Source organism: Mesoplodon bidens (genome assembly GCF_964165515.1).
Source record: "Mesoplodon bidens genome assembly, contig: HAP1_SCAFFOLD_313, whole genome shotgun sequence".
NCBI lineage: Eukaryota > Metazoa > Chordata > Mammalia > Artiodactyla > Ziphiidae > Mesoplodon > Mesoplodon bidens.
In genome coordinates, this window is record NW_027671579.1 from 152234 (window position 1) to 224322 (window position 72089).

The following is a 72089-nucleotide window of genomic DNA, read 5'->3' on the forward strand; positions in this document are numbered from 1 at the left end:
GAGTTATTTGTAGTGAGGTGGATGGACCTAGAGTCTGTCATACAGAGTGAAGTAAGTCAGAAAGAGAAAGACAAATACCGTATGCTAACACATATATATGGAATCTAAAAACAAAAAATTGTCATGAAGAACCTAAGGGTAAGACAAGAATAAAGACACAGACCTACTAGAGAATGGACTTGAGGATATGGGCAGGGGGAAGGGTAAGCTGTGACAAAGTGAGAAAGTGGCATGGACATATATACACTACCAAACGTAAAATAGATAGCTAGTGGGAAGAAGCCACATAGCACAGGGAGATCAGTTCGGTGCTTTGTGACCTAGAGGGGTGGGATTGGGAGGGTGGGAAGGAGAGCGATGCAAGAGGGAAGAGGTATGAGGATACATGTATAACTGCTTCACTTTGTTATAAAGCAGAAACTAACACACCATTGTAAAGCAATTATACTCCAATAAAGATGTTAAAAAAAAAAAGAAGGGAGATATCACAGAATAATTGGGAAACATCAAAGGATATAGAAGCCAAACTGAAGGGGTTTCCACTGGACAAATCTTGAACAATCTAAGCCTCAAAATAAATAATGGTAGAAACGTATTATAGTCAATTGAATAAAATAGGAGTCTATGAGTTCATACTGATTTAAATAATTAAATTGAATAAATTATGTTTGATGAGGAACAGGATATTTACATAATTACAAAGTGCCTTACCACAAAAATTGTTAATAATGAAGGAGAAAAAAATAACTTTACAATGGAGAAGACTGGGTGATACACCTTAATCAAAAGAGTAACATAATATTCCAGTAAGGTTACAAGTTAAAAGTTTGCCGAAATTGTTTGATAGGAAGCAGTGAGAAGAGCAGAGCTTCACCACTGTGTTATTCCTGCCAACGACACATATCCTGAATAATCATGAGACAAATACAAACAGCTAAGTCCTACAAAATAACTGATCCATATTCTTTAAAATTTTCTAGTTCATGAAATTCAAGGGAAGCCTGAGAAAATTTTCCAGATTAAAAAACTAAAGAGACAGGACAGCTAAATGCAACATGTGACACTGGGCTGATCCTTTTATTATGAAGGACATGATGGGGATAATTGACAAAACTTGAAAGGGGTCTGAGGATTAGTAGCTCTGTGGTCATGTGTCAGTGTTAATTTCCTGATTTTCATGATTATATTTGGATATATGTTTGTAGGAAATACTAGAGGATTTGGAGGAGACATTGCATTGTGTTGGCAACTACTCTCAAATGGTTTGGGAAATAAATTATTTTTATTGTCATTTCAATCTTTCTTTAATTTTCGAGATCGTTAAAAGAAGGCAAAGAAAGAGGAGAAGACCCCTGAGTCAGGTAACCCTCCTTTTCCTGGCGACTCCCATAGTTAAAAGCTCAGTTTACAATGGTGGTCAGTTTTTCAGTCTATTTGTGCTAATTTCTGTTACTAACAACATAGCATCTTATTTTCTCTTTGAGGTTTTTGGATTTTTCCTAATTATGCTTTTGCTTTTTATTCTATCAAATGTCTATGAATTTGATAAAGTCCTCGGTATTAACACAAAATCAGAAAGATTCATAAAAATAAAAATAAGTTCTTGGAGAAATTTATAAATTTCTACCTGCATTCAAATTGGAGTAAGTTGGCAAGAAATTTATAAGGGGAAAATACTATAAGGAGCACTCCCATTCAGAAACTCAAAATGGTTGCACATGTTTATCTTGTAAGAGGTCTGTGATGAAACAGCAGGATGAAGGCTATATGTCCAAACTTAAATGCAATCTTTTAAATCACCTTTCATGTCAGGCCATGTAAGAACTGGGCAATTCAAGAAGTAAATTAGAACAATTCTTACTTTCAATAATTTCTTAGGTCAACACTTAGAACAATGAAAAACTTATCTTTAACTCCAAGAAATCTGGACAGTTATTAAAGCAAATGTGTTGTCCTACTGGCCTACACCTGGTTATAAACAGCAGTACGACTTCAGAAAACCTTGGACACTGAGTGAACCTTCTAAATATAGCTTTTTCTTTCTATAAAGGTGTTTTACAAGAATGCTATTTTTTGTGAAAATGTGGCCTTTATAAAGGGTACACTAAGGTCTGTGACTTTTAGACCTGGAAAAGATTTGAAATATTTTCTTAACCTGGGAATCCACATTTTAGAGGCATAGAAAGAGAAACCCAATGAAATTAAATATTTTGCCCACCATCAAATGGCAAACAAGTAATAACGACAGCACTCAAGCCTCTGTCTTCTAAATCCATCAAATGCAGCATAAATAGATTGCAATAACTGCTTATTTTCATTGTCCTCAACACTACATTTCTTCTGTGCCTTATCCCTCTTCTTTTAAGAGGGATGACAACATTATCTGCAAACTTTATAACTATTTTTTTTTAATTTTGCTGTTTTGTAACTCATTTTTGAAAAATTCTGTTTCTATGTTGAAAATGTGTAAGGACATTTACCTTCTTTCTTGAAACACCTTTGCCTGCATTTATCACATTTTATTGTTGAACTATTGTGTAGCAATAAGTACAAAAGGGCGTCTAGTAGAGGAGATAATGTCGGAGGCAACAAGGTGTATGTATGGGGGGGTCGGGGTTAGAGTTGACATACCTTAAGGGAGATGAGGAGAGAGGGAAGAGAATAGAAATTTTATTTATTTGAAAAAATATGATGGCAAGTTAGACAATGTTTGGCTAAACTTAATACAATATAGCTTTCCTTAACTTAAATTCCGGGTTAACTTCCACTGTTTACATTGCCACAGACTAGGGAATAAACAAAGCCAAAAGATTTTTGGTACCACCATTTTGTGTTAATTTCATAAAGATTTCTACAAGACTTTTTAAAAATAAATTGAAAAACGAAAGTCTTGTCTTTAGCTTATTTTCCCTGCATGCTTGCACTTTAATAAGTTGATAAATGACATTTAAACTCAATAGTTATGATTAATTCTGTCCCACAATTTTTAAAAGCACTGGGGATTGTGTGCGCGTGCATGCACGCACCTTTACAACCAGTAAAATAAAGTTCTTGATCAAAAAATTATTATCACTTAGACTATTGAATAAAATCAGATATGATAGAGGGGCCAGCTGTTGGTAGGTTTAAAAGTCACCCTAGGTGATTAATTCATGCAGCAGTGTTGCACGTCTCTCTTTAGATGAAGCACTTAGAAGTATAACCAAGCATGGCTCTAATTTCATATCTGAGACCTGTTTTATTTAGAGTTCTTTGGCAAGTGCTTGCTCGATGTGTTTTTATAGTCTTTGGTTGTGCTATAAAAATGTCAAAATTATGAATTAACAGATATGCAAAAGTGAAATCCTAGAAGATAGGATAAACATGAAGTCCTCTAATTATCACTCAAATAAGTTTGGTTGACACAGAACTGGGAATCAGATAAAGACATTAATAATTCATAATGCTGAAGTTAAAATCTTCTTGTTACAGTACAAAAGAAATCCTAATTTGTACCACAAGGTAACGAATTCAGTACTTTTCATTTGTTAAATATTTGCTTATTACCCTGCACCATGCATATAACACTATTTCCAAATTTGGAGGGCAAACAGGAAAAACAAACACTCTCTACCCTCAAGTTGTTTATACTGCAGTCAGTGAAATTTCTCTACTTTGAGGTCTTTTAATTCCTCAGTTCATTGTAACATCTTCTTCAGATGAATTGTTTTTTGTTAAAACCAATGTTTAGCACTTTAGTTTCTTCAATGTTCCTGATAGTGAAATAGTCATTATGCTAATTTCCAATATTAATTATAGAGTTGATAGGAGAAATGCTCAAGATTGATAGTAAAGTGATTTCGATAATCTACAAAATGTCTTGAGGTTTCCCAGATAACAACTTGTCTCCCAGACAAAAATGCACTTATTATTTATATTCCAAGCTTATAAAAATTTTTGTACTTTAATCATATAGAGATTTTACAACATCTTTTCATTCTCATTTTAAGATATTTTGTTCAATAGATTATCTCATTTTGAAACTATTGATTTATATATACATACTATGTAAATATTATATATTTCTCAATGACTAGATTAGTGCTTTCTTAACTACTTAATTTTGTTTAATTCATATTGTTCTTCAGCATTTCTTTTACTCAGTGGAGCCTATCCTACTGACTTCAAAAAGCCTGAAAAATCTGAAAATCCCATTTGAAGTAACTGTATGGAAAATCGTTAAAATAACATATAATAATGGTAGAGAAGAAGAGTATTTAACATTGTGCTGAGATCATTCCATTCATAAAGAGATTAATCAATAATTCTAACATTCAGACATATAATAAAAATGAAAAATAATCATAATACTGAGCAATGACATTTTCAATAAAGGGAGGTATTAAATATTGTATAGGAAACGAGTATGTGCAAAGCAGATAAGTTGGCAATGATTATACATATATTTAAAATATGTTGAAGCAGTCATAGACAGTTTTTCTTTTTGGCTGAAAAGAGGCATATTGCAGTGTTTAAGCACTACTTCAACTGGAATAGATATTTAGACACTATACAGAAAACACATGATTGCAGAAGAGCAGATATTAGCAGGTGTGTGAACGTGTATGTCTTTAATTAATGCATTTTCATTCATTCAAAAAGAAGAATGCCAAATTTACTTTAAAGGTGGCATTGTGATATGTTAAAGTTCCATTCTTAGACTTTTGCTGCTGTTGCTGTTCCTTTAGTATTCACCAACGAGTACCGTCCTGTCATTTATCCAAGTTAGAAATCTAGGAGCAATCCTAGGATTCTCATTATAGGGTCCACTACCTTCATGTTCCCCACTCAATAAGTAACAAATTCTTGGCTCTCCTATATAGGAAAGCTCTCTCCAATGTACGCCTGCTCTGTAACTCTCTGGGTCCAGCATCTCTGCCTCAGCCTCCCATTCAAGTCACTTCTAGTTCATTCTGTGCAGGGCCATTTTTAAACCTTCCTCAGTCCTAGGCAATTGCCCTTTTAGAAGCTTTACCCTAAATGTTATCAAATGCATTAATATGTGCCCAAGTCACATATCCAATATAATTTATAGATAACTATATGAAAGCTGAGTAACACTGCTGTTGTAGTAATATTAGTTGAAAATATTAATTACACAAGTTTTGATCTCAATTTTGCAGATTTTTTTTCATATTCTGGAGCCATTTTTTTCAGGTGTCAAACAATTTTCTAAGTCCTTCTCAAACTCCTAGTCCCTAGTGAGTGTGCTTTTACTGTCACAGGGTTGAACAGCTCAGACAGCAAGATGTCTGAAGATGAAGACCATCACATGGTTGAGTAAATAAGATACGTGGAAGATGGAATGCAAAGTGTTTGTAGAAAAAATATACAAATCAAGGAAGAAATTGCAGTGTCAATTAATATGATGTATATCAGATGATAGTATTAAAAAGCCAGGTTAAAATAAAATAACTTAATAATGTACATATTTGTCAGATTGTTCACTAGTGATATACTGCTCAGTGTAGGGTGAGAACCACAGATATTATCTTCTGGAAAAAAACCCTTTAAGCCCTAACAGATTCAGTTTATAAATTTCCTCTCTAATAAATGAGGAATAAAATAATTTACAATAAATTAGTTATTTCCTCTTCTGAAGGTACTAATAACACAAATTCAGTCAGAAGATGGATCAAGTTTTTCATACATTTCTCTCATTTCACATTTTTTAAATAAATGAGACTATATTTTGTCTAATGACTACCAGAACAACTATCTGGAAACTGTGCCTTCATTATATGTGAGACAGTATTTTAGGAGATATAGATGTATATTTAGATGGAGATATAAATACATAGCACATATACACAATATTTAATAAGACACAGGAAATGTGGGATAGCTCCAGACTGCTACACCCTATGTTCTGAGCTGCTCCGAAATGCAGTTCCTTTTTTTTTTTTTTCTTAACATCTTTATTGGAGTATAATTGCTTTACAATAGTGTGTTAGTTTCTGCTTTATAACAAAGTGAATCAGTTATACATATACACATGTTCCCATATCACTTCCCTCTTGCGTCTCCCTCCCTCCCACCCTCCCTATCCCACCCCTCTAGGTGGTCACAAAGCACCCAGCTGATCTCCCTGTGCTATGTGGCTGCTTCCCACTAGCTATCTGTTCTAATGGGAGTTCTCTGGGCACAAAGAGCAGTATTTTCTGTAATGAGATTAGAAGAAAGGATTTGCTAATAATTGCTTCTATAGCAACTAAAAATCTTGGAATCCCACCTTTCAGCATTTTGAAAATCTTAAAGGGGATGTTGTCAGTAACAGAAAAATTGAAGACTGATAATGTATTTAAATTAATCATTCTTTAAATTCATCTGCCCATTCGCCTTTTAAATTGATTCATGCTTCTCAGAAAATAAAATATGCTAATCCGTATATCATTTTTCCACTGCGTAGAGCAACTATATCTAAAAACAAAAATACTATTTTACTTTCCTTTACTATATTCCTCACAACTTGTGGTGTACTTTCATATCTTCTTTTCATTCTGCTAGTGAGATATATATACATATATGTATATATACACATAATATTTAGATTTTAGATATTTGCATTATGCAGGGCAATCCATAAGATGGATAGATGCTTAATATTAATACCATTGAATACAATTTTCATAATTTTATACTTTAATTATTTTTGAAAGGGTAAAGCAAGGGTAAAGCAAATTCGAAATGAAAAAAGGTGACCAAGCTGGCATTTTTCATTTCAGACTTTATATTTGGACTACTCAGTGGGACAGATTATAATAACAAAATTTTGCTTTTGCAGGGAGGTCAATCTTTGCTTCTGCATTGCCTCATCTCTTTTAATCCCATCCAGTTTATTTTTCATCTCAGAAACTATATTTTTCATCTCTAGGAACTCAATTTGGGTTATTTTTATATCCTCTATATGTCTATTTAACCTTTTTGAACCTATGAAAATTAGTTATAATAACTGTTTGAATGTCTTTGTTTACTGATTGTACCATTTTTCAGTGTCTTTTCATTAATTAATTTTTCTCCTTGTTATGGGTTATATTTTCCTTTGTCTTTGCATCCCTGGTAATTCTAGATTGCATGTCAGATATTGTGAATTTTACTTTACTGGTTGCAGGGCGTTTTTGTATTTTTTAAAATATTTGTAACTTTGCTCAAAGAGGTAGTTAAGAAATAGTTTGATCATTTTGAGGCTTCCTTGTAAGCCTTATTAGATTGCAACTGAAACAATTTAGTCTAGGGCTAATTTGGTCCCACTACTAAGGCTATACCCATTGAATACTCTGTGTATTGAATACTCTAGTTGACGCTGCATGTATTAAATTATATCAAAACATATTTGTATAATCTTAAAGCAATAAATGCAACACATACAAATATTAAAAAAAAATTTTAATTAACTTTTATTAAATAAAACAAAAATGTTTTCTTCTAGTAACTGTAGTATTTTAACATATTTAAATACTGTATCCCTATGAAATTCATTTTGTTAATAAATATGAAAAGAGAATCCACCTTTATTTTTTACAGGTGACCAGGGACTTGTTCAAACACCAACATTTAACTGTATTACACAAAACATTATGCCACTGGTTTTTATGGGTTATCATTATAATTAACAGCTTTATACAACCGTTGTCTTGTGCTGTTTGTTGTTCAATGTCTAAAATTATTGTTTAATATATATATATATTTTACTTTTAGCAGTTTAAGCCAGGAGAGTAAATCCAGTTCCTATTACTCCATCCTGTCCAGAAGCACAGGTCTTAAGTGAAATTAAATACCAAAGAAACAGTTCCAAATTTTACAACGGATCTATCACTGGTTGTTAGCATATCTTCCCACACCCAAGACACCAAGATAACTTCTACTCACTGTTAAAGCTTTATGATGAGCAAAACTTCCACCACTGTGCTTCCTTAACATGTGAGTATATTTTTAATTTACTGGTTATATATATTCTCTAATTATCCATTATTTTGTCCTTCTTTTTGATTAGATATTGATATCCACATGTTCTTTTCTAATAGCTCACAGAAATTTCTCTCATTAACAACACCAATAGAAATCACAATAAAAATCGCCTTGGGGGACCAAATTTATATCACATTACCAAGTTTTTAATTTGCTCCCATAAAACTTCTGCAAAATACAACCACTATCATCAGTATCATTAGAACAAAAACAAGGCATTCTAATCTCAAAAGCAAAATATTTTATTTAACTTAATAAATTTCACATTATAAAAATTTTCTCATAGCAGCATCCTTAATTCCTCAGTATTCACTAATATTGGGGGATTTTTCTTTCAGTTATTTGAGACTAAGGATGATTTTATTCATCTCTACAGCCTGGTACATATATGTACAATGTTTGTCAAAAGGTGGATATTCAAAAAAATTCTTGACTAAATTATGGTAATTCATGTGATCAGTTCTGCAGTTCTTAAAACTTTAAATTACTTGTTAATTCTAAGAGAAAGTCAGATAATTTTTAGAAGGATTTCCAAACCATGCTAAAGTGTCAGCCTTCATTTCCTTGTCTGAGAGAAACAGGATAGAAATAGATGGTTTTAAAGTTCTCCAAGCTTCTGTGTCCTTTATACATCCACAATTTTAATCCTTATCATTTTCAAGATTTGCTAAATTATTTGAGGTGATCCATTCTCTTATTAAAGTTACATATTTTATGGCACATACTGAGCATATTAACAAATAACTTACTGATAAATGACAATGCCCATAACACCAGGTTAATCTGATTTCCATGAAATGAGCTGTAACTTCAAGAATATTAATTCATCTAATAAGGGTGATGATTTACATAATGTTGCCTAAAATATTTCTCTTGATTATTTAAGAGAGTTTTCCTAGGGGTAAATAGCTGGGAAGTCAATAGAAAAAAAATACAACCATGATTAATTTAATTCCAGTCTAAAGGACTCCATATATAATGTATTTGAGAAAACCAAGTCACTATTATAGATTCAGATAAATGGCTGTATATATGAGATATTTTTAATGTAACCCAAATTATAAGAAATAGTTTTTTGGTATAGAAGCAACCACTCTTTTACCTAAAGGAAAATATAAAATCTGAGTTCATTGTAAATTTGCCTCATTGCCCTCTGTTAGTTTGTGCCTGCCCCATCCTTAGGGGCCCAGTTAAGGACTATTGTATCATCCATACATCAGAAGAGAATGTCTGTGTTCTATGTTGATAGTCAGTCTAAACAAATATGTATACAGTTGAGATCAGAGATATAAAATGTCAGTTCCAAATCCACCCATGATGGCACATATACCAGACAGATGACAAAGGTTATAAAGGCCTGTGAAATACTTGAATCATATTTTGCAACCCTTGAAAGAATTCAAGTCGGAGATTAGCAGAAACCAGGCTCAGTTCTGTCCATAATCCCCTTTATCTGTCTTCTAGCCAACAAAATGAAAACCTGAAGCCAAGCTGACAAATAGAGTGTGAAGGGCCTTCTACTGCATTTAAGAAAAAACTGACACTTGCTATAGGTAAAAATTATCTTTTCTATTACTATTATTGTTGATGTTGTTGTTATTCATAGAAATAATGAAAAAAAACCTAAATAACATTATTCTGCTGGATTCTTTACTATATGTAACACAATAAATTAACTCGCTTCATATTACACTGGGCATATAACATGAAAACATGTGCAGAGAACAGAAATCAGTATCTGTAAAGACAAATTCCCCTGTGATAGAGAAATCTATTATTTTAAGTCCAGACAATTAGATCTATTAAGGTGTAAGAGTGTTTCAGTACAGTCCTGCTAAAAGTAAAGCTTAGAAGTAAATCGAAAAAAAAACCGGAAAACTGATGCCAGTTAGATACAAAATATAAGATTATGCTATGTATATGGGACAGGATAGAACTCTGAATGAGGTCACATGTAGGGAAAGCAATATTAGTGACAAATCAACTAATGTCCTTATTGAGCATAGACATTCCAAGAAGGGTGAAGAGTACTGTATATTAGATGTAACACTCATAATATTCAAGTTAGTTGTAAAAGAAACAAGGTAAATGCTTTCAGTCAATACGATAGGCTGAACTGATATTGAGAATCCTTTCTTCCAATCTGAACACACAGTTTGTTATACTTGTGTTTTCTTTTATATGTTGCTTTTACATGTAGGAACACATAAAAAGCAAATGAACAAGCTTACAAAAAAGGGGGAGGATCCCCAGTCTCAGGATTTAAGGGGAAAAAACAAATTCAACATTAGAATAGTGAGGAGGAGTTGAAACCAAGAAATTCAAGGGGGCCCTGGAAATAATAAGCCTTGTTTTTGAGGGCTGGCTTTAAATATTCGTTGTCTTATCAGAAAACAGGTAGATGCCGTTGTCTTATCAGAAAACAGGTAGATGCTGGAAAACAATAGAATAATATCTTCAAAGTACTGAAGACATATAGCTGTCCAAATTAAAATTCTACACCTCTACACCTCATTTTAAAAAACTACTCAAGAACAAGAAGTAAAGAAATTTTCATTCATAGACAAAGAGGAATTACCACCCACAAACTGTAACAACAACAACAAAAAATGATTAAAGCAGTAGCAGCAGCTATTGGAATTGTCTGAAGGCATTAAAAAATATTCTGATGCCTAAAGCCAATACTTTGAGATTTTTTTTTTTTAACCAAAGTGATCTAGGCGGTGTTTCAATAATGGGAGCTTTAAAAAGTTCTCACATAATTCTCATGTGTTTTAGGCAAGATTGGAGACCATTGTACAAAGAATGTCCTTCAGTAAGAAAGAAAATAAGCATAAAAAGAAGTAGGAAGGTGCACTGAACAGTGACCAGCAAAGAAATTTGTAATGTTGGAATGAATCTGAATAACGGTTGAGTGTAAAAAATAATAGCCAATGGGGGTATATACAAAGTCAAACTAAAACACTAGATAATATACTGAAATACTGGAGATCAGATTTAAAATTTGAGGGGTCCATGAACCGCTTAGGAGGAAGATGAGATAATTAGTTTTAGACTTTTTAAAGTTAGAAATATATGTCAAATTTTTCAGAAAACACTAAAAATGAATACTTCATATATGATTCATAAAAAGGTAGACCATAAAAAGAGAATGAAAAATGTGTTTAAACGAAGTTAGTACCGGGAGGGATAAAACATGGAAAAATAAAGGAGAAATAGATCAATAATCACAATACATTTGATCACAGAGACAATAAAAATAAATTCAAAAATTCCAGTTTTTGCTGCTTACAAAAGACATATATAAACTATTTTTAAGATGCAATGCAATACTTCACTCGAAATAATTAATTATATACATGATAAATGATTTTCAAGATTACATGTTTGGCATGATGACATGTATACAAATTTTTAAAACTCAAAGCAATCATGTATTTTTCATGGATTCATTTGCATATAGTAAAAACTTCAAGCATGGATTCAAAGTATTTATATTAAATTCATGATACCAGTTACCTAAGAAAAGGAAAAATGGGACTGAAATGAGAATAGAGAGGAGAGAAAAGAAATGTGTGTGTATCTGTGTGTTTGTGTGTGTGCGTGTGTGTGAACACATGTACAACAGTCAAATATGTGCTTCTTTCACAGCATGATTCACTGTATTCCATCACAATATTAATAAGATTTCATACGATATGGGCATCTCTGCAGAAATTAAAATTGTCACATGCTTATGTGTATTGGGCAATGAGCTCACCTTACTATTTCCATCCATTCTTCAATTAAAATCTAGAAATGTGAATGGGCTGTTAGAATTTAGTTAGTGAGCCAATTATCTTTACGGAACATGCTAGTTATGCATAGCTTTTCCTTGGCTTAATTATGTTTTAAAATAGCAGGCATTCATTTTACATCTTTAATTGATGGCTATCACACACAATTAGTTTGAAATTTCTTATCAATATGCTTGAAATATATTTGGTTGAATCATTGGAGTAATCTTTCTTGAACTTACCCAAAAGTATGTGTTTAGCCTTCCTAAACACAGTGGCACATTTCCAAATACAAAGTAGTTGCATTAGAATTATTCCTAATATGAAGACATTCAATATTTGTGGAAACAAATTTTCTCTTGAAAACTTAGCTTCCAGATGGAAGAAAAATAGGGGTAGAAATGTATTTAAAGGCAAATTTGAAGATGAGAAATCAACATTCACATTCCATAGTGAAAGAAAAAGGGTTAGTAATTACAGAGAGAAAGGCAAATACAGTGCAAAAATTATTGGAACATATTTTGCTGAATTACAAACAAACTTACATGGTAAGTTGTAGCTTCCATTATTGCACCAATTTGTAGCATATTTTAATATTTTCATTTTGAAATGAAAATTTTAAAAAGTCATCTATTGTTTTTTTAGAAAATCTCTAGAGTGGTTGAAGTGAAATAACTTTCAGAAAATGTGTTAAAATGGGGCTACAAAAGACTTAGGAGGACATAAGCTTGGTTCTTATTATTGACAGTTTGCAAATCAGCCATGGGGATACACATTATTTGCAATTTAAAATGAATGACGATTCTATATACATATAGATGCATCTTATCATATTGATTATAAACCAAGTAAAATCTCATGAAATCTAAGTATGTTTGAAAAACTTAAACCTATTTTTATGTTTTTCCAAACACTAGAAAATGAAAGCAATTTCTGTTGTTTATCATTTTCTTTTGGACTCTCTTGGCTTCCTGAAAATGATTATGTCAAGATATTGGAGAAATATTCATAGGAAGCAACAGAGGCCATGAGAATAGAGACCTACACTGCTTCCTCATTAGAAAAAATAAAATAAAAATTCCTGTCTATCCATTTCAAATTACACTCAGGGATGCTTATAATATAGAATTTGAAAGTTGAATACATGCTAGTTGTCAAGTAGTCAGCCCCGTTGATTACTCATGCATTCCCTCCTAAGTATGTTGTTCTTAGAATTCAGAGGGGTCCTTTAATCACACCCCCCATCTTGACCACTCACATCTCCAGATTTTCCTACTTCACGGCATATTGGTGTTTAACTTATTAAACAAATATTTGTTGAACAATTACTATGCATGCTAAGCAATGGGGATCAAAGATGAATGAATATTCATTTGTCTTTAAGGAGACACAGTCTACTGGAGAGAGGCAGAACTGTGAACAGATGACTGCATAAAGAGGCAAAGTCAAGTCTTATTTATTCAGAGGAAGAAGTCCCCATGATCAAGCAACAAGTAAAATCATTTCATTGTGCAAGACATGGATTTGTGATTGAAAATGCACAAGCATATTTATCTTATTATCCATCATAGATGATCACCTATTATAATCAGTGAGATTTCTTAATGGCACAGCATCTAGAGGAGGACGTCATGCATGAACCTGTCATATTCAGAAAGTAAGGAAGTGGCACAGTGGGAACAATTGAGGAAAGTAAATAAACATGACAGTAGATTTAAAATCTACTTTAACTGTTCTTACTATTATTAATCTATTTGGGCAAGTAGTAGTTTTCATTGATGTTAGCATTTTTTCATCCACGACTTGAAATCAGACATTAAATATTAATATTATAAAAAATGTTACTAATTGAATTCATTCACAAATTTATAAAAAGAGATCAGCACCAGAGACCTATTTATTGGAAACAAAGTAGGTAGAACAATTAAACTCACTTATAGTTCCTTCTCAACCAAAGTGGACAGAAGTTTTATATGTAGAGGTCAATCCTGGGCCAGAGGCTATTTAGTATTTTCATCAAGTCTAGGATGATAGAAAAGCATGTGGATTTAGTAATTTACAGTTCTCTTTAGTTGATAAGACTGATGAATACTTTGTCAAGATCAAAATTCAACATGACCATAATATGACCTTGACAAATTGGAGAAGTGGTTTAAAACAATGCAATTTAATAAGTCTAAGGGTCAGATATGGGCTTTAAAGGGATTGGGAAGGAAATGGAATTTATAATAATGTAGGTGATACCATGCCAGTGAGAATGCATTTGTGTGTGTAATATAATATGTAACAAATAATATTGAGTATGACTTGAGTCAAGAATATAGCAATAGCTTTTTTTTTTCTCTCTCTCACCATGGCATAGTGCTTACTCACTCACAAATATTTCTAACACATTTCATCAAAATTTCATCATTTAATCCTGTATCCCTGCTGATAAAATTAAAAGTAATTCTAAGATATATAAATGAAGAGAAGGGTATAAAGGTACAAATAAGTGGGTGAATATTATGAAATTACTTTGTATTGTGCTTTACAAATACGATTTATGCATTTATCTTGTTTCTAACACATTCATTCATTCATTCATTCATCAATCATTACATATTTATAGAACTTCTACTATGTCCCAGGCACTGCATTAGGTGCTGGTAATACAAGGTGTGGAAAAGCAAGCATTGTCCATATTTCTTAGAGCCTGCAGTCTAAAGAATAATTACTAATTGTAGTAAATATAGACAGGGTACTATGAGCCATGGAACAGGGAGCCTTTCTCACCTGGAAGGATGAGGAAAGGCATCCCTTGTGAAATGTCTTCTTAACTGATGTATGACGTAGGTAGCCTAAGGGGACAAGGGAGTAAAGGAGTAAGTATTTCTTGCAAAGGGGAAAGCAAGTATTAAGAATTTGAGCTTCAAAAAAGGAATGCTTGGGCCTCCCTGGTGGCGCAGTGGTTGAGAGTCCGCCTGCCGATGCAGGGGATACGGGTTCGTGCCCCGGTCTGGGAGGATCCCATATGCCGCGGAGCGGCTGGGCCCGTGAGCCGTGGCCGCTGGGCCTGCGCGTCCGGAGCCTGTGCTCCGCAACGGGAGAGGCCACAACAGTGAGAGGCCCGCATACCACAAAAAAAAGAAAAAAAAAAAAAAAAAGGAATGCTTCACGTTGATATTACAGTCTCAACAAATACAATTAAATTTCTGGTTGTTAATACATTGCATAAAAGTGGAGGAGTGGATTTCTGCCAAAATTAGGGCATATAGTTAGGATTAGAAATGTGCTCTGTGATATCAGTGACTTTAACATTGCAGTGAGACTGGGAGAAAAAAACGTACAAAGAGGCTATCCTCTGGACCCAATGGCACTGATGTACATCAAGGCTTTTGCTGAAGTAGAAAACCTGCTATTGATATTGAGATGCTCTTGAATGAAACAATGACTTCAAATAAGAGCTCCAAACTGAAACTCAGAAAGACCACCAATCTGACATGACTTAAATTTGAACTGCTTCTCAGATAGGCGATTTATACTTTGGGGTAAATGGAAACTGGGCTTGGTTTCACTAATGATATCAATGACATTTTGCTATTAAATTTGGTTTAATATTTTCATTTTACAAATCCCTAACTTCAAAAACTCTCTAAGGGAAAGTAAGGGGAAAAGGATAGGACTAACTTGTTTAGTTACATTACCTTGAATTTTAAATTTAAATTGAGCTGCGCTATCTCCACCAATGCTTGACTAGAAGCCTGCACAGTGAGTAGTTGTAATGGAGGAGATTGGCTCATTTTAATGGCCACATCTGATGGATCTCAAAGAAATTCAGGTAAAACAACTCTCTGCATAGTTCATAGTCAATTATTTATACTTACAGAAAAATGCCAAAGCCTAGAAAACTTTAAATGGTGGATAATCAGCAACATTCACATTTTTCCTTGAGTTTTCAGGCTTGTACAAACACATTTAGGCTTTGAAAGACACGTTTTGGAACTTTACTGGAGGTATTCTAAGAAATATCTTCATGTTAAAACAATCTCCAAATATTTTAGGAATAACTAGTATCTCTCCGTAAATAATTCATGCCTTAATTAATTATTATCATTGTTAGAAATTAATACTGAAGTATTTCAGAAAAAGATGACATATTAAGAATGTGACACTGCTTCCATGTCGTATAAGAGCATGAGGATATCTCTTATGAAACTTACTGCATTTTGCTACAACATTTTTGTCTATCTTCTCTTCCAGATTACAAGCTTCTTAAAAAATAGACTGTGCACAGATCTAACTTTCTGGCCTATATTTGCAGCACTGGAGACTACTATGGAAATATTAATTCAAAGGATATTTTAGAAAACATTATAGACAGAACTCTACCATAAAAGAGCATATATAAATATAGCATATTTTCTGATGTTATTGAATCATCTTAAGTATTGGTTAATGCAAATTTCAATCTCTAAGGCACTTCTACAACATACCTGAAAAATGATCGTCATCTTGTACTTGAGTGTCCTCACTGAGAAAGAAATTGCAACTCAAAATAAGTTTATTTCATTTTTAGGAAGCTCTAATTGTTAGAAAACTCACTCTTAAAATAAGTTAAAATCTCTATTCCTCAACTTCTATGCATTTTCTTGGTTTTTAAATTAGGGGCAACTTGATCTTTTTTTGATTTTACAGCTCTAACATAGCTAAAGCTGGCGTTCAGGTCCTTTGCCCACTTACCTACTCTTCATAATTATTTTTATTAAAAGAAATATATTGTGGTATAATATAAAAATATACTAACTTGAATGTACACTTTAATGAATTTTGACAAATGTAAATATTTTGTAACTCTGTTTCCATCAAGGTAGACAATTTTCCTATTACCCCCCTTTGCAGTTTTCCCTTTCCTCTTTGCAGTCACTCTCTACTCCATCTTTGATACAGGCAACTGCTGATATGTTTTCTGTCACCATAGATTCATTTTTCCTTTTCTAGAAAGTCATATAAACAGAAACATAAAGTACATACTCTTGTGTGTCTAGCTTTTTTCTCAGCATAGCGTTTCTGAGATTCATCCTTGTTGCATTCCTCATAATTCTATCCTTCTACTGCTGTATGATATGACATTGTATGGATATACCAAACTGGTTCACCCATATAAATCTTGTTGGAGATTTTCTGATGATGGCCATTCTGACCGGTGTGAGGTGATACCTCAATGTAGTTTTGATTTGCATTTCTCTAATGATTAGTGATGTTGAGCATCCTTTCATGTGTTTGTTGGCAGTCTGTATATCTTCTTTGGAGAAATGTCTATTTAGGTCTTTTGTCCATTTTTAGATTGGGTTGTTTGTTTCTTTGATATTGAGCTGCATGAGCTGCTTCTAAATTTGGGAGATAAACCCTTTGTCAGTTGCTTCATTTGCAAATATTTTCTCCCATTCTGAGGGTTGTCTTTTCGTCTTGTTTATGGTTTCCTTTGCTGTGCAAAAGTTTTTAAGTTTCATGAGATCCCATTTGTTTATTTTTGTTTTCATTTCCATTTCTCTAGGAGGTGGGTCCAAAAGGATCTTTCTGTGATTTATGTCATAGAGTGTTCTGCCTATGTTTTCTCTAGGAGTTTGATAGTGTCTGGCTTTACATTTAGGACTTTAATCTATTTAGAGTTTATTTTTGTGTATGGTGTCAGGGAGTGTTCTAATTTCATACTTTTACATGTACCTGTCCAGTTTTCCCAGCACCACTTATTGAAGAGGCTGTCTTTTCTCCACTGTATATTCTTGCCTCCTTTATCAAAGATAAGGTGACCATATGTGTGTGGGGTTATCTCTGGGCTTTCTATCCTGTTCCATTGATCTATATTTCTGTTTTTGTGCCAGTACCATATAGATGCTGGAGAGGGTGTGGAGAAAAGGGAACCCTATTGCACTGTTGGTGGGAATGTAAATTGATACAGCCACCATGGAGAACTGTATGGAGGTTCCTTGAAAAACTAAAAATAGAACTACCATACGACCCCACAATCCCAGTACTGGGCCTATACCCTGAGAAAACCATAATTCAAAGAGTCATGTACCAAAATGTTCACTGCAGCTCTATTTACAATAGCCAGGACATGGAAGCAACATAAGTGTCCATCATCGGATGAATGGATAAAGAAGATTTGGCACATATATACAATGGAATATTACTCAGCCATAAAGAGAAACGAAATTGATGTATTTGTAGTGAGGTGGATGGACCTAGAGTCTGTCATACAGAGTGAAGTAAGTCAGAAAGAGAAAAACAAATACCGTATGCTAACACATATATATGGAATCTAAGAAGAAAAAAAAAAGGTCATGAAGAACCTAGGGGTAAGACGGGAATAAAGACACAGACCTACTAGAGAATGGACTTGAGGATATGGGGAGGGGGAAGGGGAAGCTGCGACAAACTGAGAGAGTGGCATGGACATATATACACTACCAAACGTAAAATAGATAGCTAGTGGGAAGCAGCCGCATAGCACAGGGAAATCAGCTCGGTGCTTTGTGACCACCTAGAGGGGTGGGATAGGGAGGGTGGGAGGGAGGGAGATGCAAGAGGGAAGAGATATGGGAACATATGTATATGTATAACTGATTCACTTTGTTATAAAGCAGAAACTAACACACCATTGTAAAGCAATTATACTCCAATAAAGATGTTTAAAAAAAAATCTTGGATATTTTGGTCATATCCAGTTTTACCTATTATGAATAATGGTGTTACACATTTTTGTGAACAAATTTGTGTGACATAAGACTTCATATCTCTTGGATAAGTATGAACTATTAGGTAATTGCTTGGTCATATGTAAATGTATATTTAACTTTAAAGCTTTCATGCTACAAGCCCATTAACAATGTATTCATGTTTCTCTAGGTCCACACCAAAACTTGACATTAACAGTTTTTTAAATTTTAGACATTATAGTGGTATGTAGTGGTATCTCATTATAATTATAATTTATACGTCTTTGATGGAGCAATCTCTAAATATATATAAATTATATATACTTAATATATATGTTGTATACAATATATGTAAATATTTTAATTAATTTTTATTGGAGTATAGTTGATTTACAATGTTGTGTTAGTTTCTGCTGTACAGCAAAGTGAGTCTGTTATACTATACATATATCCACTCTTTTTTAGTTTCTGTTCCCATATAGGTCATTACAGAGTACTGAATAGAGTTCCCTGTGCTATACAGTAGGTTCTTATTAGTTATCTATTTTATATGTAATAGTGTGTATACATATAAAAAATATAATTAGGCACTTAAAAATAAAAGGAAGACATGCAAATAGCCAATAGACATATATTCATAGATACATATACTTTACATTTATATATATAACATATCCATAAATATATTTTTGCCATTTTCTCCCATTGGATTGTCTTTTTATTTTTGAAGTGTAAAAATTCTTTAATCTGTATGTAAGTTCTTTGCCAGATATTGATATTGCAAACATTTTCCAAGTTTGATCTTTCCTGTTGATTTTCTTAATTTTGATTTTTATTCAGCAGAAATTTCCCTTTCCTCTGTGGTTGTCACTGCCTTGTCAGGGTTGGGTTCTGACCCCTAGTCGTTGGAGTAGAGGCCGTCAGATCTGTTTCTTAGCTGTGTTTCTGATCTGCGGTGTGAGGTCGGGAGGACTGGAGCACTCCCACTGGGATAGAAGCCATTGAGTATTCCTCCTCTGGAGGTGTTCACCTGTGGGTGTGCTCTGTTTTGTCTCCTTTCGCCCATTGTGTGGGCTTACAAAGTACACGGCTGTTGGTACTGCTCTCAGTCCCACCTTAACCATGGTTATGCCGGCAACTGGCCCTGGTGACTCAGGCATCATTTTCACCAGGCCACTGGCCCAGATCCACTGAGGTCAGGTCCCAGGACTGCAGTAGTTATGTACCTGGACCCACTATGTGAGATATGGAGGCAGCTCAGACTCTGGCCTGGCCAAACCCCAGCATGTATGTGCCCACAAAACCCACAGCTGCTAAAGCCAGACCTGTCTCAGCTGCAGGAGCACTTGTCCATTGGGATGTTCCCAAGTGCTGAATTTAGGAAGCCATCAGAGGAAGTGTAATGCCATGATTTGCACAGCCATGAGGAGAGATTTCAGCTCTTCTTCCTTAGTTGCATGTTCCCTGGAACTCAGCTGTGGTTTCAGCCCCATCTCTGCATGTGGGCCACCCACTGGCGTCTGCTCCCAAGGGTGCTGGAGCACACGAGCTTGTCAGGCAGGAGGATGTAGAAGCGGCAATCAGGGCAGGCAGGCTGCCCAGGTGAGAGGGTGCTGGGTGGCTATGGGATGTACGAGCCTGTCAGGCAGGAGGGAGTCAAGGTGGCAAGCTGGGCAAATGGGCCACCCAAGCAGGAGAGTGCTGAGGTGATGATGGCTGGGGGCATGTGAGCCACTCTGGCAGGAGCCCTTCCTAGTGCCTGTGGAGGCAGGGGCCGGTGTGTGAGGAGAGAGGCTGCAATGGGGGCCCCGCCCTTTGTGCATCACTCAGCAGTGGCACTTTGCTTCTATGCTGGTCTGGGCTTCCTCCAGGAGCATTCCTTGTTGTGGAGCTCCTCACTCCTATCCCCTTGAGCTGTCTCCTCACAGCCAACATCATTCCCCTTCCTGGGTCTGCTCTTCAAACCCCACATTCCAACACTCAGCCCCCGTGTGCACCAGTGGTCACCAGTGGCTGGGGCATGCAGAGCTGTGGCCAGACCATCTGTGTAGGCCTCACTCTCTCCTGCCTGCCACAGACTGGCTGCTGCACTGTTCTCTGAGCCACCAAATTTCTCCTTCTGCCCCAGCTTCTCTCCCCGCTGCTTCCCCAGATGCGGGAACCTCTTCTCACCTTCAGCTCCGCTCCCCTGCCCAGGGTCACAGGTCACGTCCCACTTCATCTGCTCTTCCTTTTCCCTTCTTCTTTCTTTCGTCCTACCTGGTTACGTGGGGATCTTTCTTGTCCTTTCAGGTGCCTGAGGTCCTCTGCTAGTGTTTATCAGGCGCTCTGGGAGAATTGTTCCATTGTAGATGTTTTCTTGATGCATTTGTGGGGAGATATGAACTCCACATCTTCCTACTCCTCCGTCTTCTTGACTGACTAATCAGCAGTTTGAGTTTTAAAAGGCCACTTTTCCCCCTTTTTTAACCTTGGTTTCAGGTTCTACCTAATTTAGCTAATTAGGCTCAGTCTCAGGTCATTGTGGTCTGTATTTACATTTCTGATTTGTACCGATTTGCAAGACAAAGACAGTTGCTTTTAATTCCCCAAAGAACTGGCCTGTCACCTAAATAATATTGAAAGATTGATTTGCCCAACTACGTTTTCTTTAATTTGCTTTTCTGTATCAGTGAGAAGATTTCCAACTAGACTGAAATTTCAGAATTCTATAGTCTAGAACTTTATGGTTTAATTTATCATACCTTCAAAACTTGCATAAGGCATTCAACAAAGACCCTCTTTCTGAGTGCACAGATTAGACCCAGAGTAAAGTCTCCATTCTTTATTTTTATTATCCCTTAAATATTAGCTGTCAGTTTTTACTTTATATTGTATAGGCTCAGGTAATCCCACTGGTTTCCTTTAGTATGTTTAATTAATATTTCCTTCATATGCCGTCTTGTAATATCAAACAGGGGAAGAATTTGCCAGTGAAACATGTCTATCCCACCCAATATAATTAGGCAAAAGAGAGGTAATTATCTTATACAATGCCCATTTAAACATACCAATTTTTATAAAGACTCTGGGGTCCCCAGAGAGTGGTTGAGCCAAGGGACTCAGGCACTTTTGTCAATCTTTTAACTTGATTAATTGGTCTAACTTTTGCCCCAAGTAATTGTTGGTCAGGTATCTCAGTGTAATTTTACATGTATAAAATTTATATGTAATAAAATATACTTATTTTAAACTGGGGTAAATAGGGCAGACTTGTTTGGGTCTGGCCCTTTAATGTTGATGACAAGTAGGAGATCCCTTTGGCCCATCCAATCTTAGGTAGTATTGTATCCAATCTTTGATTTATCTCATTAATGTCTGTTTTATTTATCCCACTTTAAAATAACCATCTAAAGATTTCTTATTCATTTAGAAGTCCCTTTAAAATTTTCACCTTGTTGGGAAAAAGTTTTTAGACTTTTCCTTCAGTTTTTTCCCTGTTACTTAACCTAATTAACAATAATTATTCTAATGTTTTTATTAGCATCTGTAAGACCCATTTAGGGGAAGCAGAGACCACAAATAAGGTTTCCCAAACCAATTTTTTGGGTTTGTTTGAAACTAAAGGAGTTTTTAGGTTAACCATTATATGTCTAATTTCCCACATTTCCCCCCATAGGAGCCAATGAAACAGCTGTTTATAATGAGAGCTCTCTAAAAATTTACCAATTTAGAAGTTTCTCCAATTTGAAGGATCCATGATCTGCCCATAAATGAGGTATACCTTAATAGTGACTCAAACCAATAAGACGCAAGAGGCTTCCCCACAAAAGAGTGTAAAGGATGCTGTCTAAATAAGATCCAGAAAGTTTACTCCCAAAAGTAGTTTAAGAAAGTAATGGTCTTTGTTGTACAGGCTGACACAATGAAGGTTAAGATGGCAAAAAGCCCCTGAGAGTCGTACAGTCAGACAAAAGACTGCTCAGAATCCCAGTCTATTTGACTGGCTGCCAAATGTACACCATATAAGTACTTTTGGATGGTAGTGACCAAGTTCTCAAAACACACACACACACACACACACACACACACACTCTGAAGAATATCAGAACACTTACATTTCAAAGACACAGGAAGAGAAATGCAAGTTTCCCCTAGAAAGCCTTTTGTTTTTTTGAAGTCAGAATTCTGAAAAGATGTTTTTATCAAGCCAGCTTTTTCTAACTTAACTGCATATGCAATAAAAGAGTCCTATCTTAGTCATTTTTAGGGCAAGATTTTCTTTAAGTCCCAAGTAAGTAAGCACTTGTAAATGTAAATTTTGTATGTACATAAACCTGGCCAGGATATCCGTTGGAGGCTGGAAATCTGTTGTTCCTTTTTCTTTTGTATTGAAAGCTAAGTTCCCCATTCTGAGTTCAATTTGTGAAGATCACTTTTATTTTGACAAACTCTATTAAAGTAGCCAATTCAAGGAAGACAGGTTAGTCTTCCACCTAATTACCCAGTCCAACTTTACTCAGTGTCTTTCACCTGAGCAAAGTCTCCCCAGTCTTTCAACTGAGGATAAACCACACAGTGTCTAAACTGGGCAAGATCTTCCCAGTGTCTTTTAAGTGAGGCTAACCCACTTGAGCAAAAGTCTTCCCAGTGTTTTTCTACTGAGGATAAGCTCTCAGTGTTTAAACTGAGTAAAAATCTTCCCAGTGTCTTTCACTGAGGGTGACCCAGGTACTTCTTCTTGAAACCAAGTTTCAAGGATAACCTACTCCTCAAGAGAAGAGTTTAACACCACTGAATAAAACTTAGGATCATCAACCAAAACTGGAGATCCAAGAACCAGGAGATACTCACCCAAATTCGTCTGGACACTCTGAGAAAGCGGACAGGCCCAAGAAGCCTCTGCTGGCGCCAGGACTCTGGATCCTCATAGAGTTCAGGCAAAGAAGAAAAGTCTGCTCTGGGCCCCTTCATTGGTTGCCAAGACTGCTGACTGAAAAATATGCACAACCCAAAAGGAGGATTATGTTTTATTTGGCAGATTTTCTGAGGACTTAAGCCCAGAACACAGCCCGTCAGATCACTCTGAGGAACTGCTCAGAAGACCTAAGGGAGGAGTCAACCAAAACCAGGTAGTCAGAACATCAAAAGATTACTATTAATTAAAGAAAACTAGACATCTCAAGTTAAGGACTTTAGCACTTTTCTATGTATGAGAAGATGAAAGAATCTGGGCTCCGTGAAATCATTCCTTTGAGATGCACCTTAACTCTAGAATCAGTACCCTGTTTTTCTCCATCCCGAATCCCCTCAAGGTGCTCAGTTGAGGGTTCCTGCTTTGACGTCTGACTTGATGACTGCAACATCCTTTGTCTACGGATATGGCAGGGAATATTTTTCATCCACGGGTAAGAAATTGAGGAGAAAATTAACATAATTCAAGACATAAAACCATTACAATATTAAAAATTCCCAAATGTCAAACAAACATAAGTACCCTTGACCTGTAAAATGGAAGATGCCAAAGAAGGGGAAAAAAGAAACACTAAAGAAAATGTAGAAAATAAAGCATAAAATAAGATGGCAGAAATCAATAACAGTAGAACAATAATTAAATAAATCAAGATAAATGTTATCATAAGATTTTTAAATTTCAAAAAAAAACCCCATCAAACAAAACATATTGAAAATAAAGTCATAGAGAAAATTTAGAGAGCAAATATGAATGCAAAGAAGACCTGTTAGGTAGTTAGTGAGACGTTAGCAGCAAGGAGGTGACAGTGGTGGGAAAGACAAGAAGAAATTGAGTCACACGCAGCCACCTGGGGACCCTCCCTTGACTCCACCCAGAACGGGAGAAACTATGGTCGGGTGGTGGGCAGCTTATCCTGATAAAGAGAGGCACAGTAACACCAGGGGACTTCTCCAGGCTGTGCATGCCCAGACCAGACAGGCGCATAACCTATAGTAAATCCAAACTCATTATACCATAATTACAATAAATTACATGTGGTTTTGCCCCTCACCCCACCCAGTAGGAATCTCTTGGGGATTCAAGGATGAGAGCATGTGCAGCAGAAAGCTTGTTACATAGCTCAGGACTGTCAATCAAATAATGATCCTTGTCACTCACCCCCACCTCTCTGCAAAATGCTCCTTAAAAGCACTCGTAAGCCTTTCTAGGAATGTGCTTTCAATTTGCAGAAACAGTACACCCATCCCCCCCCACCCTGAGAGTGTACCTTTGCTTCGATATACTTTGCTTTGGGCCTGCTTCACTTCGCTGAAATAGCCTGTTCTCAGAAACAGCCTGCTCTTTCTCTCTCCTCTCTCTCCCTCTCTGAGAGTGTACCTATGCTTAAATAAACTTTGCTTTGTGCTTAAGCTTAACATGGTAGTTTGCGATCCTTTGCTTACTATCATGGAACCAAGATAGCTGGTCCAGGCCTTCCACTGACCTCCTCGGTTGAAGCTATTTTGTTACAAAGCATGTCCACATGGTGACAGACCTAAGTCTAAATTTTGATAAAAGGTTGAATTAAGGTGAGAATATCATATGGGAGGAAAAGACTGTAGGAAAAATAGTAGATGTAGGAGATATGTTTGTGAAAGTGCACATTCATGGCAATATAGCCAAATAAACTCACATGCTCACGTTCCCACTAAAACTGTATAAAATTATGACCAAGAAGCAGAGAATACACATTATTGTAAAGCCCTCATGGGGCATTAAGACATATTTACCATGTGAATCCTTCAGTGAATCTTGTGTTACTGCTAAGGGATAGAAAGTGGTGTCATAAGGGAATTTTGTGTAAGACTCAAAGCTCCCTTTCTATATGGTTCAGGCTGGACTTGAAGCTTCAGGGGCCTGGGAGGATGGGGCAGGAAAGGCAAGGCACACTCAGAAAAGAGAATACATACATAACACACTAGGAATATCTGAAGAGGCTGCTCAAGACCTGGCTCAGCCCCAAGGGTTTGACTCCTAGTCCTACTCTTCACCCTACAGCCCGTTAGGGTCAGGACCTTGGCTCCCCTAACCCATTCCTAGCTTCCGGGTATAGAATGAGTGCACGTCTGAATGTTAATGTTCTCTCAAAATTTACATGTTGAAATCCTACCTCTTAAAGATAGGAGGCGGGGCCATGCAAAAGTGCTTATGAGCTTTCATGAATGGGATTAGTGCCTTATAAAAGAGACTCCAGAGATATCTCTAGCCTCCTCCCATCATATGAGGATACAGAGAGAAGGCTCCAGCTGTGAACCAGGAAGAGAGCTCTCACTACGAGGTGGCCATACTGGTGACTTGATCTTGGGCTTCCCAGCCTCCAGAACTGTAATAATAAATGTCTGTTGTTTTTAATCTACCCAGTCTATGGTATATTGTTATAGCAGCCTTAATGGATTAAGACCACATATTTCAAAATTTATCTGGAGAGTGGGGACTGTCTTATCGTTGCAAACTAAGAAGTTGGGTTGAGACAACATATGAAAGATTTTTTTTTAAGTAGAAAATTATGGATTATTGGATTTGAAAGTACTAGATTGGTTAAGGAAAATGAGTACGTGTGTGTGTGCGTGTTTGCAGTGTGTCCCAAAAGTTTTTGTGCAGTTTAAAGATTTACTAACTCCAGAATTATAAACACTATAAACTTACAAAAACATCATTTGAAGGTTTAACTGTTACCAGATGCAAGTCTGTGTGCCTGATGCACAGTGAGGCTAAATACTGAAACATCAGAATTTGGAGCAGAGAAAGGTTTACACAGTGCCATGCAAGAAGACACGTGGCTCATGCCCAGGAAAAACCCCAAACTTCCTGAAGGCTTTCAGCAAAGCCTTTTTAAAGGCAAGGTGAGGGAGGGGCATGGCTAATTGTTGCAAATATCTTGGTGTTGGATCCTTTGTTCTAGCAGCTGGCCAGATGGGTCAGATCCTGGTCAGGTCACGTGTTCCTGTAAACCTCCAACAAAACAATTATTATTCTCTGTTCTGCAACTTTTTATCTCCATGAATGGGCTCTTAAAAGTCAGAGCCTTAGCAATAGGCTATCCTGTATATTTCAGGCTATAGGCAACATTGTTTTCCAAAAAGTGCAGAGCCAGCCTGGGTCACAGGGATGGACAGAGTTAGCTCCGGCAACAAAGCATAAAGATTAAAGTAAAGAAGATCTAATGTGGAGTCAGATTTGTTCTTCCCTATTACATAACTATTTATCATTCTTTCATACTTATGAATTTTGAAAAATAAATTATTTTAATTTTTGTGTGTAGTTCCCTCTGATAGAAAATGAGGCAAAACATACACTATTCACAATTCACAAAACTAAATAAGTGTAAAAGAAATTCAAGTTCTATCCCTGGGTTTACACAAGACACAAACATGATGTGGGAAAGTTGGAGCTGAGGACAAAGGAAATCCTGAGTAAAAATGTCTGTGAAACAGCCAGTCTTCCAGGGTCAGCTTAAGATGTTCAAGAGTTATCAAATTGGTGGGCCTCAAGTAAAGGTCTCTAATGGATGAAGGAACCAGGTTCCAGATGCAATGAACAGAAAATTGGCTAAGGTCTCTCTGACAGGATGAGAGTAGTTGGAAGGAGGGATCTGGAAGCCCCAGGAGGGTGCAGGTGTCTGTGGGTCTGGATGGGAAGGCGGGGCAGTGATTCAGCCTGTTTCTCTTATTGCCCCTCCCCCACACTCAGGAGCCCTTTGTGACAAGGCCACAGCTCTGTGATGCAGGCCTGGGGTTCTGCCATCAAGTGAACTCCCAGTGCTCTGTTGCCTGAGGGCAGCAATGCAATTCAGAAGATGGAGAATCTCTTTTCTTCGAAAAACATTGTTGCTATCTGGCTGAGATGCAGCCCAACTTCCTGGGTGATTAATATCATCCTTGGGTTCCTGTGTGGACTGGTGCTCTTCCTAATGTTACTCCCCTGCTTCCAGAGTAATCCATTCTTAGCACCACCTAGGAAACATAGAAACATCAGGAAGGTAAGAAACCTTTGGCTTAATCCCAGCAGAGATTATCTCTTTTTTTCTTATTCTTGTTTCCACTTTTCTAAACCACCTAGAGAGACTCCTGAGATGGGAACTCTCAGAAAAGTATAGAACATCATCCTTCTAGGGAAAAGCCAGGCCAGAGAGGGGTTAGAGTGGGCATGAGGATTTCTAGCCTAAGATCGTAGACCAGGAGTTCAGGTATGGTAGAGGGCTCCAGGGCAAGTCCCAAATGCAGTGACTAATAATGGTCAAGGACTGGATTACTAAGAGTTCAATCTCTGCAGGAAGGCTGACCCCTGAGCCCTGGTTCACCAGCCACCTACCCACAGCGGGTGTCACAAGTGAGACCTTCCTCTGTGTTGGGGCTGAGCCCCTGAGAGCCTGAGAGAAGAGGCTGGAGTGGAGGTCTGGCCTTGGGAAGCAGAATCCTATCTGACAAAGCTCACGTGGACATTTAGGTCTGAGAATGTGTGTGTTTCTTGATCAGAGGAACAGTGACAGAAGAAATCTATGGTGATTAAAACTTAAAAAATCCTTCTTGGGCTTCCCTGGTGGTGCAGTGGTTGAGAGTCCCCCTGCCAATGCAGGGGACGCGGGTTCGTGCCCCGGTCCGGGAAGATCCCACGTGCCACGGAGCGGCTGGGTCTGTGAGCCATGGCCGTTGGGCCTATGCGTCCGGAGCCTGTGCTCCGCAACGGGAGAGGCCACAGCAGTGAGAGGCCCGCGTACCGCAAAAAAAAAAAAAAACCTTTGCACGCTTCAAAGAAGAAAAACTGAAAATATTGTTATCCACTTTAAAAATAAGTAAAAGGGGAAGAAAACCCACAGAGTTTTAGTTAAATGTAGAAAGTCATGTTGTTCATGAACACAGCTTGCCTAGATAGAGGACAGTGAGAGTTGGGTGTTCGCCCCTCATTTTTTCTTCTCTCTCAGCATCAAGTAGAGCTGAAGGGGAGGAGCAGGAGTAGGAAGAAAAGTGGATCTTTGAAAGGTAAGCCTTTGCCATTCAGCCCTGCGCGCCCCCGAGAGTTAGCTTCCATCTCTCCTAACCCTGAGGGCCCAGCTTCACGGTCTCTGAGGATGCCAGTGGCAGAGCTTATTCCTCAGGAAACAGAGCCTGAGCCTAATTAACGTGGAAGCACTTTGCAAAGGACAAACCCTTTTCAAGTGAGACTTACCATCACTGTCAGGGACATGTGGCCTTGGACACTGATACTTGGGCTCCAGAGTCTAATCCTCCAAAGATTTCCCTTAAAGGGCCATTGCACTCAGCCTCCTGAAAGACTCTTAGGCCTCTGCCTTCACCACCATGACCCAGTCTCCTGATTTCCAGCTTGCAGAGATTGCCTGGAAGAACTGGAGGGGACTCACAACCTGGTTTCACTTCTGCAAAGGTAAAGAATCTTTCCCCTTCTCTCCTGGGTCGTCCTTCCTCCCAGAGCCTATAATGTGACCCCAGCCCTGGGAGGGGGAGCCATGGGAGGGCGTGGCTAAGGCCCTAGAGTGAGGGAGAGCAGGAGCTTTATGAAGTCAGTGTTGGGGCAGAGGAGGGTTCTTGGGCTGCAGGTGCCCACCCCTGCCTGTCCTGTCCAGCCATCCTGGCCCCATCTGCTCTCCTACAGCTGCCTGGGGAGGCTTCCTGGCAAGGACAACTTTCATCAGCTCTCATGTCAAGACCCTCCTGGTGAGGCGTGCAAAGCAGTGCCTGCTGGAGCCTGTGGAAGACACTGCTTGAAGGGTCGGGAACCCTGCATGAACACCTCCTGTAGGGTTTCCTTCCTTGATCCAGACACTCGAGAGGTGCTGGAAGCACATATTATACGGTTTGGGGTAAAGCACAGGTGGACCCTACCCCTCAAGGTCCTCAAGGCCATAAATGTCTTTAAGTTGAAAAAGTTCCAACCCTCCACCGTTCTGCAGTTTGCCTCTTCCCCTGCAGCTACCTGTGTGTCTGGGTCCCACTCAACAGTCCAGTTTGCTGAGTTCCTGGAGAAACCTCCTCAGGCTCATTCAGGAGAGAAGGTGAGAACAGAAGAGTCAGTTCCTACCCTGAAGAGGCCTCTCCTTGTCCCCTCAACTGTGTGTAAGGAAATCCAGAGTGCCCTGGGAGCGATTCCATCTGGTGACTGCCATGGGCCCTCAAAGGCTTCTCTGACTGGACAGGAGGGCAGGCCACCTTCTCAGTCCCTCACACTCAGCCTTGTGGGCAGAACCTGGAAGAGTGAGACTGTGGAATGGGTCAAGAGGGACAGCCTAGAGCCAGGTCCAAGTTCAGCAATGGTCAGGAATGAGCCAAGAGAGGAGAGTGGTGGTCAGGCCTCAGGAGACCCCTGCCATAGGGTAACAGTGATGGAGGTGAACTTAGGATCCCAGTCTTTGAGAGGTGAAGAGGCCAGGGAGGCTGTGGAGGCCAAGGAGTCTCCTGCTCTTCAACCACAGTCTCGTGTTATCTTGGAAACCAAAGTGTTGACAAAATCCCAAACCACAAATGTACATATGAGGAGTTTAGAGGTGCCAGGGGCCAGTAAAAGTTTCCTACTACCTAGAATGTCTGTTTTCCAACATCCAGGTGAGCCATGCCTTAACATGGAGGTTGCTAGTGAGTTTAACTCCAAAGTAAAGGTACAGTCAGACAACCAGCTTCAGGACTTTCCCAAACACAGGTTCCCTGCTGCAGACAACTTGGCTTCTCAGGTGCCTCAGTGCCATCCCCAGAGAGTCCCCACCAGAGACAGGTTAGCTTCCCAGGAGCCAAGTGGCCTTATGGAAGCCCAAAGGAGCAACCTAGGGCAGCAGGAGCCCAAAACTTCAAAACTCCAAGACTCATGGAAGAGCCAGAGCAAGATGATTGCCCCTACTTACAAAAGAGAGGACTGTAGGGGGCATAAACCAGGAGAGCATGAAGAAAGGTTTAAAGAATTAGGGACCTCTCAAGCTGGAAGTATGCGCCACCCTGCCCAGGTCAGGGGAATAACGGACTCTATTGGGAGCAGATGTCTCCAGCGCATGCCAGAGAAGAAACATAGCCCTCCAGAAAGCCTCTTCAGAAAAAGGATGAGGCTATTTTTAAAGTGGATTTTCCCCAAGAAAAAAGTCAATGGTCGAGATGCTCTGCAAAAAAAAAAGCCCATATCAGCCACTGCCCGGAGTCACGGATCAGTCAAAAGCAGATCAATCTTGAAGAGTGAGACTGCTGAGGGTCAGGCACGCATGGCAGCTGTTGGACAGATCCTAGAAGAAAAAAGAGCAATTCACCATGGACTTCATGCCACAAAGTTAAATGAACACAAACTGGAATTCCAAGTCCCAGTATGTGGGTGTTTCTGCTACCATAGGCTTACCTCCTACCCAGAGCAAGGGAGAATGATGGGTTATACAGCCTGTAGTCATAAAGCCACCTCCAAGGGCCAGAGTTGTTCTATGAGGGAAAGGAAAGTCAGACACCAACATAGTTTGAAAAGTGTAAGGTTCGAAGATGAGCAGCTGGGCCTAAGGTGCCTCCCATCCTTGCCCCCCAAGAAGGGTTTGTTTCTAGTTAGTACCTGCCAGTATGGGCCAAGGATTCCAGGTGCCCCAGCCCGCCATCAACACTGTCCAAGGCATTGTCATCTTTGGGGAGGTGTCTTGCCTGGTCGACAGTAAAATCCTTCTTTAGTCTTCCCTTTAGTAGGAAAACATGTCTCCAAGTAAAAATTCAGTCCATGTAGAGAAAATGATTTTCTCATTAGCACATCCAAGATATTTAGTGTTCCCCAATACATGTATATATATATATTTTTTTTTTTCCTAATAAAAGCATAGTGTAATGGCTGCTGTCTGTGCTGTGCACTTTGTCTTCTAGAAGGGATGGGCATGGAGGGAGGTGGACAGTAGCATCACAAGCTTGCTCCTTGTCTCGTGTCCCTTCATTGCACCTTATAATACTGTCATTACACAAACCAAAATTACTCTAACAATGAGACGGGAAAAACCTATGAAACCCACACCCAAGGATCTGGTTCAACCAATCTTTCTCCTTCTTCTATGCTACTTTGAACTTTATGCAACTGTAGTGGATAGGTTTACACGATAGGGCTGGAGATTCCAATTCAGTCTCCAGGAAGTGTCAGAGCCAAGTGGATGGAAGTTTGGGGGGAATAGAGTATGGGCTCTGAGTTCAGAAACAGGAGAAAGCTTGCCCCTGGATCTCTTGGTAGGGAATATACAACATCTGCTCTTAAGAGTTCCTTCTCTCTCTGATGAAGGCTGGGATTGAGATATGCCCTATGAACCCCTTTTAGCTTAGCCATAATAAAATGTACAGCATCACCCTCCCCCACCTCTGTTTTTCCTATACTTTAGAGCAGCAGCAAGGATGGCATTTCCAGCTGTGTGTGTGTAGGTGAGGGGAGTATCAGGGAGGCTGCTGAGGGCTGTGTTGAGTCCAGTCCCATATAAATGAATGGCTATGTTCATGGGTCACCTACCTTCCACTCTATGTTAACCCCAGAGAAGGAGTTTTGGATGAATGGAATAGGGGTGTGACTGTGGGTAGTAACTACCTGATGGTCAAACACTGTGAATTTAGGGTGGGATGTAGGTGTAGAAAAATCACTGGATCCAAGGAAGGAGGCAAAGTGGTACCAGATTCCCATAAATGTGCAGTTCTGAAAGAGCAGCCCCCTGACATACAACCACCATCTAAAGGCCTAAAGGGGAGGAAAAGTTAAGGGTCCAGTAGCTCATCATGGCCCCACCCCAGGGTCTCTACCCTATTCCAACTCTAAGATCACAGACCTAGAGAAACCACCTTTAGGTCAAAACAGAAAGTCAAACTTATAGAAGTAAAGCAAATCAGGGAAGGTTAATCTCTTAATACTATATTTAATAAGCTTACACATCATCTCCTCTTGACTTTTAGAAAGGATAACTTAACAATAGGTGTAAAAGCCAGGACTAGGGAACTTGGGATGTGACTCCTAGTCTGGTGACCTTCACATAAACACATGGCCCAAGGACTGCTCCAGGGGAGAGGTGGGGACTGGCTTGTGATTGTGTAGTAAGCCTTGCCTGTCTCCCAGTCCTTGATCACCCCAGAGCCTGGCAGGTGAAGAAGCAATCAGACAGGATTTGTGGTGGTGTGGAGGTGACCTGTGCAAAGTGGATGGGGCCGGGTGCAATCCAGGAGTGTTCCACTGATCTGCTTCTGGCACAGCTTTTCTTGTCTCCTGACCCCCATCCATATGGAAAAGCAGGGAGATGAGGAAGAATTTCTCTAGAGTGATTTGGTGCTTTCTGCCATGTGCAGGGCGCATGGTGGACACAGCTCCAGGTGGTGTCTTTCTCAGTGTGGAGATTTCTGTTCCAGCTGATGCCCCTGATCCAGATGACAACAGAAATGGACCCCATCCCCCATCCCTGTCAGGCCCCTCAACACGTGGAAATGCTGTGACCTGGGGTGGAGGGGGCAGAGTGAGCACAGGACTGCTCACACCCCTGGTTTCTCCCTGGAGCCAGGCCCTACCTCTGGGCCCCAATTCCCAAGGCAGCCTCCAGAATGGGCACAGCAGTGAGAGTGGAGCCAGGACTTGTGGGAGAGGTCGGTACCCAGAGGAAAGAGTTGACAGGGCTGGGACCTGAGCCTGGCTGCTGCTGGGTCCTCTCAGGGGCACCCAGAAGTGAGTTCTGGGAATATGGGGAAGCTGGACTTGGACCTCTCGGCTCCTGCTGGGAGAGTGCCACAGACAGGTGATGCTGATGGAACAGCAAGAAAACAGAAAGAAGCAAGTCCCTTTGCCCTTCTCTTGCTGCTCCATCTTCCATAAGGTACAGTAAGACAAGAAATTGAGAGACCAAAAGAAAAAAAGAAATGGAGAGACCCAGAGACAATACACAAAGACTTCACAGACACACCTCTCAAGAGAGACTTCTCACGCAAACACCTTTCTCAGAGATCACATACTGAGACCTCACACAGGGACCTCATGTTGCTTCACAGACCCTCAGACAGAAACCTAGCACAGATTTAACAGATTTCCCAGAGATACCTTCCAAAGGGACCTCATACAGAGACTTCACACAGAGATCTCACCCAGAGACAACACACAGAGACTTGGCACAAAGACCTCACAGAGACCTCACATCTATTCTTCAGTATCCATTGACAAGTCTTTCTTAGTGAATAGGAAACCACTTAGCAAACTGGCAGCATGATAAATATATCATCAGTTGTGCCCCTCTGAGATCCACCAGACACTCACTGTCAGCATTACTCTAAATGGGGAAATGTTTGAGAAGTTTTGTTCTTTTGTAATGTCACTGCCTCTGAACAAAAGAATTATACATTCCAAATGTAGATTTGCAAATTTCATTGTTAGGTGTTCATTAGCTTGAAAATCACAAATTACATTTTTTTATTTTTATTTATTTTAGAAGAATGAAGAAAATAATGTTTATTTCTTAGAAATGCATGTAGTACTCTATTTTTTATTTTTAAAAATTTTTATTGGAGTATAGTTGATTTACAAATTTGTGTTAGTTTCAGGTGTACAGCAAAGTGAGCCAGTTATACATATACATATGTCCACTTTTTTTAAAGATTCTTTTCCCATATAGGCCATTACAGAGTATTGAGTAGAGTTCCCTGTGCTATACAGTAAGTTATTATTATCTATTTTATATATAGTAGTGTGTATATGTCAATCCCAATCTCCCAATTTATCCTTCCCCCCTTATCTCCTGGTAACCATAAGTTTTCATTTGTACCCTTTTTTTTTAGGAGAATCACAAATTTTAAGCACAACTAGAACACTGTCAGTCTCCAGTGAGGGAAAATATTTGTCCAGTTTTAGTTATCATCCAGTCAAATGGTATCTGGCACATTTTTTACTTTATTGAGGACAAAACTTAAACTTGAGATGGCTTACTTGTTTCCTTTGGAAACATAAGAAAAACCTGCAACAAAGGTACTCTAGGAATGAAATAAACCAAGAAAGAAGCATCCGGACTCACATTCACTTCCCAGAGGGCTGTGTAACTAGCACATTATTTTGCACATAATAGCTTGCATCAGGTTTGTGGGGTTTGCTTTATTTTTTAACAGGCCAATAATCATGTGAGGATTTTTCACAAGTCAAATTTCTGGTTTTAAATTTTACATTCTGGCAAAATTATGCTTCTGAATATTATTTTATTTCTTAAAATGTGGTAATGCCCTAAAATGATATTACACAATCATAACGTTCAGCTAACATACTTAAAAAGATGGGCTATTAAGGCTTCATTCTTAAATAATTCTATGAAATGCACATTTTCTAAGACATGCAGTTAGGATCCATTTTATATTCATTATAGGGTTAACACATTGCTTTAAAAATTTTTGAAGGATTATAAAATATATGACTTAGCCTATGCTTGACATTATACATGTTACCTCATAAAATTACTGAGGGAAGGATACCTGAATATCTGAATTGAAGGTAGTCTACATTTAATCTACATTTGGCTTATAACAATGAATAATGAAAGGCTTTCATTTATTATATATCTCACACTTTCCAAAGGGTACACTTCTAAAAGACTACTGATTTCTCACTGCTAATAAGCAACCTATTGTCCTTGCCTTGGTAAAATCTATTTTAATGACAGCTGGTTGTCTCCCAGATTATCCATTGGTATTACAGCGTCGCGGTCTTTTAAGAGGAGCAGGGCTGACACGAGGACTCTGGGCTTATTTCTACAAGAAATTTAGTTTTTCTATTCTCCTAATTAACAAATGTATAAGTATTAATTTTTCACTTTACTCCCTTACGTCGTTGAATCAGAAAACAATGGGCTGTGGTCACGTATGTCATCTAATACTCTATCAGATCACTTTGTTTTAATAGTGCAGCTTACTCAGGTAACTTTACTGATCCGAACCAAATGGAATCAATTAGGAAAAAGTTCACACAGGAAAATATCCTTTTCAAAGTTGACTATTTTAACACAGTTAAATAAGCGATTATTTTTTAATCCTTTGAGTTAAAATTGTTCAGGGTGGCCAAGAAAGTCTGGAAACATGAAAAATGTCCATAAAAGCACTTTATTACTATAATACGTTGAATGTGTTGCTCCTCATTATTAATTCACAGTTCATTAAGCTGGGCAAAATCACAATGAGCAATGTGCATTAAAGCAAAATTCCCATCAATCATTTTCCATCTGCCATACATTGTGTCAGATGATTTGTGTGTCTAATTTTCATGGAAAAACTTGTACTTTTACTCCAGAATAAGAAATCAAAGGGGATCAATCTATTAAAAAGATATTAATATTCCCAGACTCTGTGGCCTTCAGTATTTTCTTTTTAAGAAGATTCACCTACTGAAAATCTTATAAATATTTTTACCATTTAATATGCCCAGACAAAATGGATACAAAAATTAGATAAAAGAGAAAACAACAAAAACAGATCCCCTTTGTTTTCAAAACATTTGATGTTTACATCAAAATATTTTGTTGAAAATGAAGTGATTTTTAATCTATAGTTAAAAGACACTCTAATGATATTTAGAACATATTACAGATCTGGATTTTTACAAATAGATTTTTATTTAAAACAGGTCTCACACTGGTATCAATAAACCAGGCACTCTAGAACAAAATGTGGAGATGGCAATTATGCGATGACTTTTTAATACTCCGAGGGAAAAAGAGTTTTTCCAAAGTAGTCCATCTACAATATTAACCCTTAAGATCTACTCCCCTTGATAGGTTTCAATATTATTTTCTGTTTTATACACATTTACTTTATAATTAACTCCTACAGGAGGACATTTCTGGAAATGTTCCCAGATATCTACAGCCACACTTTCTGTCATGATCACACCATGGAAAAAGTAGGGAACATCCAGATCCTGATGATCCAGGGGTTTCATAATTACCCCTTTGAGGTCAGTCAGAATTATAATCATTCCCAGAACAGGGTTGGTCTTTACATTTGTGCCCCTAGACATGCAGATTGTAACACTACCCACCCAAAGGCAAGTTGTCTTCCTTACTCAGGTTTGCAGGGGCACCACTCACTGTGGTAGCTAGAAGAGTCCGTTGCCCCCACCCCGGACCTGCATTCTGTACTCTCCACAGACACATCGTACTACAAATATACAAGTGGTGCTGATGAAACTTCCAGAAAGCTATAAAATAATGCATGCCAGGCATGGTAGATGAGGATTTAGAAAATGCTAACATCTTCTCTAGGAAATAAAGGTGACATACCTATGTGGCTTTAAGCATTTTTGTGCATTAGCTGGCCCCCTGGATCTGGGAAACAGCATCTGATTTTAAAGTTTCTCAGCCTCATTCTCTGCAGTGAAATCTGAAGCTCTTCCTTCCTTCTCTGAGTCCAGAAGCTGGAATTGATACAGTCTGCTCTCTGTGATTTCTCTCTACCATTTGTTTCCAATGACCACTTCAACTCAGATATCTCTCAAATCAGGGATCACTCCTAAACTTCAGGAGGAAGGTCACTGCCCTTTTTATTCCCACCACAATTTTATGCTAGTAACCCTTTACAGTGTCAATAAACTTATTTTGTAGAATGTGCCCCCTGGACTCCACCTGCTAAATCTGTTTTTTGGGCAAATCATTTGTTACTTACCTAAACAAATTTTATAAAATCATATTTCATAAAATTGTATTTTATAAAATGTTATTTTCTTATTTTATAAAATTGGTAAATCTAGGGATTTAGGCTTAATTATTATTTTTAAAAATGTTGGTACTCATTTTGCCAATTTTTCTCTTTTTACATATATCAGAAAATATGTTAAGAACTCAACTGTGAAGATACCACTATTTTTATTTTTTTTCACTTTTCGTACTTAACTTTTATAACAAACCTTTATTATTGCACAGGAAACATGAAAGTTTGTTCCTTGGAAAACATCAGTCTTAAGAACGTACTAAGTTAAAGCTTAGCATGTTAGATCTGCGAGTAGCCTTGCCTTTTTTTTTTTTTTTTTTGCGGTACGTGGGCCTCTCACTGTTGTGGCCTCTCCCGTTGCGGAGCACAGGCTCCGGACGCACAGGCTCAGCGGCCATGGCTCATGGGCCCAGCCACTCTGCGGCACGTGGGATCTTCCCGGACCGCGGCACGAACCCGTGTCCCCTGCATCGGCAGGCGGACTCTCAACCACTGTCCCACCAGGGAAGCCCAACCTTGTCTTTTTTTTAATGTTTTTTTCTGAATTGTTAAAAAAAAAAAAGCCTTAAGAGCTTAGGAACAGAAGCAAATTGAGAATTAAAATCCAACTCATTCAAATGAAGTTTGTCAGAATAGTTTGTGTGTGGAGAGGACAGCTTCTAGGCACTTCAGAGAAACCAGCAGGACAGAATTGAGAATATCCAGCACTTTACAGGGCTTCTCACAGAAATGCTTTAATGCAAAGAGGTGACTAGATTTCACAGGGAGACCAGGGAGAGGATGCAGAGATAATTAAATCACATTCAAGCATCTGTTTACCTGGGAGGTAAGTTCCTTCATATTGTGGTCAGATGCTGTTTAGGGGGACACTGGTGCAGGGGAGGTGTTGGGAGGATGAACTCTTTTCTGAGTGATTTTGCAAGTGTGAAAATTCATCCAACAGAGATGCTAGAAAATTTTGCTCCTAGTAGCGAGCGTCCAACATGATATTTTGGGACAAAAATATGTATTTGGAAGAATTTTTCACAGAAGAGCAGTGATGGGAGGAAAAGATACATATGGGCCTGGCTAGTAATATTCTTCCTTCACAATTTTCTTGTGGGTTCCTGAGGCCTGTTGTGACTGCTTGGAGACCTGGTCCCCAAGCAATGGCCCTCTTTGTCATACTCAGGGTAACCCAGGAAGTTGCTTGTCTGAAGCAGAAAAGGTTCTCCCTTCCACTCATGTCCTCTTGCTGATCAGATGAACACATGGCATCATCTACAGCTGAGAGGTGTTTGTTAACTAGCTTTGTTTCATAGGACACAACTCATATATACTCTACAGTAATGTTTATCCCTGTCTTTTATAATCTCAAGGTAAGAAGTAATCAGTGTTAAAATCATTCTACTGGAATAACAAAGCACATGATTTTTTTCCCCTAATAGTGATTGTATTTGTTTGCTAGGGCTGCCATAACAAAATACCACACTGGCTACTAGGTGGCTTAAACAACAAAAATATATTTTCTCATAGTTCTAGAGGCTAGAAGTCCAAGATCAAAGTATCAAGTTTAGTTTCCTTGAGGTCTCTCCTTTGATGGCTACCTTCTCGCTGTGTCCTCACATGGTTGCCCCTCAGTCTGTGTTCTAAAATTCCCCCCTTATAAAGATACAAGTCATATTGGATTAGAGTCCATCCATATGATCATTTTACCTTAATTTTCTCTTCCAAAGCAGTATTTCCAAGTAGAAGTTAAGCTTACTGTACAAGCAATCAGGTATTTAATAAGAGGCATTGCTATGGAGACAAAAAAACAATGGTTAATAATTGAGGCAAATTTCGGATCAGTTTTTGAGTTCTGAGGGTAGACAGTTGAGAAGATCTCTAAATGTCAGGGTTAAAGCATCTTTTGTAGTTTGAATGTCCATCAGATGTTCAGGTAAACTTTCTGAGTGGTCCATATAGCAACAGGAACGAAGAAGATTGTCTAAACATGAGCTGCTGTGGAGATTTCTCTGAAGTTTATATTAACGGTAACTACCTTCAGTTTGCAGGACTTCAGAAAAAAAGGCAGTTTTAGTTGCAATGATTCCAAGTCAAAAGGGTGGGAGAAAATTTGGAAACACTAGTTTGGAGAGTTGTAGTCAGGTAGTGGAGGAAACTAGAAAAATTCAGGATACAGTTCAGTTTTCAGGTAATTAACAAAACTTCAAGGAAAATTAATAGCACTAGAATCTAATATCCACAATACGTATTTTGGTTTCTATTGAAAGATAATTTTTCCCTCTAAAATCACCCTCATTTCTATCAAAGATAGCCAAATTAAGACAAATTTGTTTGCAAAATAAGTCTAGATTCAATAAACTTGGTCTTATTTATATAAGTATAGCAAGGATTGTGACTGACCATATAGGCTTGTTTTTTATTTTTATTTTTTGCTTTTATTAAGAGAATTTATTGCCTCTCTCTCCTCCCAATAGCTCAAACGTGAAGAAGCAACATCAGAGGAAGACAGACAGACAAATGGCTCTTTGAGTTTGTCCTTCTTGGCACTGGTGAAGGAAGAGGCAGCTTTCTCGAAGTTTTTATCTGCTTAATTGGATGTAGTGGAGAAAGGCAAGGAAAGTCAGAGGATAAGTGAACAGGCTCTGCACCTACCAAGGATGTGTTATCCTCCTAATCGTCCCAGTAGGAATATTCCATTCATGTTCTTTGATCTGATCCTTGCATTGGAAGACACTTCTTTTTTTAATCTCTTTTTTAAATTTAATTTTTATTTTATATTGAAGTATAGTTGATTTACAATGTTGAATTAGTTTCAGGTGTACAGCAAAATGATTCAGTTATACATATACATATATCCATTCTTTTTCAGATTCTTTTGCCATATAGGTTATTACAGAATATTGAGTAGAGTTCCCTTTGCTATACAGTAGGGTCTTGTGGATTATCTATTTTATATATAGTAGTGTGTATATGTGAATCCAAACTCCTAATTTATCCCTCCCCATACCTTTTCCCTTTAGTAACCATAAGTTTGTTTTTTAAGTCTGTGAGTCTGTTTCTCTTTTGTAATTAAGTTCAATTGTATCATTTGTTTAGATTCCACAGATAAGTGATATCATATGATATTTGTCTTTCTCTGAATTACTTCACTTAGTATGATAATCTCTACATCAATTCATGTTACTGCAAATGGCATGATTTCATTCATTTTTATGGCTGAGTAATATTCCATTGTATATATGTTCCACATCTTCTTTATCCATTCATCTGTCAGTGGACATTTAAATTGCTTTCATATCCTGGTTATTGTGAATAGTGCTGCACTGAACACTGGGGTGCATGTATCTTTTGGAAGTATAATTTTCTCCAGATACATGCCTAAGAGTAGGATTGCTGGATCATATGGTAGTTCTATTTTTAGTTTTTTAAGGAATCCCATAATATTCTCCATAGTGGTTGAATCAATTTACATTCCCACCAACAGTGTAGGAGGACTCCTTTTCTCCACACCCTCTCCAACATTTTTGTAGTCTACAGTTTGTAGACTTTTTGATGATGGTTACTCTGACTGGTGTGAGGTGATACCTCATTGTAGTTTTGATTTGCATTTCTCTAATAATTAGCGATGTTGAGCAGATTTTCATGTGCTTTTTGCCCATCAGTATGTCTTCTTTGGAGAAATGTCTGTTTAGATCTTCTGTCCATTTTTTGATTGGGTTGTTTGCTTTTTTGATATTGAGCTGCATAAGCTATTTGTATACTTTGGAGATTATTCCATTGTCAGTCCCATCATTTGCAAATATTTTCTCCCATTCTGTAGGTTGTCTTTTTGTTTTGTTTATGGTTTCCTTTGCTGGGCAAAAGCTTTTAAGTTTTATTAGGTCCCATTTGTTTATTTTAGTTTTTGTTTTCTTTCCTCTAGGAGGTGGATCCAAAAAGATATTGCTGCTGTGAAAGAGTGTTCTGCTTGGATTTTCCTCTAAGAGTTTTATAATATCCCATCTTACATTTAGGTCTTTAATGCATTTTGAGTTTATTTTTGTCTGTGGTGTTAGAAAATTGTTCTAATTTCATTTTTTTTACATGTAGCTGTCCAGTTTTCCCAGCACCACTTATTGAAGAGACTGTCTTTTCTACATTGTATATTCTTGCCTCCTTTGTCATAGATTAATTGACCATAGTTGTGTGGGTTTATTTCTGGGCTCTCTATTCTGTTCCATTGATCTATATTTCTGTTTTTGTGCAAGTACCATACTGATTACTGTAGCTTTGTAATATAGTCTGAAGACAGTGAGCCTGATTCCTCCAGCTCCATTTTGCTTTCATAGTATGCTTTGGCTATTTGGGGGTTTGTGTTTCTATACAAATTTTAAATTTTTCTGTTCTAGTTCTGTGAAAAATGCCATTGGTGGGGGCTTCCCTGGCGGTCCGGTGTTTGGGACTTCACCTTCCAATGAGGAGGATGCGGCTTCGATCCCTGGTCAGGGAGTTGGGATCCCACATGCCATGCAACCAAAAAAAAAAACAAAAAAAAACAAAAAACAAAAAACAAAAATCAAAGCATAAAACAGAAGCAATATTGTAACAAATTCAATAAAGACTTTAAAAATGGTCCACATGAAAAAAGTCTAAAAAAAAAATTCCACTGGTAATTTAACAGGGATTGCATTGAATCTGTAGATTGCCTTAAGTAGTATAGTCATTTTGACAGTATTGATTCTTCCAATCCAAGCACATGGTATATCTCTCCATCTGTTTGTGTCACTTTCGATTTCTTTCATCAGCATCTTAGAGTTTTCAGAGTACAGGTCTTTTGTCTCCTTAGGTAGATTTATTCATAGGTATTTTTTTCTTTTTGATGTGATGGTAAATGGGATTCCTTCCATAATTTCTCTTTCTGATCTTTTGTTTTTAGTGTATAGGAATGAAAGAGATTTCTGTGTATTAATTTTGTATTCTGTGACTTTACTGAATTCATTGATGTGGTGTATCACACTGATTGATATGTGGATATTGAAAAATCCTTGCATCCTTGGGATGAATCCCACTTGATCATGGTGTCTGATCCTTTTAATGTGTTGTTGGATTCACTTTGCTAGTATTTTGTAAATGATTTTTGAGTCTATGTTCATCAGTGATATTGACTTCTTTTTCTTTTTTTGCAGTACCTTTGTTTGGTTTTGGTATCAGGGTGATTATGGCCTCATAGGATGAGTTTGGGAATATTTCTTCTTCTGAAATTTTATGGAATAGTTTCAGAAGAACAGGTGTTTAGTGTTCTCTAAATGTTTGAGAGAATTCACCTGGGAAGCCATCTGATCTTGGACTTCTGTTTGTTGGGAGTTTCTTTTTTTTAAATAAATTTTTAAAAATAAATTTATTTATTTATTTTATTTTTGGCTGCATTGGGTGTTTGTTGCTGTATGTAGGCTTTCTTTTTTTAGTTGTGGCAAGCGGGGGCTACTCTTCATTGCGGTGCATGGGCTTCTCATTGCGGTGGCTTCTCTTGTTGCAGAGCATGGGATCTAGGCACGTGAGCTTCAGTAGTTGTGGCATGCAGGCTCAGCAGCTGTGGTTCGTGGGCTCTAGAGAGCAGGCTTAGTAGTTGTGACCCATGGGCTTAGTTGCTCTGTGACATGTGGGATCTTCCTGGACCAGGGTTCAAACCCATGTCCCCTGCCTTGGCAGGTGGTTTCTTAACAACTGCGCCACCAGGGATGCCCTGTTGGAGTTTCTTAATCACAGTTTCAATTTCAGTACTTGTGATTTGTCTGTTCATATTTTCTATTTCTTCCTGCTTCAGTCTTCGAAGCTTGTACCTTTCTAAGAATTTGTCCATTTCTTCTAGGTTGTGCATTTTACAGGCATATAGTTTCTTGTAGTAGTCTCTTATGAGCTTTTGTATTTCTGTGGTGTCCATTGTAACTTCTTTTTTATTTCTAATTTTATTGATTTGAGCTCTCCCCATTTTTTTCTTGATGATGCTGGCTAATGGTTTATCAATTTTATCTTTTCAAAGAACCAGCTACTAGTTTCATTGATCTTTCCTACTGTTTTCTTTGTCTCTCATTTATTTCTGCTCTGATCTATATGATTTCTTTCCTTCTACTAAATTTGGGTTTTGTTTGTTCTCCTTTCTCTAGTTGCTTTACTTATAAGGTTAGGTTGTTTATTTGAGATTTTTCTTGTTTCCTGAGGTAAGATTTTATCACTATAAACTTCCCTTTTAGAAATGCTTCTGCTGCATCCCATAGGTTTTGGATCTTCGTGTTTTTGTTTTCATTTGTAGGTATATTTTTAATTTTTGCTTTGATTTCTTCAGTGATACATTGGTTGCTTATAGCATATTGTTTAGCCTCCATGTATTTGTGTTTTTTACAGTTTTTTTCTTGTAGTTGATTTCTAATCTCATAGCATTGTGTTTGGAATAGGTGCTTCATATGATTTCAATTTTCTTAAATTTACCAAGGCTCACTTTGTGGCCCAGTGTGTGATCTATCCTGGAGAATGTTTCGTGTGCACTTGAGAAGAATGTGTATTCTGCTGCTTTCAGATGGAATGCTCTATAAATATCAATTAAGTCCTTCTGGTCTAATGTGTCATTCAAGGCCTGTGTTTTCATATTGATTTTCTGTCTGGATGATCCGTCCATTGATGAAAGTGGGGTGTTAACATCCCCCAATACTATTGTGTTACTGTCAATTTCTCCTTTTATGGCTATTAGCATTAGCCTTATATATTGAGGCGTTCCTGTGTTGGGTGAATATATATTTACAATTGTTGTATCTTCTTCTTGGATTGATTCCTTGATCATTATGCAGTGTCCTTCTTGGTCCTTGTTACAGTCTTTATTTTAGAGTCTATTTTGTCTGATATGACTATTGCTACTCTGGCTTTCCTTTGATTTCCATTTGTATGGAATACCTTTCTTTTACCCTCCCACTTTCAGTCTGTGTGGGTGTCTAGATCTAAAGTGAGTTTCTAGTAGGCAGCATATATATGGTTCTTGCTTTTGTATCTATTCAGCCAGTCTATGTCTTTTGGTTGGAGCATTTAGTCTATTTACTTTTAATGTAATTATCACTATGTATGTTCTTATTGTCATTTTGTTCATTGTTTTGGGTTTGTTTTTGTAGCTCTTTTTTCTTCCCTTCCTCTTTTGTTCTCTTCCCTTGTGGTTTGATGACCATCTTTAGTGTTGCATTTGGGTTGCTTTTTCTTTGTGTATCTATTGTAGATATCTGGTTTGCATTTCCCATGAGGTTTTGATATAGCAGAGTATATATAAAGTTGTTTTAAGTTGCTGGTCTCTTAATTTCAAATGCATTTCCAATATCCTGCATTTGTACTCTCCTCTTCTCATGATTGCTTGTTTTGATATCATATTTGTGAGTAGATGATTTCCTACCTTTACTGTATGTTTGCCTTTAATGGTGAGCTTTCCCATTCATAATTTTCTTTTTTTCTAGTTGTGGCATTTTCTTTTTCATCTAGAGAAGTTCCTTTAGCATTTGTTGTAAAGCTGGTTTGATGGTGCTGAATTCTCTTAGCTTTTGTTTGTCTATAAAGCTTTTGATTTCTCTGTCAGGTCTGAATAAGAGCCTTGCTGGGTAGAGTATTTTTGGTCGTAGGTTTTTGCCTTTCATCACTGTAAATATAGTGGGCCACTCCCTTCTGGCCTGCAGAGTTTCTGCTGAAAAAATCAGCTGATAACCTTACTGGGGTTTCCTTGTATGTTATTTGTTGTTTCTCTCTTGTTGCTTTTAATGTTTTCTTTGTCTTTAATTTTTGTCAATTTGATTCATGTGTGTTGGCATGTTCCTCTTTGGGTTTGTCCTGTATTTGACTCTCGGTGCTTCCTGGACTTGAGTGACTGTTCCTTTTCCATGTTAGGGAAGTTTATGGCTATTATCTCTTCAAATATTTTTTCAGCCCCTCTGTCTCTCTCTTCTCCTTCTGGGACCCCTATAATGTGAATGTTGGCACATTTAATGTTGTCCCAGAGGTCTCTTAGACTGTCCTCATTTGTTTTCATTTTTTTTCTTTATTCAGTTCCAAAGCAGTGATTTTCACCAATCTGTCTACCAGCTCACTTATTTATTCTTCTGCCTCATTTATTCTGCTGTTGATTACTTGTAGGCTATTTTTCATTTCAGTTATTGTTTATCTCTGTTTTTTAAAACTTCTAGCTCTTTGTTAAAAATTTCATCTATGTTCTTGGTCTGTGCCTCCATTCTTTTTCCAGTTACTTGTATCATCTTTACTATCATTACTCTGAATTCTTTTTCTGGAAGATTGCCTATCTCCACTCCACTTAGTTGTTCTTCTGGAGTTTGATGATGTTCCTTCATCTGGAACACATTTCTCTGCCTTCCGTGTTTGTAGCCTCCTTTCCTCAGGCTGCAGGATCATGGCTCCTCTCACTTCTGGTGCCTGCCCCCTGATGGGTGAGGTTGGTTCAGGAGCTTGTGAAGTCTTCCTGGTGGTAGGGACTGGTGCCTGCCCACTGGTGGGTGGAGCTGGGTCTTCTCCCTCTTGTGGGCAGGGCTGTGTCAAGTGGTGTTTAGAGGCGGCTGTGGGATCAGAATAACTTTAGGCAGCCTGTCTGCTCATGGGAGGGTCTGTGTTCCCACCCTGTTGGTTGTTTGCCCTGAGGCATCCCAGAACTGGAGACTGCAGGCTATTGGGTGGGGCCGGGTCTCAGTGCCCAAATGGTGACCTCCAGGAGAGCTCACAACAAAAAATATTCCCTGGGTCCTCTGCCACCAGTGTCCTTGCCCCCACAGTGAGCCACAGCCAACTTCTTCCTCCCCAGGAGACCCTCCAAGACCCTCAGGTAGGTCTGACCCAGGCTTTTACAGAGTTACTGCTTTGCCCTGGGTCCCAGTACACATGAAACCTTGTGTGCACCCTCCGAAAGTGGAGTCTCTGTTTCCCCCAATCCTGTGGAGCTCCTGCCCTCAAGTCCCACTGGCCTTCAAGATCAAATGCTCTGGGATCTCCTCCTCTCATTGCCATGTCCCCAGGCTGAGGAGCCTCACGTGGGTCTCAGAACTCTCACTCCTGTGGGAGAACCTCTGTGATATGATGATTATTTTCCACTTTCTGGGTCGCCCACCCAGTAGGTATGAGATTTGATTATATCACGAAAGCACCCCTCCTACCATCTAGTTGTAGCTTCTTCTTTGTCTTTGGATGTAGAATGTCTTTTTTGTATGTTCAAGTCTTTTTTGTTGATGGTTGTTCAGCAGTTAGTTGTGATTTGGGTGGTTTCATGAGAGGAGGTGAGCTCACGTCCTTCTACTCTGCCATCTTTGTCTCTACCCTCTCTCCTGAATGTCACTGTGAGGAGTTCTGGCTTCTTAAAGTCCAATTTTGATTGAAATTCATGAAGGACTTCAGGCTTTACCTCTGGTCAACCACTGTCTATGCAGAATATCTCCAGGGTTAGAGGGAAATCTCCCATATAGGCTCTTTTAAATCTGCTTTGCTGGAACTTTTTATAAGGAATCTCCAGATTAAACTTTTAATAGTCCCTTGAGGCTAAGAAGCCAAGCCAATCATTTGACATCCATAGATTTGGGGGAATTTTTCTCCTCAATGTCCCCCAAATATTCTGAGGTTCTTGCATTTGCCAGGAAGTGACCTTCCTTACTCAGCTAGTAAGGCTGCTGGGAACTCTGTAAGCAAGGTACCACACTATTTTCCCAAGGGGCTTTATTGGCTCCATGAAGTCAACCTTAGTTTCTTAAAGCTGTTTGGTCAAATCTAAGTTTATGTATATCTCTCTCAAATATGACATTCTAGGCAAAACTTTAGTAATATAATCAATGTTTGCAATTATGTGCTATTATAAGGAGAACAGATTCTTATTGAAATTATGCAAATAACTATATTGCCAAGAAAATAAGAATGTTCACTGAAAGCCTCTGAATTCTGGAGGAATCGGGTAGGGAGAAAAAGACAAATGATTCAATTTTGCTTACAAGGGTATAATTTACCAAATTGCTCTAAGCTTCCGAGAGAAAAACAGGGCTTCCCTTGTGGCGCACTGGTGGAGAGTCCACCTGCTGATGAAGGGGACACGGGTTCGTGCCCCGGTCCGGGAAGATCCCACATGCCGCGGAGTGGCTAGGCCTGTGAGCCATGGCTGCTGAGCCTGCGTGTCCGGAGCCTGTGCTCCGCAACAGGAGAGGCCACAACAGTGAGAGGCCCACATACCGCAAAAAAAAAAAAAAAAAAAAGAGAAAAACAAATTTTCCTAAATTTGGAGAAACAAAACTTAAAAAAAAGAACCAGCAATGTTTCAAATTTAAAAATCATAGGGCTTCCCTGGTGGTGCAGTGGTTGAGAGTCTGCCTGCTGGTGCAGGGGACACGGGTTCGTGCCCTGGTCCGGGAAGATCCCACATGCCGCTGAGTGGCTGGGCCCGTGAGCCATGGCCGCTGAGCCTGCTCGTCCAGAGCCTATGCTCCGCAACAGGAGAGGCCACAACAGTGAGAGGCCCGTGTACTACGAAAAAGAAATCATAAAATGGGGCTTTCCTGGTGGCACAGTGGTTAAGAATCTGCCTGCCAGTGCAGGGGACATGGGTTCGAGCCATGGTCCAGGAAGATCCCACAAGCCCCAGAGCAACTAAGCCCACACGCCACAACTACTGAGCCTGTGTTCTAGAGCCCATGAGCCACAACTACTGAAGTCCACGAGCCACAACTACTGAAGCCCATGCACGTAGAGCCCATGCTCCACAACATGAGAAGGCCACGCACCACAACGAAGAGTAGCTGCCGTTCGCCACAACTAGAGAAAGCCCACACACAGCAACAAAGACCCAACGCAACCAAAGATAAATAAAATAAATAAATTTATTTTTAAAATCATAAAACATTATAACCATCTTCTTCAGTTTACTTAGTCCCATGTAATTAATTCTTGTTTTGTTTGATCTTTTGTTAGAAGTTTTATGAAACCATCAATTTCTCCGTTAGGGTTTTGTAAATTCTTACTCAGTTCAGTGTAATGATTTGAAATTCATCAGAAACTTGTGCTCTAGAATACTTGTTAGATCCTTTTCCAAGAATTTCTCTGAACATGAAACACATTTTCAGGAAGCTTTTGTAAAAGCATCTGAGTGAAACCATCGTCTAAGTAATAAAAGACAAATATCCATTACTAAAAATTTGATTCATTCTAATGGAATTGACAAGAAAATTTATCTGTGACACAAAACATTTAAGATAATAACTAGAATTATGACTGATAACATTATACTAGGACATATCCAATTTTAGGAATTTCATATACTTTCTAGAACATTTATATTAATAACATTCACCCTTATGATATAACCTAGAGTTTATGATCATTTATTTAGCAATGCTTCCCATGTAAGTAACATACCAAATAAGCCTAATGAGTTTCATAGCTCTCTTTTCTAATAAGATAAAACAAATCTTTTTTTTTTTTTTTTTTTTTTTTTTTTTGCTGTACACGGGCCTCTCACTGCTGTGGCCTCTCCCGTTGCGGAGCACAGGCTCCGGACACACAGGCTCCGCGGCCATGGCTCGCGGGCCCAGCCGCTACGCGGCATGTGGGATCCTCCGGGACAGGGGCACGAACCCGTGTCCCCTGCATCGGCAGGCGGACTCTCAACCACTGCGCCACCAGGGAAGCCCAAAACAAATCTTTTAAGGTGTTCCAGGGGGCCTCTGGAAAACCTGAACGTTATTTCCAGGTCAATAAGATTTCATTTAGAATTTGGTTTGGGGGAAAATCTACTTTTTCAAAAATAAAAATGTTTTAAAACACTTTGTCAAATACGATCATATGTCACTGTGAATTAATATTTAGTTATCAATTTAATCAAAGTGACAAAGATTCACATGTAAATACAGATAGTTAAATAGTTGTACAAAGACTTAGCTCTTTTAATATTGAAAGCACTCAGTTTTTCTTCAAAATTATCAAAGACTCATAAAGACAAAATGAACAATATTTGTTTTGCTAGACAGATTACATTAAATGTAAAAAAAAAGTCTTTGTTTACAATTTCTCATTAAGAGCAGACTAATAATTAAGAAAATTTTGCAAAAAGAGAGAAAAAACAAATTTTAATTTTCTACCAGCTTACATTGGATATTAAAACTCAATCAATCACTTTATTAAATTCATTCCAATCTTAGACCTGACTACACATAAAATTCCTTTCTAAAGATTCCTTTTTAACAAACCTCTTACAACTTTCTATGTCCATTTTGGTTTGTCCCTTGTTCTCTTTCCCATTTAGAAGTAACCGGCTTTAGGACAAAAATCACTTAACAAAGTTTTTACATTAACAAAAACATCTCCATACCTTACACTTTTTCTTACCCCAAAACACATTCTAATTTCCTTATAATTCCTAGCAGCTTGAACCACATATATTATTTACAATTCTTAATCCTTTGAAGCTTTAATTTTTTTGTAAAGATAAAGTTAAAATTATTAACTGTGTAAGTATTTTGTGGCTTGGCAAACTTATAAATACATTTCATAATTTCTAGAAACATATTCTACTTCATAGTACAAGCTTTTAATGAAGCACAAGACATGTTTACTAATAGAACCAAACATATTTAGTGTGTAATAAGAGGTCAAAAGTAGGTAAACTTAGACTCGTTCAGCAATTAATATTTCAGTATTTTGTCTTAGTTGGAAATGATCTAGACATTCAATTCATTTAATTTAACTTAGCAAAACTCTAAGGGTACAATTTATCAAAGACATTTAGAAAACTATTTAAGTTGACATAGCAAAAACAATTATTGCTAAAAAAAGTTTACCTAAAAGAATTCTTATCTTATGTCTATTTAATTAATTTGTTCTTAACAATCACTCAGATTACTCATGACAATTTCATAAGATGTTAAAATAGTGTTAGCCATCATCTTAAATTATTATTATTATTACTTTTTTCTGAGAAATTTTGTAAAAGAGATAACATGAGCTTATTTGACTTTTAGTAAAACTACATAGAATAAAGCTATTATACTTAATGCTGATAACTCTTAAGATATGTCTATATTAATTAAACCTAAACCTGAACTAGATTTTACTTACCAAAAATTATCCTAGATCATGTGAATTTGAAAAATATTTGTATTTGTTTTTGTTATATTTTTGAGAATTTTTATATTGCTTGTTGGAATAAATTAAGTTTACTCACTCAGATAGCTACAGTCTTTTATTATTTATGGAGAAGACTTTTAAGTCTTCTTGCCCTTTAAGTGTACTTGCCCTTGATAAACAATTTTAAGGAGACTGTCATTTAGAGTTTGAGCAAGAGAGGGTTTTTGTTTAAAAAAAAAACCTCTTTCTTTTTTTCTTTAAATTTTAGTTTCAGGTTCTAACAATTGAGCTAATCTGGGCTCAGTCTCAAGCAATGTGGCTGTGTTTACATTTCAAAGACATGGTAAGATTTATAACTTTAAGCGACAGAGGAAAAAAATGTAAATTTTCTTCTATGAGTTTTGGAGTGTATTTTTCTATTATCATAAGTCTCAGGGTAATTATTATTTAAAATACTTTTTCTTCTTAAGTACAGGACAATTTTGTTCCAATTATCCTCAACTTTTATAATATCTACAAGAATTTGAGAGGAAGAGGTTTCAGGGTTGGTGAAGATAAATGGGCCTTGACTCGTTCCTAAGTTGCATTTCTGGTTTTGTAGAGATTTGGAAGACAAAGATAATTGTTTCTATTAGCTCTTGAATATTGGCTTCCAACTGATCTTTTCCTAATTATTTGTAGGAGGGCCTAAGGAATTGCTGAGGAGATGGGGCAATTTTTAAAATTTTTCTTAAAAAGAGGAATTCATGTTGGATCTTTAAGTCTAATTTCTGTTATTTCATCTTAATAACGATTCCCTAAGGCTAGCTGTTATACATTATTTTTCCTTTCAATTTGATCCTTCCATAAATATCAATATGACAGCTGTTTATGATGAGAGCTCTCAAAAAGGCAATCATTTAAATACAGCAAATTTAAAGGATCCATCATCTGGCCATTGAGGAGTAAGACCTTACATTAATTTCAAATAGTGACTCAAATCAGTAAGCCTTTTTATGGAACGACCCAGAGGTAACTTTTCAGGCTTAGAATAAATCCTTACCATGGATAAAATAAGCAGACTTTCAGATGGAGAGGGCACAGATGATATAGCCCCTATAATGTGAAAATTCATTTCCAAGGATAATCTAAGAAAGCAAAGGCCTTCATTGCACAGGCAGTAAGGGTGGTATAATGCAAACTGTGTCCCTGGTCTCTCCTGGGAATTTGAGGCACCTCTGATCCCAAACCTACTAATCTGTGACATCAGGCATATGCTACTGGAATGGGACTTTTCCAACACTAACAAGGCAATGAAGGTTGAAACAACAAAGGCCCCTTATGGACTGGGTCCCCTTAGGACAAACTCCTCTGACAGCTGGCACAACAAGACTAGAGTGTGCTGTTTATGACTTTGTGTCTCAGAACCCCAGTCAATTCAATGGGTTACCAGATGCACCCCAGTAAATACACCATCCAGATGGTGGAGACCAGAGATAATATTCTCACTGGACAAAAAGCCAAACTCTCAGGACATAGAAAAATACAGAAGGAAAAATCTCATCCAGTTTTTATACAGAGGACTGACAGCAAAGTTTGTCTTAATAGGCACTGGACTGGAGAGAACTGTTAACTCACCAGTCTGTGAGGCTGTCTCAAACAGCAGGCTTATAGGGCCTATGCCTGTCTTCTGCCCTATGGTTCTTTCTTCTTATGAAACATGACTCAGGAGACAGAGACAAAGAAAAACAGTGACTGTCTCTGGGAGGAAAGGATTAAGAAAAACTGAGATGAGATTACTCATTTCCAAATACCAGATTTTCTATGTCACAAGGATCTTGCTCCATAAGTATTTTCTTCTGCTAATCTAAATTTAGAGATAGAGAAAAGGAGACTCTTAAGCACTTTCCCTCCCACCAGACCTTAAAGGCCTGGGAAGTTGAGGAGATAAGAAATTTTACCTTCTGCTGGCCTTTGTCATGTGTCCTAGGATCTCTCAGCTGCAGCAGTCTTGTGGTGGGAAGCAGGGTTTAGCCAGCCTTCTGGTTGTCTTGTCAGCTGTTGAGGAGGAAGAAATGTCCCTGCCAACCTTCTTGAGTTAAAGAAGTAACAAGGTTTATACAGTCTTCTTGACCCTGCATTCCCTATCTCTGGTGCTAATGATGTCTTTCTACCTCCTGGTACAGGGAGGGCACCATTCACATGAGATATTAATTTCCTGCTTTCATGGAGACAGATAGGAAGGTCAGTGTGTCTCTCTTGCATCAGTCATTTCTTCAGTAACTTTAATTCAAAGTAATATTCCACTGAGGCATACTTTGGAGCATCCTGCCCTGGGCACCAACAAAGTCAAATGGTTTAGAGAGAAAGCAAGTCCCTATGTCAGCAGTGACCTGTGCTCATGGTGATTGTTATTCCATCTCCACAATACCATTGGGCTGGGTGCTCAAGAAACAGAGCTGTGAAAACATAGCTCCTGTCTCTTATAATTTATAGTACCAACTTCCTTTGTGTTAGACAATAATGCTGGTATATTTTCAGGATATACAAATAATAGAAAGAGACATCTATGGTACTTGAATTGTAGTGAGACATTAAAAATTTCCCCCAAAAAAATCTTTTTCTTTATACTTATAAGAAAAAAAAATGTAGATTCATTTTGGATAAGATAAAGAAAATTTATGAAGTGATAAATCTAACCTGAGAAAGTAGAAAAGAACACAGTACACAGGCTCTGAGCATTCTACTCACAGAAAATATTGTCCTGTTCTTTTGCAATATGGACTTGTTCCCCTGTCCCTATGTCTGTCTCTTCCCCTCTCTGTTTCTGCCCCTCTTCTCTCTCTCCCTCACACATACACACATTCACTCCCCTACAAAAAAACCCATTGACTAAATGCTAATTGGCAGGCACTGTGCTCAAACTGAGGCTACAGTGGTGAGTTAAAAAAAGAGATAATTTTTCCATCCTCATCAAACTTATATTCCAAGATGGAGAAAGTGAATACTAACCAAAGAGTCACACAACCATAATATTGCAACCACAACTAACAACCATAACCACTGAGTTAAGCTAAGCAAGCCACTATTGTCAGCTTTCTCTCAACCCTCAGTAGAGTGTGTTCCACTTAAAGGCCTTGAGTAAGTCAATATTCTGTTGAGAAAATCCAGGAAATTTCTCAGTCTTCCACATCTGAAATTATACAGTTTGGAATGTCAGGAACAAGAGTGAGGGGAAAGGTCATTCAGAACTGCAACTAACCAGTTTCTCTCTTTCTGACTGCTGCAATAACCTCCTAGTCTATCCTGTGTTTACTCCCATTCCTCTGGCCTGTTCACAGAGCTGCCAAAGTGGTCCCTTAAAATTTAAGCCTGATTGTGCCACTCTATACTCAAAATCATCCAGTGAATTCAATTTAATTACAATAAATCCAAAGTTCGCACCAAGGCCTCAAAGTCCTTTTTGATCTGTTCTCCCCTTCTCCCATGTCTCTCTTGGCCTCATTCCTACCACTCTCCCCCTTGTTTTCTGTAATCCAGCCAAACTTGCTTCTTCTCCAGCTTTTACTAAAACACTACTTAGTAGACAAACAATTCAATTTAAATTGGGCAAAAAATTTAATAAGACACTTAACCAAAGAAGATACATGAATGGTAAATAAGCAACTTTTTTAAATGTTCAGCATTATTAGTCATCAAAGAAAAATTAAAACCACAATGCAAATAACTTCACATCTACTAGAATGACTAAAATTAAAAAGATTGATAGCATCAAATGTTAGTAAGGATGGAGAACAACCAGAAGTCCCATACGTTCCTGAAGAAAACGTGAAATAATGTACTATTTTCGAAAACAGTTTAGCATTAATACAACCCCCTAATTTCACCCCCTAGGAATTTAAATGAGAAAAATATGTCCACACAAAATTTGTACATGAACGTTCATAGAAACAACTTTATTCATGATTGTGAAACTGAGTAGAATCCTGTGGGGCCTTCCCAGTGTTCCCTGCTTCTTGTTTGTAGAAAAAAGCTTTAGTCTCCTAGGCCTCCCTTGATTTCCAAAGAGCAGTTAATGATTATAGAACTGACAAAACTCAGAAACAAAGGAAAAGCAGTCAAGCAAGAAAAGTAACAATAGATTGAAAAACAGTGTTATTTATATCCCTTTCTCCTCAAGGGATATAGATAACAGTCTGACACATATCCTTGATGTGGTGCTCCAAGGACAATGGTGCTTCAAGGACAAAGGACAACCCTCTCTGAAAAAGTGTCAGCGTTACACCCCTTATCAGACCCTTAATTGCCCTCCCCACCATGTTGTGATGGTTATGAAATTCCTGAGCCCAGCTGGGCCATGAGACCTGTCCCAAATAAGAAAAGGCATCTTCCCTGTCCCACTGCCACCCTACAGAAGGAAAGTATATGTGCCTCCACCAATTAGTAAACGAAATTTTCCCCTTGGACCATTCCTTTGTTTTCTGGCTATAAAAACTGATCAATAGCACATGTTTGGGGTCGACTCCCCCAGACTACTAGGAAGTCAGCCTGCTGTTCTGGCAGAGACCCTTTCCTCTAATAAATTCTATCTTCTTTACATTCTGCCTTGTGTCTGGAAATTCTTTTCCAACCCACGTTTGGACCACGACACTTGAGCGTTTTTTGTAGACACTAAGGCTCTCCACCTGATGGAGGATTTGACTACATGCTGATCATGTAGGTCCCAGACTGGTTGGAACAAGAAGGCTGATGGTTAAGGTTCCCAAAACATCACCCTGTCACCTCTCCACCAACTAATCAAAAGAATGTCCATGAACTGATAATTCACCCTGAGACCCTCACTCCTAATGTTGCCTTTAGAAACACTTGCCCAAAAGTCTTCAGGGAGTTTGGGTCTTTTGAGCATTAGCTGCTTGTTATCCTTGCTTGGCATCCTGCAAATAAAACCCTTCACCACAACTGGTATCAGTAGATTGGCTTTGCTCTGTATTGGGTGAGTGAATCTGTGTTTGGTTTGGCAATAATTTTGGCAACCATGAAGGGGCCACCATCCCTAGTGGGCATCTCAACCATAGCACACTGGCCCCTGACCAGTGGCAGCTCATGGATACTACTCAGCAGCTGCTTGAGCACCTTTGTCTCAGAGATGGCCCTGAACACTTGCCACTGACCAGGCATCATTGGCCCATGGCACTTTTCATTTCTGTGGTAAAGGGAAAAAGACACATGCTTTGCTGGTTGAGATTTCTCTAGTAAGTAGTGGAACTTGTGTGTGATAATACCAGGGTATTCATTCTCTTAGCCATTTGGGTCTGTCAGTGGCTAAACATTTTTGGGATTTTCCCTTTTGGGCTGAGGAGTTTGCAACACTGAGAGACTACATTTGTTTGTTTGTTTGAGATTTTAAGATTACCAGCCATAAGCAACTGAGAATGGGTAATCAGAGCTCTGTTTCATCTTATATTCCCTACAGTGTATTTTGCAGAATTGGGAAATTCTTAGCTCTTCGTTTCATGGGCTCATACCCATGAAAAGGAGAAGGTGATATTTTTCTAAAATCATGTGGTCACAGTATTCTTTAGGCTCTGGAGAATAATGACCCAGATGGGGCACTTTTTGACATTCTAAAACTTGTTTTTGCATATGAAAAAGCTGGCTTGTTAAAAGTATCTCTTCACTATTCTGACCAGAAGGAAACGAATCTTACTAGGAGGAACTTACATTTTTCTCCCTGTGCCTTTGAAATGTAAATGTTCTACCCTGGGCTCTAATGTACTCTCACTCACTCTTGTCTATACCATCGCCAATTCCTGAGACTGAGGGGGGAAGAAAGGGGAGAAGAGTCCTTTTTAAACTCAGGCAGGAAAACTGTGAGATCTCTGTTTGTCTGGATGTATGTATGTCCATGTGTACATTACAAATATGTCTCTTTTCCTTTGGATGGTATTATCAAAGTTAGTTTGTAAATGAGCTCTATTTAATTGACTTAAAGGAAATTAAGCACTTATAGAAATTCTCAGAAATATAAAAGAAACTAACTTGAATGAATTTCAGATTCATGTGATCTGAAAAATATTCAATATTAAATGTGGGATAATGGCTGACTTGGTCTAATGTCTCATAAAGTTTTCTTGGGTAATCTAAACATAATTTTTGAGAACAAGTGAATAAAACAGAGGTAAATGAGACAAGAGTTTTTAGGTGAACTCTGGGAATAATTATGTTTTAGGAATGTCTACTTAAAAATAGCTTTTCTGGAAGTTTTAGTAACTTGAAATTTTAGAGTTTAACTAAATTAAGCTAAATGACGAGAATTCATTGAATATCGAGGTCATTTCCAAATAAAATAATATACTGAAATATTAATTACTAAACATTGGCTTCCTTTTACAGAGGAAGTAAAGATATTTAAGACTATTAATAAATATGTTTGCTGTCACACTGAGACATTTTCCATAAGAAAGCACATATTTTTAGAAATTATAAATAGCATTTATTTATAAATTTGCCCATCTACAGAATGCTAATGTAAAGAACAGCTCATAATTGCTTACTTCTTAATTTTCACTAGGAATTTAGGTTTTTAAGACTTGAGAATTCTAATTAAATATGTAATTAAAGCTACTAGAAATAAAGAGAACATTTTAGTATACAGGGTATTAGGATGTGTGTTTTCATTAAAAGAAGGTATGAAGAATAGAAATTTATTTTGTTAAAGAAAAAGGAAGTAATTTTGTCTTAATGCTGGTTATTTCTAAATAGGAAATAAAATAAAGGGCAAGTTAATATGAATATAGAAAGTTGTAGATTTCTGGGGAAAAAGTAATCTTTAGAAAGAAATTCTATGTGTTGTCAGGACTCACTAAGATTAGAATGAATTTAATTGAGTAAATGAATTTTAAGATTAAAAGTAAAGTGGTACAAAAACTTGAAATTTTTTTCTCTCTCTGTTAAGAGAAAAAAGTTTTCTTGGAGTACTGATTTGCTTTTGATTACAGATTGTAAATTTTCTTTACCTTTTAAATAATCTGTTATAACTTTCTGTATTTGCTTTTAACATCTTTCATTGTCACTTTGGTTAAATGGATAAGCATTGTTTCACAGTGATCTGTAATCCTATTTGACCAAGTGTTTTGAAACTTTTTAACATTTTGGATAAACTTCTCAAGGATAGAATCCTAATTAAAGTTAGTTTGACCTCTAGATAGCTTTGGGATGTTTCAGAGGACCCCTAAGTCATCTCAAAGAGAGATATTAAACTAATTAGGATTATTTGGTATGTTATAGGAGGCACTGTCAATTGATTAGAGATAAATGTATCTCCAACCTTCTTAGGTTATACACTTAGATTATACTAAATATCATTAATATAGATATTCTTATAAGTTATATGAAATTAAATAAAATTTCTAAAATTTGAATATGTCAAATTTGTATGTTACAGCAGTAAACAAATTTTTTTTTGTCAATTGCATTTTAACCAGATCTTTAACTGTGTCTTTTTAAATCTTTTTATCATTCATAGATGCTTTTGCAAAAATGCTTCATCTTCAGGAAGATTCATACTAAAGACTTTCTGACAAGTGCAGGTTTCTGATAACTTTCAAATCATACTGTTGAATTGGGTAAGAAATTAAAGAATTCTAATGGAAATCCCAGTGGTTTCATAAAGGTTAAGGCTGCAAACTGTAAACAGCTCAAATGTTCATCATCAAGTGAATGAGTAATTCACATCCGCAGTAAAGGGCAATGAAATATTAATATACATAACATGGATGAATCTCAAAACATGCTGAGTGAAAGAAAACAGGAACCAAATACATACTGTTAGATTCTATTTATGTAAATTTGAGAATGGGAAAACTACAGTCACTGGAAGCAAATCATCATATCACTTTTGTAGGAAGGTGAGGATTGACCACAAAGGAGCCTAAGGAAACTTTCTGGGTAATGGAAATTTTCTGTAGCATGACTGTGGTAGTGATTACACAACTGTATATATTTGTCAAAATTCATCTAACTGTGCTATACACTTAACATGAGTACTATTAGTTGTATGTAAATTGTACCCCAATAGGGGTGATTAAAAAGAAATATATATTATGTATGACATATAAATAAATGTTTACATATATTACATATATATCATGACAATAGAATAAAATATGTTCTTAGTGATTAAATTGCCATTTAGCCAACATCCAGAATGCCAAACACCCTTATTTTTTTCTTGTTTTTCCTTTCCCTAACCTTTCAAAAAGCATCATTTTTAATAGTCACATCAACATTGCTGATTAGGTTTGCAGTAATTTGAAAACACAGAAGACATTCCTTTTAAAAATATACACAAAAGCTTCTTTCATCTGCTCTCTAGATCTTTTTATTCTTATGCCACATTCTTTACACCAGTTGATCAATTGAGTTAGGCACTCATTTACTTTTCCACAAATCTTTGTTGTGCTTCTGCTAGTTCTACATTAGGGACTATTAAGGAGGAAAACCACTGACACAAAATGGTTTCATTTGTGCTAAAGCCCACGACACCACGCATATATTTAATACTTAACCTACTTGCAATTTCGACCTTCACCAGAAATGTTATCTTAATTCTGAAATCTGGAATTTTCTGGTCAGCACCAATGTGGTAATCTGTCACAGGGGCCCTCTCCATCTCCCCCAACCCAAGAAGAAGAGGCAATCTGCATGATAAAACTCAAGGCTTCCCTTCCCTCCAAAGAGAAGATAGTACTGGTCCCAAATAACCTTTTTTCTTTTGCTAATGACTTTCTCGCCCACCCTCCTTTCTATAAAAACCTTCCATTCTGTATAACTTCTCAAAGTGCCCTTCTATTTACTAGATGGGATGCTGCCCAATTCATAAAGCATCAAATAAGGCCAATCAGATTTTCAAATTGACTCAGTTGAATTTTGTTTTTTAACAAGACATGACCTAAAACAAGACAAACATTGCCCCTGTTTTCATCTCAGGTGGCCTCAGCCTGCAGCTGCTTGAAGCAGGATTTTGGTTCCTGACCAGAGATTGAAGTCAGGCCGGGGCAGTGAAAGCACTAAATCCTAGCCACTAGACCACTAGGAACTAGTGGCCAGTGACAAGGTCCTGGCCTGTCTGCTGTGTAGAAATGAATTTCCACAGAGATGGAAAGTAGTGAAACAAGTAAAGTGTTTATTAGGAGGACAAAGAATACATGTGGATAGACACATGGGCGGGCTCAGAGAGAGAGTTGCGCTCGCATGGTAGTTTGAATCATTTTTATGGGGAATTTCTTCCAGGTTTCCTTTGACCAATCATCTTGCTTTGCCTGGTTCTGAGTTCATATTTGGTATACCTCAGGGTCCTCCCATGTTCATGTGCATCTCTTAGCCAAGATGGATTCTAGCGAAGAAGCCTATGGGTAGTTGACATCACTTACTATGGGGTGGTGCCCTCTCCCTTTTTGACCTCCAAGGAACCCTTCTGCACATGTGTAGCTGGGAAGGTCTCCTTGACTTGAGAATGAGGAATATCTAGTCTTTTATCTCTTATCTGGGCAGGGCACAGCCTCCTTTCTCGATTGTCCTGTTATTGATATTTTGGAGTTTCTGTCTAGAGGGAATGAACTCCTGCTGCTTACCCTGGGGCCCATCTATCTCCTGCTTCACTTTCACAAAACTCACAATCTGCTGGGAGAGACAGTCAGAATATGAGCACACACACACAAATAATTTTAAAGCCCGATAGACTTGAAGTCAATAGAAAAGACATTGAAAAAGAAATGGGCCTCCTTTTGATAAGGAAGTCAGAGGTTTCTCTGTAACTTCTTTTGAGAACAATAAGCCATGTCTTTTCCTTCTTCTACATTTTCTCTCCCCACTGCTGACCCCAACAAAATGCTGAAGACAGAATTTGCACTCAACAGATTACTTTTTAAATTGATGTAAAAGTATAAAGTATATTTATGTGCATTAAAGTATGGAAGGGCATACATTTGGAGCATAAAAGCTCAGGACCTGCTGGAAATATCACATAATTGATGAATATAACACTAATTATATAATAGGGAAATTAAAAAGAAATTTCAGGCTGTGTAGAGACTAAATTAAGAGAACAATAACATATATAATAGCTGAATATTTTGGCATTTGAAATTGGAATTTAAAAAATAGATAAGAGAGGAAGAAATAGGAGTCTTAATTAATAACTGAAGGACAGAGGGGGATAGGTAGCTTATTTAGCTTATTTCTGCCTTTTTAGTTGCAGAAAATATCAATTTTGAAACCAGATATGGTTGCAATGTATTAGTTCTGCACAAAGTGCTAGGATGAGTTTCCCCACACCCACAGTTTGGGGATAGTGCTTTACTCATAACTCATCTTTCATGCATTTGCCTAAATTCTTGTGGAATACAGTTGGACTTGCAGCTCATAAATATGACCTTTGGATGTGTTTTAAACACTACTGAACTCCATTTTAATTCTACATATTAAAGCCTCTGGGCTCTATTTACTCTTTCGTTATATAACATTCATTTATCTTATGAAAAACGCTGTGATTCACTGTTGGTCTAGCATTTTTTTTTCACTTATTTGGATGATTTTTAGAATCCAAACTGTATTGTTATTTATCTTGGAAAACAGAAACACTTTCGGGAGTCAATTCTCTGAGTCCCAAACCCCTCACCTGACAGCCTCTTGTGGTGCTGGGCCCTGGAGGGAGGAGACAGCAGGATCTGCAGGTGGAGAGGCCTAGAGAGCTGAGGGTATTATGTGTCTGGTTTATCGCCAAGATTAGTCAAGCCCCAAATTATAGTGTTGAGGGAGAAATTTTTCACGTAGTGAGGTATGGGGAAGTCATTTAGGCTTATACATGGTTCAGTCTAAACTTTGTGTGAACTGAAAGAGCCTGTCAAACACACACAGCACATCTGCTTTAACCATTAAGGAAAAGAAATGTCTGATTCAAAAATAAGGGGAAATGACTCCCTTCTTACGATGTCCATGTTAACACCCTCTCGAAGACGAGCTTCCTTTCCCAGGTACCAGGATCCTACTGTCTCACTAGATATGTCCTCAATCTGTCTCTTTTTAAATCTTTAAGGAATAGACCCCTGTCATGTTTGATGTATGTTCTTTGCTCTGATAAAGTATAAGACTACCATGCTTCAGCGGAGAAGTTCCTTAGAGCCTTTTGAGGGGCTGCCTCCTAGATTATAGCCCTCAGCTTGGCTCAAATAAAACTGTTTTCTGTTCCTATTATAAATTCTTTATTATTTCCCTCCACAGTGTGTTACTCCTTATGAAGTCCAGCTGTTCTAGGCTGACACCAAGCCACCCTGAAGCAGCCATCGTGTCTTCATTGCCTCTTTCTTACATCTGGGTCCTTGAAGGTTGCTGAGATCATACTTGCTTGTCTGTGTCCATGCAACCCAGGGCAGAGCCCAGGTCCTCCCACCAGGGCCCTGGATTCTGGTACCAAACCCAGGAGAAGGTGTGCTCTAGTTATATCAGCCTCACCTGGCACCAAGGCCAACATCGTCATGTGTTTTTTCCCAGACTTCTTCTGTGGGAAAGGGTTTTGTGATGTCTTGTTTTCCCTAGTTCACCCTAGAGAGATGCAAGGAGGAAGTCTGACGCAGACTTTCCAGCTTACAAACATCTGAGGGCTGTGTCTCAGGTCAGGATCAAAGTTCCCTTTTCCATGGGCATTCAAGTCAGTGAGGCAGCCTGACTTGAGGGCCAGGACTCTGCCTGTGTAGTCCTGGAGTTGATGGCTGAAGGCTGGGGACAGGGGCGCTGCAGTTCTGCCCAAGGGGAATTAAAGGCCAGAACGCCCTGGTTTCTGCAGGAGTCTGATAATCTCCTGGAATGTATGCCAGTTAACATATAATTTCTTTATCCTATTTATTCATTATTGTTATTTCTCATTGTACTTTGGGACTCAATTTTTTATTGTTATAGAAATCCAATGTTTTCAAAGATTCTCCCTCAAGGATTCTACTGTTAACATTTTTCATTAAGAGAAATGCCTGTCTATTCCAATCTTTTTTTCCCTCCATTATTTACTGTGTCTTTTCTAGGTCTTGTCCTTGTCTCCTGGGCCACAGTCAGTAATGTCTCCACTTATGTATTCTGAGTGTGTGATCATTTGGTCCAAGGGATTCTGCTGAATGAAGTATAAATTCTGATATCTTTCTCTTGCAAACTTTCAAAAACTACAAATAAAATGAAGATATGGGCAATATAAAATGAAAATATGATTTTCCATTCTTATTAATATCTATCTCTATATTTCAATAGAATTCAATTATCGGCCCCTGATGACTATATTTTTCAAAAGAATTCCCTAAATAATTATCAGTAATTCACTACTCCAATGTAATGTAGAAGATATTCTTAGTGTATTCTTCAAATTCCTGTTGATGGAATGCTCAAGTTCCCTATAACAAATTGAGCTCCTATATTCCCTCTGAATAATAAAACTAAGATATGTTTGCTAAAGATTGTTGAAAAACAACATTTTAGCTTGACATGGGCAGTACAAGTATAGTATCACTAAGCGTGAAAATTTAGTATATGTCCTGTGGACTACCAATTTCATGTTCCACAATCACAATCTAACCATTTAAATACAGAATTATTTCCTAATTCTCGTTATATAAATCTCATTATAAATAACAAGCATTTTGAAAGGTTTAAATTTTTAACTATAGCTAATTAATTTGTACCTTTTCTTTCCTATCAACAAAAATTGACTTTCATGGTTAACTCAGTTAGAAAATAAAACAGCACAATAGGAAAGAAGTAAAATATCTCCATTGCCTACAATATATAATAATATATATATAAATATGCTGATGAAGAAAACGTGGGTCTGCTCTCCCATGTGCAGTAAAGCAAATCTACTGACACCAGGTTATGGCAAAGGAAAGTGCAGCATTTACTGCAGGTGCCAGGCAGGGAGTTCAGGTCAGCTAGTGCTCAAAACCCCTGAACTCCCTTTCCTGATGGGTTTCATGAAAGCATTTTTAAATACCAGGTGAGAGAGGGGAATCACAGGGTATGTGATCAGCTCCTGCACCATTCTTTGATTGGTTGATGTGAGGTAACAGAGCAGTGTCACAGTGGTTAACATTATCAAACCGCAGGCTCCAGTAAAAGATCTCCTACTTAAAACAGTTTTAAAACTTAATAAAAATAAACATTAACTGAGTAGAGGGAAGGTATCCTCAATTTCAGAACAGTGTAAAGTCAGCAAATATCACAACTGGTGCACCCCTTGAAGATACTGATCTTGACTGGTTGCAATTTTTAAGAAAACACATTTGGGTAAAATTAACTCTGCACTTAAAAAAATTGAGTCACAGGTTTTAGGTTTTCTAAATGCTCTAAAAGGACTTATTTTTCCTTTCCAAGAAGGGACTTTCAACCTCCCCCAAAGTAAAAGGGCAGTGCCTATTGTATTGCTTTCTCTCACTGAACACACCGAAGAAAAATTGCATCATGTTGGTGTCTATCTGAATAATGTGCTCAGGGCTCTCCCTGAGTCATTGCATGGTTCTCATTTGCACGTGGGAGCCAATGGGTCTAAGTGCAGGCCACCACAAGATGTGCCACTATGGCATGTGGATTATTTTGAGCTGAAAACAATCAAGGCCCAAAAGACACAGGAAGAGCCTTTGAACTTCCCCCTTATTCCCTAAAATAATTTAAGACAGGAGGCCTGTCCCAGGAAGAAGCTATCACTAGAGATAAATGTAGTATAATACTAGGTGTGGTAGAACAGGAGGAACATTGAAAAGCCCATTTGATCAAAATCCTCTCTGTGGGGCTTCCCTGGTGGCGCAGTGGTTGAGAGTCTGCCTGCCGATGCAGGGGACACGGGTTCGTGCCCCGGTCTGGGAAGATCCCACATGCTGTGGAGCAGCTGGGCCCGTGAGCCATGGCCGCTGGGCCTGCGCGTCCGGAGCCTGTGCTCCGCAATGGGAGGGGCCACAACAGTGAGAGGCCCTCGTACCACAAAAAAAAAAAAAAAATCTTCTGAAAATATCTAACTATCTGAAGGCCTGTTCTGCCGGGTTTTCCCAGAGCATAGACTGCCTCATTCCTGATCTCTGTCCTGAATTCCATTCAGGGTGTGTTGAAGGTTGTGAAACAAAATTTATATTTTATGGCAAGACAAGAGAAATTTAAACATAAATTCTTCTCTGCCCTTTGGTCTCCTCTCTCCCCACACTGTGCATTGTGCATCTGCATTATACATTGACCAAAACTCCCCCATAGGCAGGAACACTTGCTCAACCATAAAGAGCAACATTCTCCTAACATCAACAAGACAACTCCCTCCTTAAGAGATAACATTTCTTCTTGACCTTGTAAGGGGTTACATGACCAGCAGGATGGCACTTAGATCTGAATTATGTAAACGTTCAATAAAATGTCATTTGATGTACAGCCCTCTGTCTCAAAAAAAAACTTATACACCTCCCTGGATTTCTAATGGGCAGAACAGTTTTCAGAGTTTTCTGAGATGCTCTTCCCAGGTTATAATCCTCAAATTTGGCTCAAAGAAAAATTTCCAGTTCTCTTTTAGATCAAGTGATTACTTTTTGTCAAAGTCAGAGACTACAGTGGCTAGTGACTTCATTCTTATAGAACCAGATGGTAAGGGACAATTTTATTTCACAAGATCATTAATTACTGAGACCTGTTCAAGAGCAAGCATCATGACCAGGCTGAGATCACAAATGATTTAGGCTTAAAATGGCTTCTCTTATGTCAAAAAGTTATATTTGATTCTTTTTCTTTGGGGACCCCCTACTCCCTTTGCCTACAGAAGGGCAGAGGAAAAGTTCTTCCTCTCTGACAGTCTTCATGACTGCCTTGAGAAACAATGATGGACTCAGGAGTTCTGCTCAGCCTCGATGTGCACAGAAATCTTTATGCCTATGGTAAAGGGGCATGGAAAGGAGAGGGTTCTCAATGTGTATAAGTTCAGATGCTTTCAAAGGCAGGCAATGTGCCCTGCACTATAATGCCTGTTGGGCAGGAAGAAAGTTTCCTGTACCCTTCTAGGTTTTTCTGGTTAGTCTAGGAATTAAATTGATATGAGACAGATTAAGATGAACAGGAGAAAATCAAACAAAATTTAATAATATGTATACATGGAAGAGACCCAGGAGAACTCAGTAAATCTCCCAAATGGCTGAAATCCTCACCTTAAATACCACTTTCAACTAAAGACAAAGATGTTGGGTGTAGTGGTTTGGGACTTCAAAGGGGAGGAAGGCAATTCTTCCTCGGACCTCATACATGAAGTCACCATACCTCAAGGGGAAATTCAGCTTGCACTGCAACTTCAACTAAACAACAGTTCTTCGTGTAACACTGCCGGATATTGGAAGATACACAGGCCCCTCGGCCGACCGAAGGCATCCCTTCATTGAGGCAGTTCGCTAGCCGCAGAACACCCTGCTTTAAAAAGTTGATTCAGTTTAGGGCACAGTGGGTAGCTTGTGTCTCTTTTACTTGTTAGAAAACACACGTATTTAGGCTGTGTGTCAATCTAGACATGGCGTCTATAGCGAAAAGCCTGGTTTTCCCATTTTGAAAGTTCCATTCTTGCGGCCAGAAAGAAACTGAAAAACACTGTTGTTGCCGTGTTTCTAGTCCCTGCAGGCATGGCTCTGAGAAAAAAAAGAGTTTTAAAGAAAGAAACACAGTGCTTCCTGTTCCTGGTTGGGAGCTCATCCTCCCTGCTCTATAGCTAAAGGGAAATTCAACTGAGCAGCAGCCCCGAAATAAGGCCCTGAACTGCATGCTGAATGAAAGGCGTGCAGCAGTTTCCATTAGGCAGTAGTCGCCGTTCTGCTTTAGTCGAACTGTAGTAAGATTTTCAGGACTCCTAGACTCCTCGTGAAAGCACCCGTTTCCGTGCCAGGGCCCTGAGTACCCCCAGGCTCTCCTCAGTTGAGGAGCGACATTCAGACACGGAGACACTTCGGAGCACCCGTGTGTGCGCCGAGTGAACGGCAGCATGTTGCACACGTCCTCGGGGGAGCTAGATTTCCTCAGCTCACCAGCAGCCTCAGGAAGATGACTGTAGCAGCTGCAGCAGGCCATGGAAGTCTGCCTCATTGTCATCGCTGGCCCCGTTGCCACAGTCGGAGCTATACTGAGAAAAACACTTTGCTTACAATTCCTCCCAGTACTTCATACCTGAAGTCAACCTGCCTCAAGGAGAAAGTCGGCTTGCGGTCCAAGTGCATCTAGAGCACAGTGTCTACTGTAACGCTGCAGGCTTTTGGAAGATTCGCAGGACCCTAGGAGCCCTAGCGCATTCTTTCGTTTAGGCAGTTCACCTCAGGAAGAACACGCTGCCTAGAAAAGTTGATTGTGGAAGGACTCAGTGAGAAGCTTGGTCTTTTTGGTTTGGTACAAGCCACTGAAGATTCTGCCCCATGTCAACCTGGAAATGTCGGCCGTTTGAGACAGGCCTTGTTTTCCCGCCTTGAAAGCTGCATTTATGCGGCCTTGAAGCTACGTGAAAAACACTGATGTGGCCCGGATGCTCATCCGTGTAGGCATGGCTCTGAGAAGAAAAAGAGTTTTCTCGAAAGAAAGAGGGTGCTTCCAGGTCCTGGGTGGGAGCTCTTCCTGCCTGCTCTAGAGCTAAGGGGAATCTCAACGTGGGCCCTAGCCTCGACGTAAGGTCTTGATTTGCCATCCAGAAGGGTAGGCGTGAAGCACGTTCCCTGAGGCCTTAGCCGCAGTTCTGCATTCGTTTAAGGGCAGTAAGCGTCTAGAGACTCGTGGCCCCATCGCGTCAGCGCCAGTTTCAGGACAAGAACTCTGAGGACCCGCCGGCTCCCCTGGGCTTGCTGGGCCACACTCAGACCCGTAGGCCCTTCAGGGTGCCCCAGGGTAGGCCGAGGAAAGGGTAACACACTGCAGTCTACCTTGGGGGAGCTAGATGTTGATGTTACAACTACCTGTTTTTTTTTTTTTTTTTTTTTGCAAAACCCCTTAAATATCCTGTGCCCTGCCTTACCTTTTCAGAACGGTCCCTCAGAGCTATCTGAGAGGCTGTCTCCTGACTTAAGTCCTCAGTATGTCCTCCAAATAAAACATAATTCTCAACTTTTAGGTTGTGCATTTTTTTTTCAGTCAACATTTAATTGTATGGCTCATGTAGGTACTATGCCTAAATGTAATGGGATGAGCTGTAAATTATTAAAACTAGATAAATTCTGTCAGCTCTACCACTAGCTGAGATCAGGCTTTCTTCTCTGGATACTTCTGTCATAGACCTTGGCAGATATGGGGTCTGTGTTGGTCTTAAAATTATTCTTAGAATTGTGGGGACTCATTCATTCTTTCAACAAATTTTACTGCTTATATTCTATGTGTCAGTTACAGTGCTGGGTCTTGAAATACAGAAGTCAACACACAAAAATACAAGGATAAAACACATTTTCTACCATATTAACTTTTTTCATTCATTAATTCATCCTTAAGTCATTCAACACGCATCTTCTTATTGAATACTGATGAGGGGTCAAATGCTATGCTAAACACTGAGTATATAACTGCAAATGAGATGGATAGGCCCTGATTTTGATGTCACTACTATCTTTTGTCCTGCCATATAATGGGACAGCTTCATTATTCCCTTTACCCTAAGATTTTTTTTTTTTTTTGCAGTACGCGGGCCTCTCACAGTTGTGGTCTCTACCCTTGCGGAGCACAGGCTCCGGACACGCAGGCTCAGCAGCCATGGCTCACGGGCCCAGCCGCTCCACGGCATGTGGGATCTTCCCAGACCGGGGCACGAACCCGTGTCACTGCATCGGCAGGTGGACTCTCAACCACTGCGCCACCAGGGAAGCCCTACCCTAAGTTTTTAGCACAAATTGCTAATGAAAATAAAACTGTTAGTGGAGGTTCAACATGCATAGGTAAATGAGAACACAGAACTCCCCTTTCGCATGCCCCATTCTCCTCCTTCTAACTCCTTGTGTGAACTCACTTTGTGCCAAGACCAAGAAGATGTGCCCCAGTAAGAACCAAGCTGATTTCCGCACACTGACTGGGGCTTTGCTCACTTAGAAGACTTGATGCTTAATTTTGATAAGGAACTAGAAGACCATGGAGACAACCTATAAAAATGATTTGTCTTGGGAGAAAATACTAAAAAGGGTTAATGTGTTGTTCCACATGTCTAACCTCCTGGGATTAAACCACAGGCACCAAGATCACCATGTGTACTTGGCAACAATGAGCTAAAAATGAAAAAAAAATAGCATCATACTGTTATTGTATTCGTCTTCCCCCAAGGCACTCTCCGATAAACACCACAACCTCTAAGGGAATTGAGACCAGCTTCCTTGTGAGGTAGGTTATATATGCAACTTTTTCCAAGCAGTTAAATCATATCCAGCTATCAGCACACCTTACTTAAGGTGATTGTAATGTATGAGATTAAATGTTCCTACCTGATTGGGAACCTTCTTGTCCTCAATTCATTGGCTATACTGGATTATTTTTCTTGGGTCAGACCTTCAGACTTCTACCAGAAATCGTTCCTTTGGGGAAACCAGGCCTTCCCAGAAACTCAGGAAACTGAAATGGAGACAGCAAGAGAGAAAGAAATTATTTGGACTTATAGACCTCAATTGTTTGGTTTTAAGTAAACGTCCAAGCAAACATCTTCTAAATGGTATAATAACTTTAGGGAAATTCACGGTTTATAAGTTTGTGTACTCATAAACTGTACATATTATGATAAGAGTACAGGTTGCATTTTGTGTCTTCAACTCAAGCAAAGACTTCAAAAAAGGCCCAGTTATCCTTTGTTCATTAAGACACAAAGAGAGGGCAAAAAGGGCAAGTTTCTAAGTCTTTTTCTTTAAAATTTACTTCCTTTCTTCAGTCTTCATCAAGATCTTCAGGAAATTAACTTTACTAAAGTTAATTATTCATAAAATAAACATAGGAACCTGCAGAAGACTATTTCACAGAGACCTGTAATGTACAATATCCATTGCATACATGCACCATGAGCTTGTCTTTTCAAGCACTGGCATACACAAAACTCTGTGTGTGTGTGTGTGTGTGTGCACATGTGTGCCTTTTTTGTGATGGAGCCATAGGGAGAAAATAAAGCTATTGGCTGCAATTCAGTGATGTAGAAAGATTTAAGGGTAAAGGAAAAGGCTACATCAAGTGAAGCAATAAAGTCATGAGGTTGTGCTTCCATAATAATAAAAATAGCAGTCTTCTGTAACCAAGGGAGCAGGCTCCTCAAATTATAGTCACACCTGTTAGATCATCTGCCCATAAATTTCACACTATCATTAATAGAAAACAAATGGCACTGTCTCTCCTTCCCTTTATCCATTGGCCATTCTCATATAAACGATTTTTCTCTTCAAGGTCATACTCTTTCCTATCTGTTTAAAAATATTAGGATTTAGGAGGAGTGATACATAATGTGCCATGCCTTGGTACTTGTACCAGTGATGGCTCTGTAAGGAGCACCGGATCGTTAGGAGGCTATAAATTGAATTCCCCTAGAAGCAGAACCTGAGGCAGTAATTTGAATGCAAACTGTTCATCTGGGAGGTGCTTCCAGAAAACTCAGAAGTGGAGTGGGAATTGAGAATGGAGGCATGGAAGGAAGACAACAGAGGTGCATTGCTGAATAAATTACTCCTGCAGGGAACTGCTACCAGTAGTTCAGGGGAGTTCTGTGAAACTCTACAGAACATGTCTCAGAGTTATCCCAAGAATCGGTGAGAAACTTGAAGTACTTATCTTCCAGTCCCCTCTGTCCTTGGTTGAAAGCTACACCCAGATACATTAACTCCTGTACATTTCTGGCCTGCCTTAAGGTGGATAATTGCAGGTGGTAGCATGAGTCTATCAGCATATAGTGGAATGATGAGTGCTGGGGAGATATGAGTGGAACAGTGAAACCATCTAATACAGTTGGGGCAGAATATATTAATTATTGGCTTGCAAGTCCAAATGGATAACCTTAAATTCCTGGGATAATGGTTTTACTTTGAGGTATTTAAACATGATGTATGAGTAAAAATTCTTCTATTAAATCAAGTTGAAGATCCTAAGTCCCTAATCTTCTGGAAAACTGTGGGTATCTTTTAACAGATTTTTGAAAAGTAACATGATTAAGATTTCAAATTGACCATTCATTCATTCATTCACTCATTCAACAAACATTTATTGAACACCTAAAGTATGCCATGGGTTAAACTAGGCACCAGTGTTACTGTTACTAAAATCATTATCGTGCCACCTAGAAGTCAATGTATTGTGACACTCAAATAAGAAAATCCATAGTTACCATAAAAATTATTAAAGAATGCTATAGGAAGACACGGTAAGAGCTTAATGCATTCTGTGGAGAGTAGTATATGGGGGATATCAGTAGGGCTTCCTGTAGAAGGCAATTGAAATGGATATGTAACATGAAGGAAGGGTGAATTTTTGAGGAAAAGAGAAGATAAATTCATGTTTGCCAGAAAATGAATGGTTAAGGATCAGTCCAGAAAGGAGTTCCATTCATAATCAGTATAAGAAATGCTCACTGGGGCTTCCCTGGTGGCGCAGTGGTTGAGAGTCCGCCTGCTGATGCAGGGGACACGGGTTCGTGCCCCGGTCTGGGAAGATCCCACATGCCACAGAGTGGATGGGCCCGTGAGCCACGGCCGCTGAGCCTGCGTGTCCGGAGCCTGTGCTCCGCAACGGGAGAGGCCCCAACAGTGAGAGGCCCGCGTACCGCAAAAAAAAAAAAAAAAGAAATGCTCACTGGAGTGTAAGAAAAGAAGACAATGGAGAGGGTGGTAGAAGCCAGACCATGAATGGTCCATGCATGTACACTAAGTGCTACGGTCTAGTCTTTGTGTTCCCCTCCAAATGTATACGTTGCAATCTTAATTTCCGGAGGTGATAGTATTAGCAGGTGGGGCCTTTGGGAAATGATTACGGTATTAGTGCTCTTACACAGGAGACCCCACAGAGCTCCTGAAGCTCTTCTGCCGTGTGAGGTTGCAGTGAGAAGTCTGGAACTCAAAAGAGGGCCCTCATCTGACCGTACTGCCACCCTATTCTTGCACTTGCAGCCTCCAGAACTGTGAGAAAAAAATGCCTGTTGTTTATGAGCCACCCAACCTGCAGTATAATCTTACAGCAGCCCAAAAGGACAAAGAGAGTTTGGATGTGAGATTTTACTCCCAGAAAGATGGGAATCCACTGAAGGATTTTAACTGGTAACTTAGAAGAGAGACAAGATTCATAACACAATCAGGTATTTTTATAAGAAACTTTTGTTTCATTTTCAGAACGATCACTCTGGAAATACTGTGACTAGATTTTTGGAGAAGGGTGACGGCAGTCCCGGATATAGAAAGATGAGTTAGTAATCCATTAATGTAAGTCAAACAGGAAAGTGGAGATAAAAGTGTGAATTTGTGGCTGAGCGTTCTTTTCTGTGAGCACTTGAAAAATGTTATGTCAATGCTTCTGACTCCAGAGTTTTAGACAAGAAATATGCTGTCATTGGAATTGGTGTTTCTCAATAAGTGATGCATTGTTTCTGCCTGTCCACTTGCGAGATTTTTTTGTCTCCACTTTTCAGAAGTTTAATTATGATGCGTCTTGGCAAGGATATCTTTGCGTTTTTCCTCTTTGGGTTTGTTCAGATTCTTGAATTTGTGTTTATGTCTTCTAAAAAACTGGGAACTTTTTAGTCATGATTTCTTTGAATACTTTGTCAGTCCTACTTGCTCTCTTTTTTCATTCTGGAACTTTGATGATATAAATGTTAGTGGTTTTGTTACTGTTTACACATTCTTGAGATCCTGTTCTTTCT

At 38.5% G+C, this 72089-nt stretch overlaps 1 protein-coding gene and 1 long non-coding RNA gene across 2 annotated transcripts; one reads left to right on the forward strand and one right to left on the reverse strand.

Annotated features, from left to right (window-relative positions):
• Positions 1–7816: 7816 nt before the first annotated feature.
• LOC308611240 (spermatogenesis-associated protein 31A6-like) lies at positions 7817–36114 on the forward strand (the record flags this gene model as incomplete). Its single annotated transcript, XM_081260104.1, has 8 exons — positions 7817–7959; positions 9472–9560; positions 13168–13440; positions 27168–27456; positions 28399–28456; positions 28799–28859; positions 29088–31064; positions 36048–36114. The coding sequence occupies exons 4-8, from the start codon at positions 27274–27276 to the stop codon at positions 36112–36114; spliced, it is 2346 nt and encodes a 781-aa protein (XP_081116230.1). The 5' UTR covers positions 7817–7959; positions 9472–9560; positions 13168–13440; positions 27168–27273.
• On the reverse strand, positions 23062–52712 carry LOC308611244. The gene is made up of 3 exons (XR_014014805.1): positions 52165–52712; positions 38825–38908; positions 23062–23456 (listed from the first exon to the last, which is right to left on the reverse strand). It is a non-coding gene; the product is annotated as an uncharacterized lncRNA (long non-coding RNA).
• Positions 52713–72089: the final 19377 nt, after the last annotated feature.